The sequence below is a fragment of the Wolffia australiana genome, chromosome 16 (assembly GCF_029677425.1).
Source record: "Wolffia australiana isolate 7733 chromosome 16, ASM2967742v1".
Taxonomy (NCBI): Eukaryota; Viridiplantae; Streptophyta; class Magnoliopsida; order Alismatales; family Araceae; genus Wolffia; species Wolffia australiana.
Window position 1 is genome coordinate 2,123,782 of NC_135850.1, and position 72,089 is coordinate 2,195,870.

A 72,089-nucleotide genomic window follows, 5' to 3' on the forward strand; every position below is an offset into this window, starting at 1 on the left:
AGAGGAAATGATAATCATTATTTAATAAGAACAAACTAAATATTCGTAGAAGTAGAAAATAATGTGACATGAACAAGAAGTGTGAAAATGGGGGAGCACGGTGGACATGAAGTGTGAGATAATGATTAAAGAATAAGGCATGAATAAACATGTAAATTAGGATTTACGACTAGAATGGAGCTGAGATAGTGATTCAAGACAAGTATTTGATGAAAAAATACAACAATATAAAATTAGATTAAACAATATTTGTGTGGGGCAACATCGTGTTACTACACACCGCATTGATTTATCTCACTTGGCTCACTACAGAAGGCCACCTGTCCTCATAAATAATAAGATAAAGCACACAATTATTTATTTGTTTAATATATGTGACATGGTGACACATTTCCATGCACCATGTATGTATTTCATTTTCATCCAATTACAATATTACATGTGCATCATCTGTACACACCCACAGTTTTTAACTTTTAAAGGAGTAAAGTATTCAATACTGTATTCTCCATTTTTTAATTTTAAAAACACATTTCTTGCGAATAAAGTCAAGCAATTTCTATTCGTCCACACCACCCCCCTGCGGTTGACTGTTAGAAAGTCAAAATGCGCCTGTAATGATTGACCAATATGACATCGCTATTTGTGACAGCATAATAGCATTATCTTGCAATGATTACCTGCACTAATTATTTAGTAAAAGATGATAGGTCATCATTGGACAAATAGAATGGCGGGACAAGACAAGGCTTGAAAATTAGTCTTAAAGTTTTTGATTAAGTGATTTAGAATAATATATAGTCTATAAAATTATGTAAAAAATTAGAAAAATATATAATAAGAATGTAGTCCCTCAAAATTCCTAAATAATTATATTCCGATTCAAAAAATATTCTCTTTCAGCATATGATGTTAGGAAAATCCCTTAATAGAACTTTAAATGTATAAAGTTGATAAATATTCTAAAAATTAATTTAATCATACTAGACTGGATAACACACACAAACACCCATATATATAATCATTGGTGTGCATGTAAAAATGTAAATATGATCATATTAACCTACTGAATATGCATGTTATCACTTGGGCTCCGTACCCTCTCTTCTCTAATTCTCATAGGATGGTGCGGAGATCATATAGGATTTCAAGAAATGGTGTCCAAAAGAGAAAAAAGGAGATCCAATTTTATCAAGATCACATGGATATGTCTACAAGCACGTGGATGCCTATAAAAACCTCATCCTAGGAATCCATTAATAGCAGAATCTGTTTCGTAGAAGGTGATCATTGGTTTAAGTTTTCTAGGTTATACCAAGAAGGTGTATGGTGCATAAGGACTTTAATTTGTCCGATTTAACATAAATTTAATTATGTTATATTTAACATATCTAGTGTAGTAGGGTTAAATAAGATCAACACAACTTTTTATGTAGGTTAGGGGTAGCCACTTACTCTGGTCCTAGGAATATCTGACCCAATGCTCTTAAATATTCTACATTGAGTTTAATGCCCACCAATAAAAAACACTTTACACTAGGGATAATAGGACAGACAGTTACAAAAAAACAAAGTCCTTGGTCCCCTTAGCCTTGTTGGATGTGCAACTCATCCATCTCTTCCCTTGACCACGCATGTTTATTTTCCTTGGCCCAGTTGGCCTAGTGATAACACACAATTATAGATGGTAATCAATGCATTTTAAGGGACATTAATTGATTTTTATTTTATGTTTACATATTTATGTTACTTTTGTAAATACCATAAGAATCGAATCAAACACTTGATTTTCTTACGTTGAACATATTTTGAGCTCAATTTAAATTTGAGTGGAAAACAGATTTAATGAGGATTAGTTTGCCAAAAAATTCATGTAAAACAGAGTTTTATATTGGAATATATGCATGTTTTAGTTTTTGGAAAATTTTGTGAAATTTTGCATACTTTCAATTTTTTTGGGGATTAAAAGAAGGGCTCATTTTCACACACGGCTGACATGGTGAGCTGACGGGCCAGCTGCACATGCATGGTGTGTGTAAATAGCGCACATGTGGCACATAAAACGTGGATGGTGTGCATAGGTAGTGCTGACGTAGCATGCACAACGAGTGTGTAGCATGTGTGACGTGAGATAAGGCATAGGGTGCACATATATAAGCTATTTTGAATGATCAAAATAGGTGTGCATTATACAGCCACTCTTTTTATTCTCACATTCCATATGGGACTATTTTTTCCTCTCTCTTGTAGGTGACTTGTGCCAGGCATCCACAGGTTAAAAAGATAGCACAAATGTGGACCGTTAAATCAGGTGGAGCTGGTCGAGTGTGTCCCATGTGTGTTATTTTGCTTACTTTATTTAACAACTACTCCCGATGCGACAAGTGATGGAAATATATGTGGCGAGCATGCTAATCACACATTCCACATCTCATTCCTTATTCCTTAAAGAACATATTCATTAAAATGCACTTGTGATGCTTATAATGAAATCCATGAATACATGATCAGACTTAGAGAATCATGAAAACTTAACAATATGAAGATTACTAGTCTTTAAGCATTTGTTCTAAATATTCCTATTCAAAAGATACTCGAGAAGGACATCAAAATATCTGGATAGAATAACACTATCAAGCATAACTCATATGATGAGTATGGCCAGTCTCGAAGCCATTAGTGTGGAGACACTAAGGATAAATAGTGGGTACTCTTTAGTGGAAAGAGTCCACTGAATTGATCCGTACAAATCCCTGAATGGTATTATACCAAAATGTTAGTCAGGTTGATTCACGTCGTGGTTGTGTAAGCGGTCCTTAGACCTGAGACATCAAAGATGTCTTGTGGATGGACAGCTGCACTTTGACTATGACCTACGTGTCCGTAATCATGGGATTCTAATTAGTCTTAGTTCAGGTGATCAAGAAGTTCAGGAAGACAATTGAGTGGTCTAGATGAGATCGTCCACCCTTGAAATAAGAGGTGACAGCTCAAGGAAGATGATTTGATGATGTCCTTGACTAAGGCAATGAAATATCAGAGAAGAGTTCTCCGATGATTTTCGAACGCATCAATAATAACTCAAATGACCCAACTTTATCTTCCCGACTTCTTGGGTCACCTCAATACCTAAGTACGAAGTGAGCAGTCTAATATCACTCATATCAAATGCTTCCTTCAGGTGGGCCTTGAACTTTTCAATGTGACGTTTCACTGGACCTATCAGTATGAGATCATCAACATATACGCCAACTAGCAATTGAAAATTTTCAGAGATTTTGTAATAGACAACATGTTCTTGGGAACTCCTAGAGAACCCGAGAGAGAACAAACAATTGTCTAATTCGGTGTACCAAGCTGTAGGTGCTTGCTTTAAGCCATAGAGAGCTTTATTTAACTTCATCACCATATGTTCTTTCCCCGTGTTGACATATCCTTCAAGTCGCTTCACATAAACTTTCTCTTCTAAGTCACCACTCAGAAATACACACTTGACATCTAAGTGATGAACATGCCAACCTCCTTGTGCTGCAAGAGATATTAGTATTCGAACATTCTCCATCCATGCTACTGGTGCAATGATTTCTTCATAACTAATGCCATGCTTCTAAATGTAACCCTTTGCCACTAGCCTTGTTTTGTGCCTGGTCACATCCCCTTATGGGTTCCTCTTCACCTTGTATACCCACTTGAGGCCGATGGGTGTACAACCAGGTGGTGGAGAGACCATCACCCAAATGTCATTCTTCTCAATAGCTTCCATTTCTTCCTTCATAGCACGTCTCCATACTTCTAGGTTTGTAGCTTCATGATAAGTTGCAGGCTCCTCCAGAGTAAAATGTAACTCAACATGATCAATGTCAATTTCTTCAGAATTATCATATACCTCTTCAACACTTCTGAATTTTCTTGGGGAATCTTCCTCTATGGTTGGATGACCATGGTGTAGAGAGTGATCTGGAGCTTCTTCATCAACTTTAGGCTGGTTTTATGGCATCATATAGTTGACCTGACCATCATCCACATCAGAATGACGAGTAGAAATTGGAAATGAGAATGTACCTCCGTCTTCATGACCATAGGTCTCCTTCTATCAACCAATTTCTTCAATCTTTCTCCCAACGCCTTCACATGACAAGAGAACCAAACACTCTCAAGTGTTCAATGTTTGGCTTATTCCCTATCCAAACTTCATAAGGAGTAACCCCATCTAGACATTTAGTAGGAGAACGATTCAAAATGTAAACACAAGTGCTTACTGCCTCACCCCAAAGCTCATGAGGTAGATGCTTCTCCTTCAACATGCTTCTTACCATGCCCATAACAGTTCTGTTTCTTCTTTCAACCATGCCATTCTGCTGCAGAGAATACAGAGCTGAGAGTTGTCGCTTGATTCCATTTTTAACACAAAGGATGAGAATTCGGAGGAAGTGAATTCCCCCCTTGATCAGCTCTAAGGCATCTTATCTTCACGTCTTTCTCAGCCTTAGCAAGATCCTTGAATTTTATAAAAGCTTGAAAGGCCTCACTTTTCTCAATTAGAACTGAAACCCACATTAGTCTAGAATAATCATCAACCAGCAACAAAAAATACCTCCCATGGCAGGTGATATTGGTCCACATATGTCAGCATGAACAAGCTGCAAGGGTTGGCTAGCCTTGAATGATGTTGAAGGAGGAAATGGACGCCTATGCTACTTACTAGCAACACAGTCTCCATAGAGATGAACTGGGATTTCAAGCTGAGGAAGCCCCTTTACAATCTCCTGCGATGATAACTTCTTCAAGGATTCAAAATTCAAATGTCCATACCTCCCATGCCATGTCCAAGACAAATCTATCTTTCTCTCTGCAACCATACAATTTATCACAGGATTCAACTTCAGCAAGTACAGACACCTTCTAGTCTTCTTCACCTTTACTAAGAGACACCCTTGCTGATCATAAATAAAGAGAAAGCCTGCCTTCATTGTCGTCTTACATCCTTGTTCATCCAACTGTCCAAGACTCAGAATATTAGATTTTAATCTTGGAATATAGAGGACATTACCCATCTTTGCGCTTCAAGAGAATGCTTCTTCTTCCACAAATCGCCGTTCTAGACCCATCTCCAAATCTTACACAGCCAACTGCATATTCATTTAGCTCTTGGAAGAAACTTCGATCACATGTCAAATGATTACTTGCTCCGGTGTCTAGATACCACAGCCCTTCTTCTAACTGCTCCTGTTTAACTCCTTGGAGAAGAACATCATTAGGACCTTCAAAAACCACCATAAGAAGTGCCGATGGTTCCTTCTCATCAATATCAGCAATGTTGTTCCTCTCCTTCTTGTCTCTACGACATTCATAAGCAAAATGTCCAAGTTTTCACAATTTTAACATCTCACCTTGGACTTGTCGTGGGGCTTCTCTTCGTCATGGTTATCATAACCCCTTTCGCCATATCCTCTTCTTCTACTTCTACCACAGCTTCTTCCATGACTGTGACCTCTTCCACGAGAGCTTTCGCCATCCTGCTTCTTGATTTTTCCCATTGCATTGGCCAAAAGAACCTGCTCATCTCTTTTGACTCGACGATCCTTGATCTTGTCCTCATGGAGCTTGAGAGATCCAACAGCTTCATCTAATGTCATAGTATCGATATCGGTGAATTGCTCAATTGCTGTTGTGACAGCATCAACTTAACTGGTGTAGCACAAAGGAATTCGGCTATGACGACATTTTCTTCAATGAATTCACCAAGACTTCCCATCTTAGTGACAACTTCAAGAGTTTCCCTGCAAAGTCTGTCACTGTCTCATCATCACTCATCATGAGTGTCTCGAATTGCTTCCTCAAGGATTGAATCTTCGCCATTATCACTCGATCGACACCAACATTCTTCTTGCACAAAATTTCCCACGTCTCCTTTGCGCTTTTCTTGATATCAAGCTGCTTGGTGATCCCCTCTGAGATCACGCCAAGCATGGTAAACAAAGCATGTCGATCTTTTGTCCTTGATACGACTCCGGTCTCAATAGCATCCTAAATTCCATGTGCCTCCATAATGAGTTCCATTCTCATTCCCAATATGAGTAGTCAGTTTTTGAAAGCATAGGTAAACTATTACCCGGTCCGGCTAGAGATTTGACTGCCATCGCAGTAGAAGTCATGACGTTCCCCTCCGTAGGTGATGCATCATTAGTTTGAGATGCAGCTTGACCTCTTGGGCGGCACCGTAGCTTCTCCCTTCTCCTTCTTGGATCAATAATAGGGCTCTGATACCAACTGTTGGCAGGTCTCACACCCACTCACAACTAGAAGAAAGAAGATAGAAGGAGAGAGCTAAAGCTTTGAACAAAAACTTGATATGGCATTCCCGTGCATAAAAGAAACATACAAAGTTGCTCATTTATAGAGCAAAAGGAATGGCTTGGTCGTAACTGCCTTGCCATGAAAGAAAGAAAAATAAGGAGGAAATGGACGGAGTGGAAGAGAAACTAAATGCTTTTAGGCCATCTGTCCCTCTGACTTTCCCGTCAAGTTTGAATAAGTGAACAACAGCCAATGGTGCATCTGGCGGATCACAGGGGGGGAGGGGGAGAAGGGAGGTCACTACAGTGAAAAGAATAGAGTTAGAGGGCCATAAATGCTGCGGTAGCGACTGGAGGGAGGGGCGACGTCGATCGATCGCAACTAGTCACAATGCCGTGACAGTGATCGCTAAACCACAAAAAGAGGTGACTTGAGTTGCTGACTTCCTGGGGGGGAAGGAAGGTCGCAACAATGCAGGTGGCTTGAGGACTGGTCACACAGGACCGTCACCGTGAAGATTGGGCGTGCAGTCATTGTCCGTTAGGGTTGCAAGTTGATGACGGGGCTGGATGTCTTGGCGGTGTAGGCAGCTTTCAGTTGGCAGTGGGTTGATGGCAGTGATGCTCGGAGATTGCAGACGATGGAACACTCACGACCAGATGATACTCATCGGGAGCGATTTACGGTGACACAATTTCACGATGACTGCAGGCTGTGGAAAGTCCATGATCAGGTGGTGCTGGTCGGCAATGAATCCGTGGCTGTAGCGACCGTCAATCACCACAACAACACTTTAACCTACAAATAGGGAAGGAAAGGCCACTCCTTTGGGGGAGGGGAAGGTGGAGACCCTCCAAAGTGCAACAAAAGTTGTTCTATTCTTCAAGAATCTCCTAGAATATTGTGCGATCATCCCTCCCCTTAGGGGCAGTGTGATTGCTGCAATGGGCCACCTTAGGGGAAGGGGGTCCAAACAAGGGGCCTCCCCAAAGGAGTTGAACAAAAAAACAAAAGAAATAAAACACTGGACGTGGAGGAGGCCCGTACACAAAAGGGGGGATTCATAATGACTAAGGAACAAAAAGAGATAATACAAAACGATGCTAAGGAAACTGTCGTTAAACTTGATACCAAAAACTTGAGGTCTTCACATCTGCTCGGGCTTTGTGACGCGCGTGTTGATGAGTCTGGGCTTGGTCTTCTGGATGGTCCTCCATCATACACCTTTTTTAAAAAATCATTTCTAGTCCCTCAACTCTACATCACAGATATGTGAGATGAGCATATTCTTGAGTGTCATCATAATTTAGAGTTTAGCGAGGTGTCATGAATATCACACATTACATTTGTCAAATATGTATCTACTTGATTGTATGAGTCAAATAATATTTTTGAGCTCACTTTTGTAGACTACATGAGCAAATTGGTGCTGTATGTATAAATATATTCACCAATGGCAAGACGTTTTAATTCATGTGGACAGATGTTTAGAGAAACAAAACCTTCAAATATGAATGACAATTTATGACATGAAATGAATGTGGATCGTAATCAGTAAACTATATATGCATAAGCGAAGACACATTGGTGGAAAGATCTTCTACATAATTTATTTACAAAGTGGATTATGGTTAGTTTTTGCTTTTGGATGATTTTTTCGATACATTTATTTATAATTATAAAGGTAAATACAATTTAGTTAATTATAATTTACAGGTTTTAATTATCACACATCGAACCCCCACCTAGCACTTATCCATCTTATCTCCTTGAGAAGCATTTGTATTCCTAACGGCTCAAGATCTTCACTTTGTTGATGATATTAGTTAGAATGGTGTGAAAATGGCCTTAGAAATTGGGAGAATCATTTTTTTGCTTTGATCTGTATTGACCTAAGCCTGTTAAAAGATCATCAAATAGTTTAGGGTCTATGCATTCAAATTTTTTTTTTTGAGGACACACATATAGGAATGTAAGGTGCTTGGTTATAAACCATTGGTGTTCTAAATTGAGAACAACACAACACCTAGTGCTTTAGTTATGAACTCACGGGTTGTTCTCTCATAAAATATACAATACTTAGGTTGCTCTTTTCATTCGCCCCAAAGTATATAAAGATTTCCTTTCTAAATGCATCTTTTTTGGATTTAGAGTTTTGGTATTGTTTCCAATAACATAGTTGGAAATATATTTTTTTTGGGCCCCCCTCCGAGATTACCCTTTACACATCATCACAGCCATATCATGTTCTGCAAAGTTGCCATAGACACTTCATCATGTACGAGCTCATCATCTACCATACCATTATCTCTCTAATTTTACCACATCTCAATATGACATGTCTCTATCAACTCATGATACCTCCTGATTAGCGATTGGGGTTTATATCAAATCAAATCAATGAAATCTTGATCCGATGTTTCACGTCTCATTAGCCGTTTTGATTTCTGTTTTCAGTCGTTCCCATTGGTTTAAGTTCACGTCATCTTGTCCATTGTTTTATTTTATTTGCGTTGTAAATGAAGGGGGAGATCCTTATTGGACTCTCCTTTCTGAACCCCTTGTAAGGGCCCATCATGACCCTATATAAGGCCATGATGGGATCACATCATTGTTAGATCTGGATTTTCAGTTTATTGCAGTTACTCTTCGTTGTTCAGATCTCACCCTGAAGGAAAGGAAGAGAGAGGGAGAGGAAGAGGAAGGGAAGAAGGGTGAACGAGGAAAGTTGTGGAAATATCTCTGCCCAAGGATCTGTTGCATGCAGTTGGTCCATCCTAGAAATCGGCAGTCATTTCTTCAGATCGTTTGTGCCGCACAAGCTTCGCCACTCAGCCAACGCGCTCGCCAAATCGTGCACAACAAATCTAGGCTTTGAAAGTGTTTTCCTTGTGCGCTAGGGATCGCTGATTCCTTGTAGTGCGACTGGATCTCCCGCTGCGTGAGCATGCATTTGCGAACGATTGCATTTCGCCCGACTACACGGCAATAGAACGACTCCGACCTAACTTATCCAGCATCAAATGCCCATTCAGTTCTTCAGCACCAAGGGCAGGACACTTTGACCAGCGATTGTCTGCTCTGACGTGCTCGCCAACAGATCGTGTGACATCTCGTTCCACGCAAGTGCCCGACTATTGCACCAGACCTCCAAGCCACCTCGCTACATGCACACTACTGCAAAGATTCACTCTAAGCCATCTCTTTCTCTCAATCATTGCTTATTGCACATTGAGTCCATGATCGTGTTCTCACAGTTTGGCCGAGGAGCAAAACGCCGCAGCCTTACCTTGTTGTTGCTTACGGCATTCACTACTAGCTCTACCTGTTGCTATAGAAAGTGACTCTTCTGTACTTGTTCCCATCGCTTGCACCTTGGCATCCCCGTGTTGTGTTGCACTGCTCCAATCCGCGCTTGAAGGTCTCCCAGTTGGAAAGCAGTATTTTTGCCATGCCTGAAGATTATTCTTCCCGCCGCACCTAAAGGACTCCTTGTAGAAGGTCTCCTGGTTGAAGCTGCAGTGTGGAGGCCACTCCGAGGGTTCGAGTTGAATCACTGCTACCCAGGTATCAACACGGACTGTAGCTTGCTTGTCCTGCCACGCCCGTGCTGGTGGATTTGATGGTTGTGTTTTCCTATTTGAATACACTCTTGCCAACCTAAGTCCGACCACACCCCTTGTGTCTTGTGCCGCCGCTGCTCGCATTTGCTGCCCATCTCCACTTGCGCTAATCATCCTCTTGAGATCGTGACTTCGCCGCCTGTCAAGCTACTCTAGGCTCCTCCTCGGCATTTCTTCTCCGTTCCTGCTCGCACCTAGCTCGTGCCCAACGCAGACATCAATGATGAATGCCGCCATTGATGAGGTACCCCGCTCCCCTTGCTCATTAGTTAAATTACATCTTTCAGTATATCTTTGACTGCACTCCTCCGTGCTCAGGTTAGATTAGGTGAAAGAAAATTATCAAGAAAACTACGAGTTCAGTGTCTTCCTAGGCACGGGTCGAGCCCCTACGGAAGTATTCCATCCAGCGCCGTAGTCACTGTCATTGCTATGATGAGGGTCAGAAGTTCACCGTCACCATCACCGGCTGCCGCCCTGGAGCTCAGAGCTCGGTGAATTTCCACTTGTCGGCCTTGCACGTACACTCCACTTAGGACATTCACATCCATGTAGTTACATTCATTTAGTGAATTGACCCATCAAACGATGCCATGGATGACATCGGACATCAACCAGTGCGGTGGGGTTCCAGCACACTCCATTCCCGACATCCCCTTTTGGGACCGCATCGATACCATGACCCGACAAGATGACTTGACGTGCCTAAGTGGGAGCACATGCCCAACGTCACATCTCGACGACTAAGATCACAAAAATTTACATGCATATTATTGAAATCTAATAAATGATAGTGGGACTCATGAATAAAAGTTTATCTCATGTGTCAAAAGGGTCATTGTATCTTTTCTTCCTTCTATCTCCAACTTTATCGGAGAAACATTCACTCGCAATTGGCCAACACCATTCTCCTATATGGTCCCCTTGCTCCATCCTCCCTTGCCACATTATTTGGGGCCTGCAACTTTGCAATATCAAGATGAATTAGAAACCCAAAAGTGGCTACAGTTGTTTAGCATGATAAAGGTGATTCATTGTCCCAAAAATCTTTGTCACTGGTAGTGTTTTCCGTATGCCACTTGATTTTGTACAGCCACAACTGACACTTCATAGTTGTCAATACCTCAATACTTTCTGCGTTTAGATTTTGTCGATTGTATATGATGATATCCCGATTGGCAGAGAACAATCTCTCTATTGGGGCAGAACTTGGCAAAACTGACAGAAACTCTTTGGCTGTCTTCACCGATTGCGGGAACTATCGTTCTATAGTCTTCTTCCACGAGGAGAATGCATCTGCCATACGATGGAAAGGAGAAGCAATGTAGTCATCCAACTCATTTGGAGGATGCTAACCCATGGTCTGAATCGTGCATTATGAAGAGCTTCAATCCATGCAAAAAAAATCAATTATTCTACCAGTTTGACATGTACTGTTAGATTCTCATTATGCCATTCTTTGAAGCATATGTAATAACTTGAAATTATAATGTTAAATTGATGTATGTTATATTATATTTATGTGTTTCAATGGCCATACTTTCATGTTATCATATATAAATGCATATTAATGATTTGCACTTTGATTTTATGATTCTTTTGAATTTTTAGTATTTTTTACATGGTATTTAACCTCATCACGTTGAAGAAATATTTTTTACAGTGCCTAAAATACTTGGCTAAAGTTGGTAAGCATTTTCCTAATTTTTATGGAATTTTCCATATTTTTTTATAATTTTTTTACCATTATTTAGCCAAGAAATAATTTTAGAATTAAAAGAATTGATTTTTAATGATTTATTTAGTATTTAAATGATTTTTTCTTTAAAATTTTTGTGGCATCCACGTCATTCGCCCAAAAATTTGGGCGAATGATTGGATGCATCGACCGAGCACGTTATTGGCTCATTATGGCATCGCAATGCAGGATGCCATAATGAGCAAATCATATGGCGGAATTGATTACCTGGCACGTGCAACGAAGGAAAGGATATGCAACTTTTTAATTGATTCTTTTTGTGCAATAAATGCATATGGAGAATCGATCTCCGTGTGCATTTATTAAAGGAGACTTTTGGCATTTAATGAACATAGAATCTATAGATGCGTGCATTAAATACACGGGAAAATCAATTGAACGCATATTTAAAGATTCCTTGTACGGAGAATCGATTCGCCGCATGCATTAAATGCATGCGATAATTGATTCAACATGCATTAAAAAATGCGGTAAGCTCACCTCTTTCATATTATTTTATTTTTAAAAAATGCTGGCGAGGGCGACGTGGCATTTTCTTTACCATTCAAATGCAGTAATCATTTCACGATGATTGCAACCTGTGGAAGCGCTTAAGGGTGTGTCAAAACATGACATGAGGATGGGGAAAACAAGAAAAAAAGTATCAGCCAATCAGAAAATGCAATTTTTTATAAGAGAGATAAATGATCCAATAATTTAGATTAAACGCCGGTAAAATGGCGATATCTTGAGATCTAGTTGTCCCATTGAGCTGAAATTTTGAGGGGATACTTTTGTTTTCCCCTTCTACGATCCAAATGGTTGGATTTGTAAATAGAGATCAACAAGAAGGCCAAATTCACTTTTTGAAGCTCTCCCCAAGGGTTTGGCAGGAAGGACACAGGAGTTGCTTTACAAGTTGACCGATCCTGATTCATCATTGAAATTTGTAAGTTTCTAATTTGTATTTTGAACTTCTTCTTGAAAGATCATAAAACACCATGGCATGGGCGAAATGTACATGCCCTTGAAGTTTCTTTGGAATGAAATTAGTATTGCATTTTGATTTTGATTCAAGATCTGATTTTTAATCCTTAATTCTAAATTGATTTGGATCATTTCTGCATTTTTAGATTTTTAGAATAGGGTCGAATTTCACTTTTTCCCCAAAATCGTCTACTTTCCCTGTAGGTTAGATCTACCATTTTCTCTATCTAGATTTCAAAATTTATTGTTTAGAAATTCAATTAAGCATCTAAAATACCTAAATCTAAAATTTCATAAAACAATTGTCCATCTTCAAGTCCAATTTGAAAACCCCCTTTCATGCTTATTAATTCCCAATTTTAAATATATAAAAAAATGTCTTATAAAAATTATTTTGATTGGGAAATTGGTACTCTGAATTAATCTGATCTTATAATCAAAATTATCCTATCCAAGTGTCTTGACTGAAAATATTAAAATCAAAATTAAGTTTCTACTGAATTTCGATTAATTATAAACATAATTAAACATAATTAAGGTCTATTAAATAGAAAATTATTATTGAATTAATTGATTTAAATTGGATAAAATTTATTTCTTAGTGCCTCCTTGTGGTTTGACCCCTTTCTTGATCTATATATATAATATTTAGTGATTAAGGGTTATTATAAATTTTATTGGATAAGACTAAAAGCCCAAACAACGACGTAGTTACACATCAATTTTAGGTTTATCAATATGCACATAATTCAAGACAACTAAGTGTTTTAATGGATCCATAGATGCTTATTTCACAAAAGCATGCATCATGACTTCAACATTTACAAAAATATTACGCCTAAGAATAAATTAGCACTTTGAGAACTTTATTGTCATTAGGTTGATGGCAGCCAAGAGTGAAACAGGTGCCTCTTTGGTTATGCTCCCACTATAGTTTTCAAAGTACATTAGTGATCTCTTTAAGTAGCCATTAAACAACATAACAACGCCAAGGGTCATACATTGCCAGCACTGTCATCCCCATGGATGATTTTGTGGCCTCTACAAATGATTTGAATTTTTTTTTACGAACTTGGTCAGCAAGTCCCACTCATCATTAGTAATGTGGAGGTTTTGTTATTATGAATTGAAGAGGGCCATTGTGAAGGCATGCCTCTTCTCCACCATTGCTTAAAACATGTTGTGGGCAGAATTCCACCTTATAGACATGTCGAGGGGCAATTTGTTGCTATTGGGAAGCCCAAGTGTTGCACATGTCTCCCAATGTTTTTGGAAGATGTTTGTATACCCCAAATTATAGTTATCAACTTCTCGAGATTCCTCCAAAAGAAAGTTTTACTTTTGTGCTTGTTCCTATTGATGATGACCTTGATGTGGGAAGGGGTTACCTTCGTACACACCTTGCATACATATTGCTGAAGTTCTATGTTCCTGAAATAATATAACAACCTGGGCCTTGGTGCATAGGGCATCCTTGTAGCAGTCAAACCTTTAAGTGTTAGATTTATTGCCTCACCTGGTGTACCACTGCCAAGTGATTCATCATTTGCTTGATCACTTGTTTGTTAACCATCACGATGCAAACCAGTAGGAGATGACCTTTTAGATGTGTCCTCGTTCCGGATATCCAAGAGCTGAGCCTACATGTCTCTCAAAAGATGTCTCAATGAAATCCCTCGTGTCCGGTAAAAACAGGTGAATAACATTTTATAAGAATTTCATAATGAATTAGGTTTACTTTTCCCCCTTGGATTTTTCTGCATCTTGAGATAATTCCTCCACAGGATTTTCCCTTTCCCAGCCACTAAGGAACGACCCTTTCTTTGAACCTTTTTAATGATTGAATTTACTTACAATTATGAACTGAGTGCGGGGAAGTGAACAGTACACGACGACATTCAGAGATGAATATAGACCCATCAGGCAGGGATAATCATTCCGGTCCTGAGATAGGTGGCAACACTAACCTAAGATGAGGTTTTGAATGTGTGAATTTAGACGCGATAAGCAAAAGGGGTGAAGCAAAGAAATGACCAAATGTTCAGCATCTGAACGAGTGGAGCGTCTGGTAACAAACATCTGAATTATGCTTTATGAGAATTTCATGATGGATCCATCATGGTGGATCAAAATCATGAGCCATCATGATAAAATCAAATATTAAGCAAAATAATTGATCATTAAATCATGTCTGATATATGATACATTATAATTCTAGTAGACTTTCCCTTCTATTGTAAAGTTTTCTATTCAATGTATATAAAAAATAATTTCAATTGAAGAGCCGAATTTGTTGGGATATTGTTGCAACTCAAAACTCACGTGGGACAATGTCATAAATTTAGATTTGTTTCTGTATTGATAACCTTTAGAACTTCCATTCAGAACCTTTAGGTTTCCAGTTGATAACAGTAAAAATAATCTTCCATCCTTCCCTTTTATATGGATACAAAATAGTTCAATTACTAGGGAAGCAAAGTTTGTGTTTCAACATCAAACAATCAAAAAAGAAATAGCTAAGAGATCCAGATTGCATTCTGTTCAATTGTGGATGTTTATATAGCTAAGAGATCCATCTATCCACTTTTGACAGATTGCGTTCATGGCATCTATCCAATTTTTTTAGTTGAAATTCTGCATGGCTATTTTAAATTAAGAGGATCATCTTCCATGATCTCAAAATCAGCCTCATGTTCTTGGAGAAAAATATTATAGTCATCCAGAATTGCAGATTTTCTTTCTCTAGTGGATCTTCTTAAGGGCACTTGTATTTGAGGTTGTGATGTTTGTTTAACTAGAATGGAGGAGCATGGAGCATTACCCGCAAAAATGTATGTTTAACTTGTTAGATTCGCAGGAGGCTTACATCGATTCTAAAGGATGATGAATATCGTACATGAATGTAAATCAATGTAAAACATACCTCGATCCATTGCGTCTTCTCTTAGTCGAATCGAACAAGCTTGAGGGGAGGCCTTTTGGATCAATACCAGATGACTTCCTGAAGTCTTTATAGGAAGAGGTGATACTTAATCCTCTTTAGTCTATCTTAATTAATCCCATCATTATAATTAAGACAGCCTCTACACAGTTAATTACCATACTTATTGTTGTAAATGTCATAATTCCTTCATTAAGTGAACCATATATAAATTGGGATTTATAACTGATAGCTTAACAATATGCAATTATACATACACATATATAATTGTCTGTAGATTAAGAAATTAATCTAACAATCTCCCACTTGGACCTATATCTATATATGTTAATAAAATATTGCATATCATCACATTAGGAACTCAAATTCAAGCTATCATTATTAAGACATGTTGGAAGCTAAGAGGGGGGGGGGGTGAATTAGCTTATCTACTTATTGTTTGCCTAATTAGCTTTTAAGATTCCTTGATTTGACTCTCACCTTATTTCTCTCAAACACTTAGATTTACTTGGTTCCTCGATTCGCTTAGTGATCAAGTCAATCCACGGCCCCCCTTCGAGTCCAAATTAGGACTCAGGATAACCTTACTAAGGATCCTCCCTTGTAAGGTACCCCAACCCAACTTACAGAGTTGCTTCCGCAGAGGAGTCTTTCGATGGCACGTCACGTTCTTTGGTGCACGAGCTTCAACCCTGAACCGCCTTCGGGTAGACCGTCACGAACTCTTCCTCGTACGTCCTCTTCCCTCGTCACCGTCACGTTCTTGGTGCCACCAACATCACCTCCCTGCCTTCTCGATCTTCGTCACCTGCTCAGATTAGTGAAACAGAAGCTATGCCGCTCCCCGTGATTGATCAAAGGTCAATCACTGCTCTCAATGATGTATGATGGATAATCAACACTAAAATTCAAGATATGATATCAAGATCAATCTGTCAGCCTTTTGCTTTCCAAAATGTCTACTCAGATCACAAATTCAATCCCACTAAAAAACTTCTTTCAAGGATTCAAGATCAATCCTTCACACTCTTTCAAGAAATCACACAAATTCACCACTAATAACAAGAATGTGAAGGAAACTATCACTCTATTCACTAAATGGATGAATGATGAAAATGAAAAACTTCCCTTATCAATGGAGAAGCACAACCACACTGATTGCAGGGGAGAAACTTCAAAAGAAGGAGCACTTTCTTCTTCAAGAGTAGCACAAGAGAGATGGTTTTCAAAAAGGGATACCTCAACCCTTGCTTTGAAGGGGTACCAAGGGGTAGGTTGTAATTTTCTGAGAATTTTTTAAAAAATTTGAGCTCAAACGGAGCTGTATTTAATTTTTAATGAATTTTCAAAGATTTTTGGAAGGTTTCATTAATGATGTTAATTACCCATTAATGAAATTAATGAAGGAATGTCAAAAGTCAGAAAAAAATTGAATTTTGGCATTTAATAAAAACCTTTTCGGAAGGTCAACCGTCGGACCCGCCCTTTGACCCTTTATATTCCTTCTTTAATTAAGTTTAACTTAATTAATTATTTATATAAAAAAATTCTTTCTATAAATAAAATCCACGTGTAAAATAGATAAAATTAATTTTTTTGTTTCGCCGACTTTGAGATCCCGGGTTCGAATCTTTCGCGCACCGGAATATTTTATTTGAAAAATTGCGGCGCGCCACATATCAAATACAATATTTTTTATATTGTATTCAAAGAGAAACGTGGCCCAGTGGTGAGATGCCACGTTGCATAAGGGGAGGTCGCAGGTTCGAGGATAGAGAGTGCCAAAAACATATTCTTTTTCTCTCTTTAGCGGACCCAACCCAGTTTAACGGATCCGGTTTCGGGTCCACCTTTAGGACTTAATGGGCTCCGCCCATTAAGACCTTATTGGGCCCCTTTAAAGGGACTAAAATACCAAAATTTTAAAAACAATTTTGCACTACTTAAAAGGCTTTTAATTTTTAAAAAATTTAGAAAAATATTTTTAATATTTTTAAAGTAGTTTTCAATATTTAAAAACATTTCTAAGGCTTCTGAAAATAATTTTAACATACCTTAAATATAAAATGACCTTTTAAAATATTTTAAAGTATTAAAATAATATTTTAATACTTTTAAAAGTATTTTCAGAAAGTTTAAAAAATATTTTTCATTCTCCCAAGTACTGTAAGATTATTTTAGTTTATTTTATAGTTTTAAACCAGTTTAAAAACATAATCTTAAAACATTTTTTAAGCTCTAATTATAAATTAGTTTCTTAATTATAAATTCATGATATTAATGTAATTTAGTGTACATTAAAACACAAAAACCTCAACAAGACATTTTTATCAATCTCGTTTATCATAAACTGGCATAGAACCATGGTATTTTTGTCACAATAATTGTGACTAAACCCAAACAATGATCACGTACACCAATTCATTGAATGACATAGATCAAGTATGGATGTAAAGCATGGAAATTACACAACACGTGATTCATACGTGTACATTTCCAACTTAGTCCTCTGGATTCTGAATGGAGATCAACTGAAGTTTATTTAGACGTGCTTAAATTTAGGAGATTACTCATGCATGAAAAGAACTCCATAATGTGTCTATTACTGAATGAACATCAAACTCCCACTGAATTACATATCCTCATGAGGAATTAAACCCATATGAGCAGTGTGCTCATGAAAGACCATTGGCGGCAGTGCTTTCGTAAGTGGATCTGCTACCATGGAGGTTGTCCTAATATGCTCAATAGACAACTGCCCCGTCTGAACCTTTTCTTTCACAACTAGGAACTTGATATCAATTTGCTTTGGCTTTGTTATGCTCCTGTTATCATTAGCAAACATAACGGCTGACTGATTATCACAATAGAGCTTCAGCGGTCTTTTAATGCCATCAACGATTCTCAAGCTTGCGACAAAATTCTTCAGCCAATTGCCTTGATTTTATGCGTCATAACATGCTATATACTTTGCTGCCATAGTTGAAGATGCTATCAATGCTTGCTTTGCACTTCTCCAAGATATAGCTCCTCCTACTAACAAAAAAAAATAGCCTGATGTAGATTTTCTGCTATCAACGCTTCCAGCAAAATCAGAATGAGAATACCCAATGATCTCCAAGTGATCTGATTTCTTGTATCTGAGCATATGTCCTTTTGTTCTCTGAAGGTATCGCATGACTCTCTTGGTTGCGTTCCAATGATCCATACCTGGATTACTTAAATATTGGCCAAGTACACCAACAATATGAGCAATATCTGGGCATGAACAAACTTGTGCATATATAAGACTTCCCACAATGGAGGCATAAGGAATCTTTTGCATTTCCTGACTTTCAAAAATGTTCTTTAGACATTGATCGAGACTAAACTTGTCTCCTTTAGCAATAGGGGTGTCTAGAGGTTTAGAATCTTCCATGCCATATCGTTTAAGGATTTTTTCAATATATCCCTTTTGAGACAAACCTAAGATATATTGAGAGCGATCATGATATATCTGAATGCCCAATACGTATGAGGCTTCACCAAGATCCTTCATCTCAAAATGACTCGACAAAAATTCTTCCTGTCATGAAGTAGGTTTGTATCATTTGTGGCAAGTAATATCTCATCAACATATAAGAAAAAAAAAGGTATTTACTCCCACTAAACTTATTGTACACACATTCATCTGCTAAATTTGCCTCAAAACCGAAAGAGACAATAATTTGATGAAATTTATGATACCATTGACGAGAAGCTTGCTTTAGACCATAGATGGACTTATTTAATTTATATGGTCTCATTAATGTCTCCATTGAGAAACGCAATCTTGACATCCATCTGGTGTAGCTCAAGATTAAAATGTGCTACAAGTGCCATTACAATTCTAAATGAGTCTTTTGATGAAACTGGAGAGAAAGTTTCATTATAATCTATGCCTTCTCATTGAGTAAAACCTTTTGCAACAAGACGAGATTTATATCTTTCCATATTACCCTTTGAATCCCTTTTGGTTTTAAATATCCATTTGCAGCCAATGGGCTACTTACCTTTGGGTAACGGGACAAGATCCCAAACGTCATTGTCGACCATAGATTTTATCTCTTCGTTCATGGCATTTATCCACATTTGATAGTTGAAAATTCTGCATGGCCTGTTTTAAATTTAGAGGATCATCATCCATGATCCCGAAATCAGCCTCATGTTCCTGGAGAAAAACAATATAGTTATCCGAAATTGCAGATTTTGTTTCTCTAGTGGATCTTCTTAAGGGCACTTGTATTTGAGGTTGTGATGTTTGTTCAACTAGAATGGAGGAGCATGAAGCGTTATCCTGAATTAGTGGTGTCTTTGTTGGTGCACCAAGTGTGATTAATTCATCTTCGTGGTCATCAACAATAAGTAAAGGGGCATCCTCTAATTCTTCTGTAAAGACAGCATCATGAACTTTATCTCCCCCTACAAACTCAACATCCTCAAGAAATGGGCATTTCCCATATCAAAAATGGCTTTAGTAGTGGGGTCATAAAATTTAAAACCTCTAGACATTTCAGAATATCTAACAAAATAGCAAGTGACAGTTCTGGAGTCAAGCTTCTGTTCATTAGGCAACAGGGGTCGTGCTTATGCTTGACAACCAAATGTCTAAATGTTTCAAACTTGGTTTGTGAGTCGTCCAAAGCTCATATGGAGTTTTCTTAGTTGCCTTTTTTCGAATTTGATTAAGTAAATAGGCAGCCGTCTTAAGTGCTTCACCCCGGAGGTTCATTGGAAGAGGCGATTCTGCAAGCATACTTCGAACCATATCTTAGAGCGTTCTATTTCATCTCTCGGCAATACCATTCATGTGGGGTGAACCTGCCATGGTATATTGAGGAACAATACCACACTCTGATGGATATTTAGCAAAATTTCTTGGACATTGTTCACCTGATCCATCATATCGACCATAGAATTATCCTCCACGATCAGATTTTATGGTCTTAATCCGCTTGTTTAGCTGATTATGACTTCAGCTGAATATTTCTGAAATATTTATGGAGATTCTGGTCTCATGAATGAGATAGACGTGGTCATATCGAGAATAATCAACTGTGAAAGTGAAAAGTAGCGTTCACCATTCCAAGTTGATGTAGGGAAAGGTCCACATACATATGAATGTATCAATTCCAAGACATTTGAAGCTCGAATGGCCCCTTTTCTGTTAGGTTTTGTTTGTTTTCCCTTGATACACTTGATGCAAGTGTGGATATTCTTTTCATCAAAAGGGATCTAGAATACAATCTGACACAAGGCGATATTATCTGATGGGAGATATGCCCAAGTCTTTTGTGCCATAATCAAATGGAATTCGTATTCATTAAATTCACCGTTGCCCCTTTTGCACGAGTATGCAAAATTTCATTTGATGGGACGTCCACATCAAGTATATAAAGGTTGCTATCACTCAATTAAGAGCCGGTGCCAATTAGACTTGATTCATAAAAGAGACTAACTTTACTATTTCTGAATAGACAAGTATAACTGAATTTGTCCAAAATAGAGGCAAAAATTAAATAACGTCTAAAAGACGATACAACAAAAGTTTTTATCAAGTCTAAACAACATCCAGAACTTAAGTGCAACCTAAACATCCCTATTGCCACCACTTCTCATGAATTTCCAAGACAATGATTCGAACATCTAATCATTATTCTTCTGTACATAATCTATTATAGTAAATACCTTAGAAGGAAACACAAAAGTTCTGATGTGTGCAGTTACCTACATGCCAAATAGGGGAAAATGTTTTAATATAGATCCCCACAAGGAATCAGTATGCTGGAATGTGTGAGTAGCATTTTGGATCCCCAAAGAGAAAGCATTTTTAGTAATACCCCTAAACATTTCTTTTAAAAAAATGATGTCTATATAAGCTCAATATGTTCTATATCTACAAAATATAATCTAACTACAATCAAGAAAAAAATAAAAATATGGTGAAAAATATGCTAAGCAGACTATTTACCAAGCCATGCACAGTTGTTTTGTCCACTTTGAATATTCATCAGTTTTAGTAATTATGCAATACATGTGCCATTCAAAACCCTTCATAACTTCATAATTTTATTTTCCATAAGTGTATCGCCTTTCATGGTAACCTCCATGCCTCACAACTCGTCACTTGCAGTATTTATTAACTGAAAATTAATAATCTTCCACTAACTTTTAGTTTGCCAGAATGGTTGACACAAATAAATGCACCCATAAAATTTTAACATTTTCTTGGGAAAGGAATTTGAGTAATCAAACAACCCAATTAATGTGCAAGAATATCTAAGTTTATTCTTGATTGAAAAGATATCGAATGGAAAAGAAAAACCATACCAAATGATGTTATTTGCATGGATCAAAATAGTTCTAGCTACTAAAAGAAAGTTAATTGAGTTCAGCTTTCCGTTATTTTTATTCACCTTGCTATTCAGGTGATAACTTCAATTGCTCTCATTTAGTTTTCCCTTGTCTGACAATGGAAATTCTAGTCCTTAGTAACATAAAGATGTTTTTTATTTTTAAAGCTTATGTTTTCATCTGAACCTAAAATGAGAGATATTCATGGAGTAAAAAAGATGATAATTTAATTCAAGTAGAAATGCATAATGCGGAGGGAAGATTGGAATATTGAAGACACAAGATGAAATCCCAAAACGTTCTCTATTAAAATCTAGCGTCCCTCTTCAAAGATATGCCTCAACAAACCTCCACAGCTTAATCTGAATGCAGAATGCAGAGGAAGCATTCAAATATTAAATAAGATAAGAATGTAGAGGAAGAATGAAGAAATTGCAATCGATAGGAAGAGATTCTGAGAATATGACTTGATTTTTTTAGCGTTTGATCTAATCTAAACATTGGGCAGGTTTGAACAATTCAATCTTAACCTGTTGCACAAAAATTGAATCCAAATCAAATTGACCCCAGGTCTCATCGATGTTCAGATTTGATCTTTCAAATGCTCGATCTGATTGAGCATTCAAACGAGCAATGTGAATCCCTGATCCCTAATCATCATCTATCATATCACTGTGCCCTGCCATCAATTTCCAAAAGAGATACCTTTTTGATTGCGTAAGGCTGGGTTTGAACTCAAATCTTCCCATATGGCATTAGCATTCTTGACAAGATGCTCTGCAGAATCATTAATCTGGGTGCCTTATAAATATATATATTACTAAGTGCCTGCCTCTCTTAGACGTGCCTGCCTTCTCTCTCATGCCCATGCTCACAGTTGTGCCCACTTACTACCATGCCTTTGCTAATGGTTTCCTTCCTGTCTATGCCCCTGCTTGAACTAACCTCCTCTCCCTTTGCCCCTACCTACTTGGCCTTGGTGATAACACACTAGTTATTAAGTACATTTCATGAGTTTTGTTTGTTTATTTCCATTCATTTATTATATAGCCATGTTATCAAACCTATAATAATTGAATCTACCTTTCATAGTGATATTATCATTTCATGGAATATTTCTTATTTTGCATATTTTTTCTGACAATATATTCTTAAGGAAAACAATTTTAAGTCTAAATATATTCTCTATAACTTTTTGACGATAAAGTCATATAGATATTATGTTTTTAAGTTAAGATATATATATATCTCATATTTTATGAATCATGATTTTATTTATTTGAATTATTCTTTAATTGTTTCTAATATTATTTTCCATCATGCCATGTGTGGCCTTTGGGTTTTACTTGAATGATGGCCCATTATGTTGTCAATCAATGATTAGCACTTGTTATCATTATGAAATAATTCCATTATGGTATCAAAAATCACAATGCCATAGTGGTCAATATTTAACTCAGAATTTTTGTTATTTTTCTAAAGTACAAAGTGTTGTGTTCCATTAGAAAAAGGTTGGCGGGGTAAATCAATGAAGATGTAGGAAACATGGAAAATTATTTCTGAGGGATATTTTGAATAAATTAAGCACGTGAAACCCCCAAAGTGATGGGGGGCACTAAAAGAGAGAGAATATTTACAAAGAATCAAAATCTTTGTTTTGGGACAATTCAAACCTTCAAATTAGCAAAAAAAATAAAAGCCCAATCAAAGTGAAAATTCGAGGGAAGCTTTATCTATATGCACCATCCATCCATGTCCCTTGAGCTATAATATGAGTTGTTGAACATTACGACTACGACAACTGTCCTTGAAATTTCTTCATGTATTAGTAGGAATTTAAAGTGATCGAGTTGAGAGATCCCTCAAGTTCATCATGGTGTCATGGATGATTGAGAAGAAGTAACAAAAGATGAGGATCTTATCTGCATCTGCAATCTGTAATCTTGGAGGAACATAATGATCTAAGCTAAGTATCCTTGTGTTACATTATTTCGTCTTCATGATCACTAATGAGACAGATTTATATCTCCATTCTATCACATCATTTGTATCACATCTATCACCTCTTAAGCAATTCCATATAACTCTACTTCATCACTCTGCCATTTTCACACTTACAGAATATCTATATATCCATACATAATTATATCTATCTGTATTCAATTTCTTGTCTCATCATCATCACTTTATATCACTTACCCCCACTTCTAATTCTGTCTTTATATCACTATGTCTTCTCCTCTGTCTGTCATATTAATATTTTTCATATCCTTAGAATCATTATACATTACTGTCCTACCTCAAGATTTCCTTTAGAATCTCGGATTTTATAAATATCTCTTGTGACATCTTGAATCACCAAAAAGTAGTATTTAATTCCAAATCATGTCCTGTGAAGACACTACTAATTCATCTCTAACTAGACATATTTCAATTGAGTGACAATTTTAAAAGTTTTATTTATTAGAAGCAAAATATTAAATCACACAATAAAGAATTTTGTTGGATATTTAATAATAATTATACTCTAAAAATGAGATTATTTTTTTGTATTATAAGAAGGTTCAAGCTTGGAGCATGTAAATAAAATGCCAAACTATGGGTTTTGATGAATCTTCAAAGTGGATTATGCAAATTCAGCTCTTACTCAGTATATTTAATTAAGTTCAGACATGTTTATTCCTATCAGGGGTCAAGCATACGATGATAAGCAACATATTGGGAATAATAAAAGGATTAATTTTACCTTTTATGGCTTATGAAGTGAATGAAAAGGTTGAAACTCTGCCAATTTCCTACCGAAGCAGTTATTTTGTTTTATTGTCTTCCATAGTAAATGGATTTGAGTGTAGTTACTCCAAAGCTTTTTTATGCACCCTTAATTGTGTGTATAAGGCCTATATTATAGTGTATATAACTTTGATTATAAGGATCAATTTCTGGTCGCATAGCTTCATAATAATTTTGTAATTCTTCTGCATAATTTATTTAATAATTTTGTGAAAGTTATACACTTGCCCCTTTCAAATTCCTAAACATGGGAAGACCAAGCCTTGATTTGAATCTCTCATCTCCCTTGGGGAAAAAAATCACTACAAAGGGTAAACATCAGATCTGGCCTTCTGAAGAAATTTAAAGGATATTTTTTGAGATATTTTAAAGCAACATTTTTTTCCAAATATCTATCCAACCCCGATTGTTCAGTATCATATTTTTTGGTGCATATTTGAAGAAGTTAAAAGGATAAAAAAGGATAAAAAATGGTGCCTTATAATTCATTCTATTAAAAAACCCAGTCAGAAGATCATCATTGGGAGATTGCTGCTAATCAATTTTGAATTTTGTTAACAATAAACTTATTTCTAACGTTTTTACAATTCCATAAACTCTAAGACCGTGCCATTGGATGCAGGTTTAAAGAAGTTGTAATCAGAGAAAGATTGTATCTTTTGTTTGAACATCATCATTTGGAGAGTTCTGCAATTGTTTTAAAATTTTTAGTGAACACAAAACTTACTCACATTTATAAAGAAACATATTATCTAGAATCATGTCACTTTATACAGAGTTGAAGAATTTAAAATATAACAAAGAAGAGCATTTACAAATCACTGAGAATGGGAAAAAAAATTGTAATTTAATTTTTGTGACATTCAGTAATAGAATCATCAAGAAATCAACTATGTTTTATGTCAGGTTTCACTCATTTTGTGGATATTTATTCCTATTTTTTGTGCCGTATGTTGAATGTTATTGCCTTGATTTCCACACACCTTCAACTTGTTGTGAGTTTCAGCTGAAGAAGTCTTAAATCTACATCAAAATACAAGAGGATACAGACAGATAAAGGCGAAACTAAATGAAAAGAGTCATTTGATAGGTAAAAGGATGTAATATTGAACCATCTTGTCATCAACGGTTAAATGTTCAAACTATTTCCCATCGAAATCACTTCACTAATTATTTCTTGATGAACATCTGAAAAAATATTTTTCTGAAATCATCTGCATATCTATGAGTATTTGGATTGACTAAATATATTAAACTTTAAGTGTATGCTAGTAGACTTTGCGGTTCAACTAGGAAAAGGCTTTGGTGGTGGTAGAAGAGAAGGTTTTGGTGGTTGAGTCAAAGGAGGTCAAGTATCTTCACTCTATGGAAAAATTTTATGGTCACGGACCATACAGCTTAGCCAACATATTATTTTTATTGGTATTCTGGTTAAACATTATTTATAAGTATTTTTATTGGGGGGAAGTCACAAAAACTTTGTTATGGTTTCTCATCACCTGGGGTTGGATACCCCGGGGCACCATTAAGGACTAGCCTAAGCTGTATAAAAAATTAACTCAATCTCCTATCCTCTATCTGATTTGCTATAGAGGTCAAATGTATTTCACATGATCTACTACACTGAAATGAATCATTTACTACATTTTATAAAAAATAATATTCTTTTGGAATAATGAGTCCCTATCAAATAGAATTACTTGAATTCTATCAAGGATCCAATGAATACCTAGATAAAGCATTGGAATAACTAAAAGGGTTAAGTAGGAAAAGTGAACACCATGTCATTGAGGATATGAAAATCAATCAAATTTTTATGCCATTCTGAAAGATAAGGACATGGATATGATTTATTCTGATAGTAAAGGTACGTTTATGCATGAATTTAATGTAAAACTTTTAATAAAAATATATTTTAACTCATGAAATTATTTTATTCGAGATTATGATGTCTGAAATGTAGGTAAAAATACAAAGAATTGAAAAATTCAAACTACTGCTCGATGTATTGAATAACTTTTGGATCTGGTATCTGAAATAATCACAGTTTACAGTGAATTTGTAAGAGAAAAAGAGCATAATAGAAAATTTAGCCTTCTCAAAGAGAGTAATTTTGAAATTTTCCACTAAAAAATATTTTATAATAAATAAATATGAGAAAGAGTATGCCTACAATTTAAATTTTATTTTCTTTAAATTCCTTCTGGATATTCATTAGTTTAGTTTAAATAAGTTTATCAAAGGGAACAATTGGAGAACTTTTAGTTATTTTTAAAGAAGTGCATGAATAAGTTTACAATAGGAATTTCAAGAAAATTTTGACACGATAGAAACATATTTTTCTTTTCCCAATGAAGGCAAATCAAAAGATTTTAATTTCTGATCAAATATTCAAAACCAAATGAAACAAAATCAATATCTCCACTGTCATTGACGTTTAGTAGACTCTTAATTTAGTGTTCTTAATAATAGAAGGTAAAAAATATGTTTCTGACAATAAGAGAAAATTTATATGGGAGAATAAAATGAAAAGAAAATATTGAAATTGTGATAGTCCCTAAAATGAAGCACCAAATGAGAAAATACTTTATACATTTTTAATAGGTCAAGACTGAATCCATGCATTTATGAATATTGAAATTTTATAACCTAATGTGATTTCAAAAATCACAAATTTTCATAATCTCCTTAATATTTATAAATAATCCCATTATTATTAATATATTCTAATCTTCATCTCCCTCTTTAGCTTAGATACTACAATCTGAACTTCTTTTTGGTAATGAAGAGAAGAGGCTGTAAAGGATTATCAATTAGAGGCTACTACTATGATAACATATTCTTTAGTCTGTTATTCATTTTAATGATTGTGCATCCTTAAATGTTTGAAATACACGATAAGGTATATATTCATGATTAAGACATCTCACTTTTAATAATTTTGGTACGCACCTGAATCACACACCATTAGACTAGGAAAACATGATGGTCGAAATAGACATACATATCTACATTAAATATTATACTTGAATTAATGGATTATTTTTAAACAGCTTAAATTTATAATAATAAAAATTAAATACTTTTTATAGTTTGAAGAATGTGGTCTTAGATGTATGAATAATTTTATATGATTTTTTAAATTTAAAGTTATGCAGGAAACTCAATAACTGGATTTCCCTTTTGTGTCTGATAAATTGATTGACAAAGATATGAGTTTGTCAATACGAAATTAAAGCAGGTACTATGTCTCATATTTTCTTATATTAAATGCATTGAAATGTTGTTTTTAATTACCTACTTTCCCTGTCAATTTGAAAATCCATAAAGGCAGATAAAGGCCTAATTTTTAAACTCCCCTCTCTCCTTCTCTTGGTGAAAACTCACAGTATTAAGATGAAGCATCAGATCTGCACTTTTGTAGAAATTTACATACTGTTTTGGAGAAATATTTCAAGACTAATTTTTATGTTATGTTAACCCAAATCCATAGGGTTTTGAATCATGTTCTTTGGTGCAGGTTTAAGGAGGCTTCAAGGAAAAAATAGTGCGCCTAGGACTCATGTCGTTAGCTAGCTTGGTATGAAGATCACCATTTGGAGATAACAGCTACCTGGTTTTAGTATTTTCTGACATAAAATTCATTAGTAACATTCATCAAAATCCATATCATCTATCATTATGCCAGTTAATGCACTTCTAAATAAATTTAGAACAGAAAAGGATTGTGTCCCAGATTTGAGTCATTAGCAACCTTGATCTGAATATCATTGTTTAGAGATATCCACCAATCATTATGATATTTTATGGAGCATAAAAGGTATTTGTAACCTTTAGAAGACTCCAAAGCATCTAAAATAATTCCATTGGAAACAGAATGAAACATGTTACATGAAAAAATTGGAACCTCAAAAGATCACTAAGAAAATAAATTAGGGGAAATTCACTCAAATGATCATCAAAAATTAAATCCTGATTATTCTCTAGTTTTTACTTATTCAGTGGATATTTTATTGATATTTTTTTGTGCAGTATTTTGAAAGTCACAAGCAACATAAGGACACATGTAGAAGTGGTGTGGCGAGGTTTTAGACAAAGAATCTTGATTTACCTACTCCTTTGGTAGTTGTGAGTTTATCATGGGAAAGCTTAAATGTAGATTAACATACAAATGAATATAATAAGAAGAAAAGAATATAATCAGGAGATAGGAAAAACCAATCTATATCAAACCATCTTGTTCTAACTAACTGAATAATCCAAATATTTTCCATTGAATAAATTCACTGATTATTTTGTATTGAGTATCCTTAAATATATATCTCTTTGAAATTATCTGCATTTATACGAGTATTTGAATTAACTAAATGTATAAATTTTATGCATATTCTAGTGGAGTTTGGGGGTCTCCTAGGTTAAAACTTTGTAGGGCCGAGTTGAAGGAGCTTAAGCATCGTTTATTCATGAAAGAATTTTGGGATCAAGGATGACTGAGCTTAATGGATTGATTAAGTCAAATTGATCCATGATTAATGAATCTATGACCAATATATGCTTAAATAAATAAGTTTTCCAATAGGCAGCATTAGTATATTGGAGTTATTAACAAGACTGGTAGATGGACCCAGAAGGTCACACACAAAAAATATTGGAAGTCATGAAAAACTAATAAATAATCATAAACAGGAGGAAGCCCCAAAATAAATCACACATGCCCACCTTTCTTCTTTGTCATTTCACTAGACATCATCCCTTCGTGGTGCAAATAAAAATATGATGAGAGCCTCTCTAAATCCATTATCACGCTTAGGGAGTAGAACATAAGGTGATTTGATTTGAGCAGGACTTCATGGATACATCATAAGGCTGGATATTTAAACAGGTGAAAAATACTCAATCAAGGATTAATTTGGTTGAGGATTTGACTCCACACAAAGGTGATTCGATCATGGGTTTTCACCTTTATCTTTGTAGAGATTCATTCCTTCATGTTGCCAATTTCATCAGCTTGAATAATATATACAGATTGTTGCATGGGCACCCAAACTCGACTATGTCATCATCAAACAAATAATCAGTTAGAAGTGAACAATAATATGATACTTGCAAATGTGTTTCCATATACTATTGTATATAAAACATTAAAATTTAATGAAAGAGCTGGAATACAACACTTGTTGAGCTGTTTCAAAGCTATACCATTCACAAAATTAAGTATTCAAGAACTTTGTCCTATAGCTGAACGAGGTTCAAGAACTCAAGAGTGAATGGCTAAAAAATGCTTCAACCTAAATGGAAGAAACCAAGGCCCTTCATGGCAGGTCAATGACAAGTAAATATTTTGTTTGCAATAATGATATTTGGGTACATAATTAGAAACTTATGAAGCCTCCAGAAAACCAAGCAAGAAGTCACAACGTAAAAGTAATCATTGTTCCATAATTTAGTATATTTTTAATATTCCACTTTTCTTGAGTTGTGGGATATTTAAAAAATTTTAATCACTTATTAAGTTTTTTAAGCTTTATTCCATGACAAAGTTTTCTAGAGAGCTCTGATAAAAAGAACCATGTTAAAAAATCAAGTTAGGTATCCCTATGTTTTGTCTCAAATTTATTAATACGATTTCTATATTTGAGGGTATCCGTCCCAAGGTGAATGGCCCCAAGAAAATCACTTGGAAATAGGTCTGAACAGGGATACCAAAAAAAAAGGAAAAAGTTGACAAAACTTTATCATCCTCCGCCCCGCAGTCCTCCACGGAACAACGCCCCTTGTCCTACTTTGACTTGGCCCCAGAGCCTTCTTCTCATGACACCTGAAGCCTTAGCCTGACTGAATAAAAATATCTAGAAATAACAATATATTTCTGAACGATAGGTATTCTTCCTCAGCAACACAATACATAATCACTCAAGTAGTATTCAAGACAAGTTTCATGTATTTCATTAAAATTCTTCTTAGATAAAACATTACAAACATAATTCTGACTTCCATTTAACAATACATCCAGTTTGTTGTAATTATTTCCTCATTTCCTCTTCTCCTCCACGTTTCTCTTTAGATGTAATTCATTGATTCGTGTTTGACTTTTGGTGCATAAAACTAAACTATGTTCTTCACTCCTGGACAAAATGAGAGGATTCTACTTGGTATGGCATTTTAACATGCTTAAAAAAAACTGCTATCTATGGAAAAAATTAAAACTTGAATCCACTTAATCTCTAGAGGTCAATCTTTCCACGTTCTCAGTCAACCGCCTGATTATTCTGCGTCCAAGTTCAAACCCCTGCAACGCTTTCAAAACTCAGGCAAAAGATGTGCTTCTAGGTTTTAAGAATTTTTATGAATGTTATAAACTATTCATAAGTTAAATAAAATCTCAAAACCAATAAAAAATTATGTTAAAAAAGTCAGTAATGACAATGTCAAGGATGTGTGAAATTGGGAGGCCAGCCTTTTTCCTTTGAATCTTGAAACAGCCCGAAATAAAAACCATGATTCAAAGCTCTATGGACTCAGATTGATGTCTGAAACAAATATTCTCTTTAATCAAATCTGAAAAACTGTTTAAAAATTGCCTCACGGAGTGAAAGAATTATTTTGGACTGCAATACCTGAAGGTAGTAAGTAGGAATTTGACAAAAACTTTAAACAAATCAAATGAGGTAAAGTTTGGATAAATAATTTAACAGTGTTAGATAATATTTTTATCTTCACGTAACATAAAATCCAAGCGCTGAATCAGTTATTTGGGTTGTTCACCACATTTTATTATAACTATGGATAGTTATGTGATCTTCACTGACAATTAGTCAACTAGTTGACTGAAGCCTATTGTGCTCGATCACAACACCTATTGAGGCATGCATTCTTTTGAACATTCATCAAAACACATATTAATATATTTTACGAGATGCCCCTAAAGCTTAGCCTTGAATCTAAACACTAAGAAATTTCATCAGCGTTGCAGACACAATAGGTACATCCATCACAATATCATTTTAAATCTATTAAGAAATTCAGCCACTATGAACGTCTAAAAAAATATAGCTAGCTTTGAGATGTTATATTACATATCTAAGTGCAAAATCTTAAATATAGTTATCTTACGTTTATAATATTTAATTAACCTAATACTCTTCATGATGATATGGATTTAGTTATAATGGTGAGTAAGTCACTATTCTTAGCTTGAAAAGTTATTTACATAATGTTGACCTAGTACTACACTTCTAATTTTGAGTCATTTAACCTCTTAGTAAAATCCAACCTAGATAATAAATTACTAATGGCGGTTAAAATTTTATCTCCCGTGATATTTATTTTTGTAGAGGCACTTGACGTGTTAGGAAAAAGTATTACAGATTTTTGTTCACTTTAATAATATAGTGTAAATATTTGAAGCGTTCAAAAGAACATGTAAATTTCTAGATTAATTTTGGTATTCATTTTATTAACATTGATGATTAGTGAACTAAAAATTTTAAATACTATACTCTGAAATACCAATGCATATCTCCAGGAGAACGTTTGGATGCCTCAAGAACTTTTGATGGTAAAAAAATCACAAGATTACTAGTTACTTTATACTTGCTGGATGTAAAAAAATTTACCACATATATTTACGAATATCTATGATTATCTATGATTTTGATGGAATATCTATGATTTTATTGTGAGGTTTCAAGAGAGTTTTAATGGGGATCATTTTTTCCCTCAAATGGGAAGCAATTATTGAATAATGGGAATATGTAAGACTCAACATTAGTTGATAGTGACATAAAATTTTTAATATTTAAATAAAATTAAAAATGTAAAAATTGAAGATAAAAAATTTGGCTTACTATAATAAGGTAGGATGTTTTAAAATGAAACACATTTAGGTCAATAACATCTTAAAATTTAAAATAGTTTCCAAGAATTTTAGGTATCTTTTGTTTTTTAATTTTATTCATTTATTTACAATTTTTATGTACTGAAAACCTAAAAAAGTATTTTTACATACACAAAATATATTATTTAATTGTACTCAGAACTTAAACATATTTTCCAAGACTTTCAAGTATCTTATACTTATTTATTGATACAAAAATGCTTTGAATAATAAATATATTTGTATAAATATGTATCAATTGATTTTAAAATATATAAAATTTACTTATCCCTAATTTTTACAAATAAGTTTGATTTTTATTTGCAACTAAATTACCTCTCATATTGAATTACTATTGAACCCAGTAATGTTTTTGGATTTCAGAATAAGTAATAATAGATGATTATATTAATTTCTATATTCAAAGAGAGTTTTACATAATACATATTATGCTGTATTCAAAGGGAGCTATTTTATGCTGGATAAAAGTTCCAAATTCTGATTGCATTTTTTATGTTAAATATGAGGATGACAGAATTATTAATCATAGCTTATTTTTTAACAAAAGACATAAATTTTCATTAAATATAGGATTTAATTTTTATAATAAAATTTATAAAATAACTTAAAACTAAAAAAACCAAGAGTAATGATGGAACTACGTACATGAAATATCAAGATGATATTTTTAGTCGGATATTCGTACATATATTTGGAATGAAAAAACTTAAAAGAATAATTGACTTTGAAATTCACCTAGATCAAATCATAATATATAAGGAAAATTTGACTCATATTTTATAAAAAAATATGACAAAAAATGAGTCAGAAAATGAACTATAAAAAAAGGTGAAGTAAATTATTCACAGTTGAAAATTTTTTATTCAAATCTAGAAAGAGTTATTTCAAAAGGTGGACAAAAAGATTATCTTTCAAGGCGACCCCTGAGTCACGTCACCACTTATGTAAGTGGAGGAGACGAGAGAATAGAAGGGGAACATTTACATAATTTTATGAATTAAAATGATACAAGTAACATTGTATCATTTTTATTCAAATTTTCTTTGTCATTCTATTTATTCAAATTCTATTTGTCATTCTATTTCTATGATCCCGTCATTGTGTCAAGCCTCCATTCTAGACACCCTAAATTTGATCGGTCATTTTTTTTTGACACACTTAGTTGCTTTTATGTTGTAGCCCAAGGCGGAAAGTTTTGAGAAAAATAACAGAAACTCTTGTAAAATTATGATTACATGGAACTTCTAACAGTGAGCTGATCGTTTGATAAAATCTGTCAGAAATCACTGTATAATTGAGGAAGTAAATAAACATATATTGAGGTAATTGACATGTTTTCAGGCTTGTATTTTCAGGAATGATCGAGAATCTAATTTACTATTATAGGGACATTAATTATCTCAATTCATTAGCTGTCAGGTACACATTGCTCAAGTGTCATTTAAGAGCACGCTTGTTACTCTAACCTTACGAGTTAAAACAATATTAATGCCTATTCATTTTACTGACAAAACCAGTACATCAAACGCAGCTTGTTTTAACTTAGCTCACCAGATCTCAACCACCTTCAATCCCTATTCGGCACACCTAGCCCCAAATAAACAAACGCCCTGCAATAGTCATTCCCCAACTTGGACTCGCGTATTTTGCCCATTAAACATAGGACCCTATTACGATGAGAATGTCGCTTACCAAAAGAATATTTGAACTCTCTCCCTTGGGCTTTGTATACCCATCAGAGGAGGGCTCCGTCTTTCCAGGGGATCTGTGGAGGACCACCATGTGAATCTGTTTTGAACTTAGAAAATAAATAATAAAAAATGTACCCCGTATATGACTCATAGACCATGACTCATGGTATTAGATTCTAATTCAAATTAGCAAGCAGCTAGACATACTTGATTCAGAATGGACGCACAATTCAAGTAAAGACATAAATGCTACAGAAGGAAGTGTGCCAGTGTAATCTCAGTCCGACTCCAGATAGAGGCGACTGGATCCTAGTACGCGAATGACTAGTTGATTGTACAATTTTTCAGCGAGAAATATAATGCGGCCTTTGAGAAAACCCTTCTTGCAATATGTTGATACTTCCTCATATTCTTAAAATTCTACTTTCTTGCTGGAGTGTAGAAATCTAATAGTCATCTCAAAGATGACGCCAATCGATGAAGAACCAATTTTTATAAGGTAAATCCGCATACTTTTTATACAATACTAGCCTGTCTAAATATTAAGAAAAAAAATTCTTTGCAATTAGATCAGCATTCAAGGTCCGATTTGGGGACAAAACTAATACTTTTCCTTTCACATTTTTGAGTTTCTGTAAAAGTTTACGCGACACGATTCTTAGAGCGATGCGTACGTCGACGAGTGAACCTTGACAAAGTAAATTGTTTGCGCACTTCAATATCTCCCGCATCTGGGTGAATCTGGAGGCCATGAATTTCCGGTTAATATTTTTTCTTACATTCGTCAGGGTGTTGTGCCGGGTTGGTAGCAATGTCGAGATACAAAGACATGATTGTTGAAAATAATACTTCTGCGTCATCCATATCAATTCAAAATAGGAAGCTTTCGACGTTGAAGATATTTCATAGTTTCGTTGTTTTCAATTTTATATTGGTCCATGGCAAGATATTTCATAATTTCGTCGTTTTCAATTTTAAAATAAGATATTGAAATTCATTTTTTGAGCAAGGCAATTGGTTTTCCGGCGTCAAAACATGATTCTTAGTCTACTTTTTGATTTTTTCTAGAGAGAAACAAATGCGAAGCATACAGATCGTCAGTCATCTCATGGCCCACTTTGATGAATGTTTGATATCAAGGAAAGTGAAAAAGATCAGGATAAGCGAAGCGGCAGAAATTGTCCATGTCAAAGGGAAAATGGAGGAGATGAACTATATTATAGAGATTGATTATCGGATATGATCTCTCAGCCATTTGTTCACAAAGAAAATCAAATATACTACACATAACGATGTCACATCCTCAAAAGATTTTCGTTTCGTGTTTGTTACGGGTCCAAAATTTTTCTGGATCTCAAGTTTGCATCAAACGCAACTAGGATATGTAGACAGCGATTTGTTCCGACGAAGGTGACCGGTGGCTGAGGGTTGTGTAGATCTACAAGATAAGGCACAAGATCACGATCAATATCTTTATCACAATAAGCCACTTGGTTCTCTTTGTCAGCGTCGCCGACATCCCGTTGTGTAACTTAATTTATGAGATCTCTTTTGATGAAGGTTGACCTTTCTGACAAACAATCAATTCTTTTGAAAGGGAGCATCAAGAGACGTATGAACCTTTTCTATGATGCCCTTCTAGTTAATACATGCTACGTGGACAAATAATCGATGAGTATAATTGATTTTGAATTGAATGCTTATCCAACAATTACGTTTTGCAATTCCCCTTAAATTGTTTTCTATGGTAGGGAGATATTTGTGTTTGTTATGATTTGATTCATTAGTCTGAATTATAAGACTACTGACGCCACGCCAGAAATGAGAAATATACGAGAAGGTAGAGTAATCAATAATATGCCGTCACATGGTGCGTTCTTTTATAGAAAATTAGGTTGCCAAGTAGGCCTTCTCCTACTCCACCTTTCCTTGATCTCTGGGCGGACTACGAAGACTGAGTGGGCGATAATTCGCGTTCAACATGAATTGTATCGTGCAGTGACAGCGCAGATCGGTCCCGCGAACCCTTTTAGGCAAGCCGTGATCATTTCTCCCAGTCAGACACCTTCCCGCGGCCGCAAAGAGTTATACGTGTCGTTCACAGGACCGGCCACCGGTGTCAGCTTCCGACAGAGAAGCCCCACTTCGGTGTGAATTCCCTTATTCTCAAAGAAAATCCATCGACATGGTCTGACATGGGAAGACGTACATACCCTGAAGAGCATGCTTGGATTATTCGGGCGACTGTGCAGATTATCCAACTCACAGTTGGTAGCCACGCCGTTCGGCGAAGGGTGGGTAACTTAGTTTTTTTTTTATGGGTTGAAGGGAGTGTGATTTTGGGCGAGGGACCGCGGGGAGAAAGCCAGAGAAAGATTCAAGAAGGCGGACGGCGCAGCGCCGAGAGCTGCATTATCTTCGCTGTGCTCAGGGACCAGAGAGCTACGGGACCAAAGAGGCAATTGGAGGGGTAGGAAGATGCAAGGACATGCGTAACCTGTGCGGTGCAAGTGGCCATATTTGCCGGTAAGCGGGCTTGGACTCTAGCTGCTGCGGCTCTTTACGCTCTGTGAGGATGAAGATCCGCCCTACCGCTCTAACTGGCCCAGCTGGACCACCTCGAGAGCTCTTCCCCAATCTTTAACTTCGTCGCGGGCCCGTGCATTATGAGTTGCGGAGTTGACGCAGTAACTGCGTTATTATTTCGCGGCATGGTGTGGCAAGCGCGGTGCAGAGCTCCTAATTACCCCTTTCATTGACGCTCCCATTGATGCGCGATGGCGAAACATGTCCTCATCGAAGTACGTCTCTCCCGCTCTCTGTGCGAAGAAGTTTACGATTGCTGGGAAACGTAATCTTGGGTTAACAATGAACTCCGGCTGAACTTGATAAATCAGTGGCGTTGGCATTCTCAGCGAGTGATTCGGGAAGATGGGTATCGGTCTGATAATTAGAGCGCAATGATGACCGATCTGATGCTCGGGAAGACCGAGCAGAATATAGTGGTTGCTTCTGGGACAGCCAGATCCAGCGGGTGGATCCCGAATTCCAATCGCAAACTCCTGAAAAGTATTCTATTGTTAGATCTTGTTCACGTAGGTTAGTTTACCGGAAACTACATTTCGTTATTGCGATTATAGAACGCATGACATTGTTGACTGAAGTCGAGGTGTCGTGGTCTGCGTGTATGGTAAGATGCCGGAAGAAATTGACAACCAGTTTAAAAGAAATCCATAATTTGAACTGTAGACGAGGTTTGGTCGTGACCTGGGATTGCGAGAATGATATTGACGGTAGCAGCACGTGGCATGATAGGAAACAGACGTGTTTTGGGTCTATTATGGGCCACGGAATTTTTTCCAGATAATAAATTAAAAATAGATGAAAAATATTATTGCGAGCTGCGAGTAGCATTGAGAAAATGAGTTTGTAATTTTTTTTTTATTTGCTCCCTATTTACAGTTACGATTATAGGAGATTGAAGAAGATTAATCAGCAATTAGGAGGATTCATACCTCAAACTATATCTAATATTCTAACAATCGCGAGAAGGATGTTTTGGGCTGTCCTAGATAAAATATGGGTTCACAAAAGACAATTGATGAAACGAAGTGGGAAAATACCAACGCTGAACGACAGGGTTGAACAGCGATTGCTCCATCCACAGCCAAACAATTAAGCCATACTACGGTTTCGTGTCTTCTGCTGCGGATGCATTCAGACAAGGCGATACCCAGAAGGGCTTCTACCTTGACGAAGGAAGACACTTATGAGACGTTACTATCTTGAAATACCTTTTTCCTTCCCCTATATTTGTTCCTTCTCTATCTAGTCGCGGTGAATATATCTTTCTTGCACTTACTCTTGTGGAACGGATCTGCAGAAGATTGCCACTTGGAGGTATCGATGTCGACAAAAGAGACAAACTAGGGTGACAGGAGGAGTCCTACCGCAGTCCACATTTTAGCTTAGAAGCCATAAACAGTCTCTCTCCAAGCTCTTAACTGTCATCCTCCTCAACTCAGTCCCTTTTGCCTGAAAGCACATGTGAAAAGACCCAATCCCTCTTTTTCTCTCTCTTACTCTCTTTATAGATGCACAAATATCTATCTTTATCTTCCTCTCCATCTCTCTCTTTCGGTGTTTATCATATTTTCCATTTTGCGCACAGTCATCCTCCATTCATGTCCTTGAAACGTGTGGCCCCTGATCTGTTTCTCTGCACAAGAAAATATTGTAAAACTGTAATTTCCCTATTGGCTGCATCAGGTTCGAGATTCTCTCATCTGTGGTCCTACTTAGATCTTCTTCCGACAAGACGATCATACCTTGGCTGAAGACCACCAGCGTTTTTAACGGCGACACACCCATTCCCTTATCGGTCCATGTACTCCACGAAAAATCCAACACCTTTCTCTATCTCTACACCTCCCCCTCCGTAACTCTCTTAATTATGCTATCCATCTATCTATCTCCATCTCCATGACTCCATCTACCCACCGACCTAACCATCAACCCAGTTATTTATTTCTCTATCACCTATCTTATCTTTAAAATCATTCAAGTATGGATGGATCTATCTCTCTTCATGACACAAGTCCCAAAGAACCCGGGACCCTCCGACACCCCCAGTGAAACTACTACATACATCTCGGATCGGATGAGATGGTCGGTTTCCTCGCTGGCACACGAACGTCTGCACCGGCTGACAAACGTGCCAGTCTGCCTAGTCTGAGCAACGGCGAGGGCGGAGCCCCTAGTAAATCCTAAGTACATACCCTTGTCTCTACGCATGGAACTCGGACGGACAGGTACCAGAAGGCGTCCCGTATCACGGGGACCTCGGCAGGGATGCCTCTTCACTCTTAAATAACCGCGCCATCTCTCAGCCCTCAACCGGCCCTCCTTTGAATGAAGCCGCTCTATCTCCTCCCCCTCCATGTGATTACCTTCTTGCTATCAATAGAAGGGAGACTGCTTCCGCGCTGAGTTATATAGATGCGTAGATATATATTGATAGCTCGGCAGATCGATAGACAGACAGATCGTCAGATAGGTGGATACGTAGGTGCATAGATTGGCAGAAGTATGAAGCTACAAGCAGAGCGATAATTAGAGAAAGAGACGCAAATATATCGAAACATAGATTGATGGGTTGATAGTACATAGATCGATAAATATATGCGAAAAGAGATCGACAAATAGGCTTCCTGATAGCGAGATGGAGGGAGAGAGAGAAAGAAAGATGCAGAGAGATATAGATGGATAGACAAATTATATATATATAAAGAGAGAGAGAGAGAGAGAGAGAGAGAGAGAGAGAGAGAGAGAGAGAGAGAGAGAGAGAGAGAGAGAGAGAGAGAGAGAGAGGGAAGAAGCCACTTAAGACAGATGCCCTTGGGAATTTAATGCAAAGGAAGTGGGGCAAGCGAGACTTGCAGGTGGGCAGCTCCATCAGACATCGTTTGGTTGTTTCCTAGCCGTCAAAGGCCAACTGGGGCTCGCGGATAACACAGATAAGAGTGCGGATTAAAGGAGACAGAAAGATAGAGAGAGAGAGGAAAGCGACTGATCCGTGAAGTAGAAGAGGAGAATAGTGGAGTTTGAGGAGGGGATAAAAGACCTTGTGTGGAGGAATAACAGTTCAACTGGTGAGGAACGAAAGAACAAACCCGGGCCCGCCTTTGTCTATACAAACTCTGTCATTATTCTCTCGGACTTTAGTTATCTTTATCTTTTGAACTGTTATTTTATTGCCGAGAACGACGACTCGGTAGCTTAGATGGGGACTCCCCGTATACGGTGAGGATCGCCGAGCCACAAGCACGCACGTGCGAGCGGGAGCTGTCGTCGTCCTCCACCTCCCGCGGGATATCAATAAATTGCTATTTCTGCCGAAGCCCATGCAGACGGCGACGGCGCTGCTGGATCCTGCGGCCCCTTCCCCCACATGCTGGATGCCCTCGCCAGGACGAAATCGAGCTCCTCCTCAACCATTCCCCCTTACGGAAGATTCTTCCCTCTAGAGAGAGAAAGGGTCAAGTTTGGATTTTGCCCAAGAGATAGATAGCCAGACAGACAGGCAGACAAACAGACAGAGAGAGAGAAAGAGAGAGAGAGCATGACGCCACAGTGATCTTCGTCCGTAGCAAACTGAGAAGATGGCTGAAAAATCGTGGACTGATCAATATATGTAAAGAAAGAGGAATTTGGATGGTGTGGGAGCGGGGAGGATGAGGATAAAATCATTCCTTAGTTCCTCCATTTTTTCGGGGATTTTTGAACCGGAGAAAAGCTCTAGAGGAGGACAAGTCTGAACGACAGCGGCAGGTGGGACATCGTTCGACATTTGGACGAAGAAAACAAGGAAAAGGGTAAAGGGAAGCCTCGTGTTTCATCTCTTTCGTTTAGGGTTACCCTCTCTCTCGTCTTCCCCTGGACCACCCTCCTGTGGCACCGATAAAGAAGCCAACTACTATAAAGAAGCCACTACGGCAACCAGTACCTGATAGAGGGGGCTCTCCATCAGTGAGAGACAGTGACGGGCCGCGGGCGTGAGAAATAGAGAGAGAAAGGGTGAGGGAGAAACGTTGCCCATTCCGTTCTCGGCTGACTCCCACGGATGCGCGAAATCTAGACACCCGGAGAGAGAAAGAGTCTTCCGTTTAAGAGATAGAGAGATAGAGGAGGTGATTAGCAGCAGTTCTGGGAATTGGGAAGATGCTTAAAGAAGAGGGGAGACTTGATCAGTGGCGGTGCAGCAGCAGCGATTGTCAGAGGAGTTACGCCAGATGTAGTCAGCGAATACTTCCTTAAACGCCGTGGTGTATTACAGATGTAACCGGGATAAAAAGGGGAGAAAGATAACCCCCATCGGCCATCTTTATCAGCCACCGGCCTTCTTCTGTCATACTCCCCTCCCCCTGCTCCCTCTCCCTCTCCCTCTCTCTCCTCGTCCAGGCTAGAGAGATGAGCGAGAGAGAGACGAGAGACTTCATGAGCGTGGACTCCTTCTCCCAGCTGCCCTTCATCCGCGCGGCGCCGCCCGGCGGGGGAAAGAGCGCCAGCGGCATCCGCCTCTTCGGCATCGAGTTCTCGCAAGAGCCGGAAACGGCGGAGGACGAGACCGCCACCAAGGACACGGCTAGCAATGTTAAAGGGCCCGTCGAGGCCACCCGCAAGTTCGAGTGTCACTACTGCTGCCGCAACTTCCCCACTTCGCAGGCCCTGGGCGGCCACCAGAACGCCCACAAGCGAGAGCGGCAGCACGCCAAGCGCGCTTATCTCCAGTCCGCTATGGCGGCCCAGCACCAGCAAGCCCACGGCTACGGGCTCATGAACTACCACCATCTCGCCTCCATCCCCTCCGCGCCTCGCTTCGGTCTAGACTCGTCTCCTTCTTGGGGCGGCAGCGCTCACGGCGGCGCTCTCGTTGGAGCTCGCTTCTACGGCGGCGCTGGCTCCCAGCCCATCGGTGGCAGCCCTTTGCCTGCGATGTTGAGAGTCCCGCCGGTGCAAGGATTAAGCGGGTTCGGGGCGCCTCAGGGCGGTTTTTCTACTGTTCTTCCTTCGCTGGCAGGCGAGGATTTTAGGGCGGCGGTTGGCGCAAGGATGGAGTTATCCGGCGGCGCCGCCCTCGCCAGGTCAGTTTCATCCATCTCCACGCCGCAGGGCCGATTTTCTTGCGAATCGGCTGCCACAGGAGTGAAGGAACATCTCAGCCTTGATTTGCGTTTGTAATTCGTGTTCGTCGGATGTAACTTGCCCCCGAGTTTCATTTACATTGTTCTTCCTGCGTCCACTCTTTTCCTCTGCTTCTCTGACTACTCGGAAGACAAATCATCTCTTATATCGTGCGAAAGCTCCGAGGAACGCCATATAGAACTGAGATATTTCATTCAGTCGCTGATGATCAAAAGAAATAGTGTTGATCAGAGTGATGTTCAACATGGGATGGCAGCCGAAAGTGATGGAGGACTCGACTTTTCATGGATTTCTTCTTCAAAAGCTGCTCAAATAAGCCGTATAATCGTTGCCCGAATAGATGAACTGATGATGCACAGCGCAGGCTTTAAATTTCTGAGCTCGGCCTTCTTTCTGAATCGAGTATTTACGTCGTATCTTTGGAAACCGAGTCACTTGGCGGAGCTAACGCAGAACGGCAGAGGTGTACGAAATGGGATCCCAAATCCAGTACGAGATTACTGGTGGGTGCCCAGTATCAGTATACTGCAGCGCTTATCTCCTGCATTCCAATTTCCACTCTCTCTCTCTCTCTCTCTCTCTCCCCTTCCTCTCTTTCAGACTTTCAGTCTCTCTCTCTCTCTCTCTCTCTCTCCCCTTCCTCTCTTTCAGACTTTCAGTCTCTCTCTCTCTCTCTCTCATTCTTTGGTGGAATGATGCAAGCCAACACTATCGTCTCAACGATCGTCCGAATGGTTATGGTCCTTCTATCACAGCAAGCTTCTCTCTCTCAATATCCGCAAGTATCTATCAATCTATCTCGCCCTCTACATTCAAGCACCTACATCCAGAAATTTCATTTTGCAAAGATTGGCCACAGCCTGTTTCTAAACTTGAACAGTCCAACTGTCCAAGCATAGAAAGAAGGACCATAACATCAGTCCCTTTTGCCAATTACACAGCTTGACCGAGAGAGAAGAAAGAGCCCTGGGAGATTAACTCGCAGTCGGAGAACTCCCCGGGCTCAATCTTTGGTCGCGGGTGTTAGGCTTTGAAAATGCTTTTATTCGTCGACAAGCGGGAGGTTTAATCAGATGGAAGATACAGTAATCGGGTTTCTCTCATGTACTAAAAGAACCAATTAAGCCATTTCCTCTCCTTTCGCGTTTCTGTCAAGATCGATAATAGTATGCCCTAATCGTGCAAATAGGTTCGTCTACGCAAAACTTCAAGTCCGTCTACGAAAAAATCTCATCGCCACGTACGAGAACATTTGCATCACCCATTTCTTCTCCTTTAATATTTCCGGTTTTCTCTTTTATCCTTTCTGCCCCGTTCGTTATGTCGGCCATGAGTTCTCGGCCTTGGGTTGAAGCCCGGACTAACTCTTCAACATCGCCGACCACGTCTGCGCATGTGATAACTGTTGGTTAAGAGATGTTTCCAGAGCTTGATCTTATCTTGATGAGTTAGGATTTTTGAACGACAGGGAAGAAAACGATGCAGAAGGAACCTAATAGCAGTCATCGTACTCTTACGACCGGGCGCCCTGTCTGATCTTACCCACTTTCGCTTCCTTCTCCTGACATCTTTTCGCTGTAGATTTGTATTTTATAGTTACTCATAAATGCCGAAGCAGCACTCCGTTGGAAGAGTTTCAATCTTCGAATTCTTTGGGAAGAATGAAAAATAGATCTTTTGGTAAAATTTAGAAGTATTGTTATGAATCATCTTGGACCGAATTTGCTGCTTAAATGTGTAGGCAGTTTAGATTATTACATTTGTAAATGCTTGAATAGTCTAACATTCAATTGAATAGCTATGACCGCAAACTCATTATCATGCCTCTTTGAATTCGCCCATGTGCATTCATATCGTCTAAGACTTGAAGAAACTCACTTATACTGTTAAACTGAATGACCCACATCTGGCAGGAGAATTGTTGAATTTCTATCCAGTTATAACCTCTATTTTCTGGTTTGTTCCTTGGAAAACATCTGTAAAATTGGACAACAAAGAGAATACTAGGAGGCCGCCTACGCAGGGATGACACAAAAAAATGGAGAAATATTTCTCTTTTTTTCTTGATTATCCAGAATAAACTTCTATTTTACACTTTCAATACCAATCATCTTGGACAGTTTGGTGCTGTAAGGAGACAGCTGTTTCGATAGTCGTAGGCGTGTGAAACGCTATAATGGTTTGGCATTAAATTTATAAGGGATTGTGCTTAACTCATTATCATTGTCATCATTACCAAAATGTAAGAACCTCATTATGCTACCAATCAAAACCACGCGTCGGACATTAAATTTCTTATTTACTTCCCAGTTACCACCCACGAATTAAAGTTTTTATCCGGGATAATCGTTTCTTTTGCATATCCATATTGTCATCGAATTAGAAAATTGTAAATCGCTAATCCGGGACTCATAATAAAATCAAGTATTCCGGAAGATCAGATAATTCGCAGCCACCTCCAATGCAGCCCTATAAGTGACTTCACCATACTAAGTAAACCCACGATGCCTCTTCCATAAGATTATGTTCATGCACTTGAAATGACTGAACGTAGAGATGCAGCAGAGAGTTAGTGTTAGAAGTAAGTTTCGGGGTAAATCAGGTATTCCATGGACAAGAAGAGGTCAACGCAAATCGTTGATGGGAAGGAGATAGTCCTAGAAACCCTATTCAGTTCCCCGAGGAAAATGATTAAAAAAATACACGCTGTCTGCCTCATCATTAGCTTGTGGGGTTTACCATGCGAACCCTGATGAATATGCCGTGAATTTTCTGCTATTCCAGACCGTTTCTTACCTACACCGGCGCCCCGAGTGGGTGGAGGCTGGGGACCTCCGCCGCCATCGCCGCTTCCGCTGCGCCACTTAGCCGATGATGAATGATGATGGCGCGCATCGCCCGCCTGCTCCCTTATCCTCGGGGTCTGCGGCCTCGGGATCCAGCGTTTAACCCGTTGCAGCAAGAGTTCTCGTTCTTTACTTCTGCTTCTGATCGATGCTTCTGCCTCTTTCTCACTGCTGTTTAGATCTGAACGGAAGAGATCTAACTCAGACAGATCAAAGTGGAGGACTGGTTAGAGAAGCCAAATCCTTCTCGTTTCAGCTTCTTACCGCGTAAATATCCTTCGTGGCTCTCTCTTTAACTCTCTCATTTCACGGTGTTTTGTCGGACTTCCTTGACGTGAAGAATGTTGGGCTGTTGGTAGTGGGTTGCAAGAAGGTCGATCGGTTTTGAAGTCTTGGCGTGGGAATAACGGTCCCCTCTAGTATTTTGAGGTGCCTCCTCGGTCAGGACCTTTACTGTGTCCTTGACTGGTCTGGACTGGCTATGACCAATAATTTCCTTGCACTTATGGTCAAGGAGCCAGTAAAGTTAGAGTCAAAAGTGGAAGTAAAGAAATCAATGTAAAAAAATTTCCTTTACCGTCTCATAGAAAGATCGGATGTGAAGATATGAGAGTCAGTGCAAGTATAGTACCATACAAACAAATTCTATGACGGAAGAATGAAGAATTTCGGACGCCAATTCTTGCACAAAATAGTCATAGTTTACTCTAGAGAAAAAGAACGACCACATTTCTTTGCATCAAGAGATTGTTTTCGAAGACCTCCATCGCCTTTATTGCCTGGGTCCTCGAGGAATACTTTAGAATGTTCATAGAGTCTTACAGTATTTTCCAAAATACATGGTCCGTACATCAAGGGAAATCTTACTAAAGTTTGACACTCGGCAGCTTGCACTGCCACGTCTTTGTGATCATATATTACATAGTTAAAACAAATAACTATTTTATAAAAAAATGCTAACATTCAAAATGATTTTATACTCTCTATCATGAAATAAAAATTCATAGTCCAGTTTTTTCGAACAACATATATATTGCTTGGTTTTACTCCTACCTAGAAAAATGTTTCGCTTGGTTTTACTCCTATCATGGTTAAGAATATTCAAGATACGCTATTCATTTGATTTGTTTCTTGTATAACTGTTTTTTAGTGAAAATCTTTATGTTATGCCTAGGACCGTACCAAAGCAGATTCAGGAATAAATAAGGTGAAGGTTAGCACAAAGTTTTGTCATAAGCTAATACTAGAAACGAAATTACTGTGATCATTAGAAAATGCTTTAGGAGACACTCAAATCCTAGTACTCTTAAAAACAACATTGGATATTTACAACTATCGAATGAAAACTATCAATATTTCCCACTGACAGGAAGACAACATCTGGCAAATGTTGGCTATATTATCTAATCATGCAGGGTGAAGTCAAATACTCAGATTTGGACCAAGAATTTAATCATACGTTTACAAACGAGTGATGAACTGCCGTCATTCAGACAATAATTCTGGTCTCATGATGAAAGAAATAGCATAATGGAACACAAGCCGGGACAGAACACTGGGGCAATGATAAATGATGGATCGCAATCTTACAGCCTTGGACAACAACAAAAGATAGATGAGTTGACACCTTATTGCTTCCGATTCATTATCCTAAAAAATATCAAAGCAATAATTTAAGAATATTATACACATATTTTTTGATAAAAGAAATCACACTCAAATACTGATAAGTTTATCTCCTCTACCCATCCATATCAATTTTTATGTTTCTCTATCTCCATCTATATTTTATATTTTGATGTCCATCTGTTGTTGATTTAGTATCTTTTTTTCTATATAGATGATATATATATATATAGGACATCAGAAATAGAGGACATGAATTTGGCCATAAAAAAGTAAAGGACAATGCATCATAAAATGATGATAAAATAATGCATAATGGACATAAAGGACAGAGGTATGGCGAATTCATGCCTTAATTTTTAATCTCAAGCCCTAAAAAAAACACAAAATTCAACCCTCGAATTTGTCATTCACTGAGAAAGTTGTAACAAGAAGAGAATATAAAATAGAGGGGTGACAAAATAATCAACCGCACACATAAGTGTACTCATTCTCTTTCTTTACGTTTTGAACCTGGCCTTAGCAGTTTCAGGCCAGAAGTACACAAGACTTTCCAAGATACATGTTGTTCCAACTGGTTCAAGAAGGATCAAGAAGTGTTTATTTATAGGTAAACACATTGAACTACACATAATATTGAAATCCTTGGTAAGACTCTTGAACCTTAAAAGCTCTTTTTCATCTTCACATTCCACACTCAAAAATGATTTTATAGTTTGTTGGCCTTTTTATTGAAGTTGTGGAAGTTTTCCAGTTGTCTTTTTCTATATCCAGCTTATCAAACTTTAACTTCTGTATAATTTTATGATGAACTCCATGAGGTTAATAATTTCCAAAAAGTAGTATTATAAAAATGAATTTTCCCATCATGTACGACCAGCCTAGATAATAGATATTATGTGGCTGTCAAGCCAATCACACTTCTATCTCATGTCTAAGTTTGTTATAATAAATATTTATTCATTATTATTTTGATGACATGTTTCTATTCAAGTCCTTGAATCTATGTAATAAATAAGGTTATTATGATAATATCATAATACAGTGATATATTATTAAGCATATGTTTGAAATAATCACATTCAAATGAAGCTTTAACACATCAAACAAAAAATAATATTGATTTTATGATCCTACTAATAGGAAAACCATGGATAATATTGTGATGATTGATGTCGAGACAATAAGAACATACTGTAGGAGCTCTTTATTGAAAGAGTTCACTTTATTCACCCCTACGAATCCCTGGACAGTATGACTAAACTTCAGTCAGGAAGATTGACCTGAGCCACTAAATACATCTTGTGCATGGATAACAGTATTTTTATACCGGCACAAGGGTCCCTAATTATGGGATTCAAATTTAACTTAACTTAGCTATAACAAGACATAGACAAAGATTATCAAGGGGTAAAGATGGTATCATCCATACAGGCTAGGGTAGTAGAGATATTTGAGAAAATCGTCGCTGAGGATTTCTGTTATGATGGATTATGGTTGATGGTTAACCATAGCCTAATCATTCGAGAGTTTTGAATGAACAGAGCATGATATGTATGATAACCGATGACAAGATGTTCCATAAGAGTGTTCATTTACTAGTATGTATCTTCTAGAATGCAAAGTGTAGCTTGGCACTTCATGGGCTCGAACCTGAACATGTCCATTGGATGATACTGAACGTTGATTAATTAGTCTATATGCTGACATAGTTAATAAACCAGGTTGGCCCACAAATGTTATTTGGGCAAATAAATTTATTTACTAGACTGAAACATGAGCATAGAGGGTCACCTGCATAAAGTATATGGAAATTTGTGGACATATTAAGTTCTAATCCTTTAATGAAAATGTCTAGAATAAGTAAAAAGAGGGGAGGGCCCATGCCAGCTAGAGGTCAGTGGCCTTCTGGCTTCTTCCTTTCTCAAATTATTTCTCACTCAAGTGCGACTGGATTTTGAGGAGATTTATAAGATCTTCAAAGAGAGTGAAAGACATTCATCATGATATCCATTGTTTTACTTATTGCGTTGATAAGTCTATAAGTTGGACAAATTAACGACTTTAGGATACTCTTATATGGAATAAAGTAAGATGGGAATAAATTCAGATAAATCTATAAAATAATAGATGAACAGATAACGTTGTCTGCAAATGATTCCACTCTATTTTTAGTTAGGAAAAAAAGTTTCTTAGGTCAACAAATGTGTCTCAACTTTAGGCGTATTCATGTGCTTGATGTTATGATGAATTTAGTCAAGAAGTTTTTTCATTCTGTTTGAAGATCTGGATAATCTCCTAACATCCAGCCACATTTGAGGGAAAAACACTTGATCAAGACGATAAGAGTGGGGGCACACTGTTTATACTTATTCTACATTTTTTTATAAAATATCTAAAAACTTAATTATATCTACCGACTTCAATAGATCTGATGTGTGTGACCCTCTAGGCCCATGTATCAGTATGGTTGATACTTTATTGGCGCAAAAATGTTATTTCACCAACCTTCTTAATTAACTATATCAATATATATTTATTATTTATTCAAGGATCAGTTTCACCTAATCACCAATCTGAGATTTCAACCCGTGAAGTACCAACCTACACCTCGAATTCTAGAAAATACATATTAGTAAATGAGCTGTCTCATCAAACCTTTTGCTGTCATTGGTTACAGTGTAGATGTAATCCACCGTTCACACAAACATCTTGAATTATTTTGGCTATGGAAAACTATCAAATTCTAATTCATCATTCCAGTTAGTACTAATGCATAATGGAGATCCCTGGAGAGCAATTTCTCCAATATCTCAACTATCCAGGCAGGTAATTTGATTCTTCTTGGTCCCATTGTGTCCTCAAAATCACATTTGTATACTTTTTCCTTTATTTGAGCCAAGAGTAATTTAAAGCCCAGAATCAGGGACTCTTATGTCACAGTCAAAACACATTGTTTTCCTAAAGTCATAGTCATAGTAAAAATACCATTCACCAGCTATCTTTAGTGCTTCTTAATTGATCATGCAAATATCTTAAGTATGTATGGTCATCTGATCATCAATACCTTGGATATGAGTAGAAGTAGATAGTGCGATATTTTCTAGACAGTTAAATCTTCACCTTTAGCAACCTTTGAATAATAATATTTAGAATTCATGTTCAACACTATAATGAGTATATCATAATCTGTTCATAATTTTATAAGTCATTTGTTGAATTTATAGAATTAATTATAAATATCACATTAATATAATGATGAAAAATATTCATTTAGATGAGCTTAAATAATACATGAACATGTGATTTGGTTGATCGACACACACATCCATTAAATGTAAAAATTGGTACTATTAGGCTGGCTCAAGTGAGTTGTCAATTTGAACTGAACCAACCTTACTCATAAATGTATTTTAACTAACTTTACAATATTTATTACTCCAAAAATATTACATTCCCTAAATTTGGTTAAAATATTAAAATTTATTATGAATATTTGACTAGAATTGAATTTATTTTAAATGCAGTTGGAACATCTTATTTCATTTTATTAAATTTGATTCTTATTAAAATCTGGTATTACACTAGTTAAATACCCAGTGCATAGGATTTGAATCTTGGTAACCTTAAACTGTTAATATGAATTATAACGAATAAAACTGTAAACTCAAAGTCCTAAAAAAATTCTAAATTATTAGTAGTGTCATTTCATGGGATAACGAATAATATAGGTGTATTTAATTCAAAAGACGCACCAAAGAGTTGGTAATGCTATTAATTATTATACGTTTTCCATATTTTTTATTACATTGATGTATCAAAAGAGAGCTTCAGAGATATACCTTCTCACTCATCCTTTAATTTATTGTTTTAATGGCAAACCTAAAAATGTGGTGAACTAATATGAATTAGATACATCGCTAGAGATTAAGTGTAGGATAATAATTGTAAATATCCCTTAAGCACTTAACAAAGAATTTACTGGGATACAGGGTTCTTCCACATCAAGAGAGATTGTGAGTAATATAAAAAAATATAAATCAATAATGATAAAGTTAAGCAAGATGACAGACCTTAGCAGACCTACATATTATCTTGAAAATGTAGGTATATTAGAGGTGAGGTAGAAGAATTACACTCATTTGATCATGGTCCTCAATTTAATAATCAGCTCTTAGGAATATGAGGAATGAATATATTATATTAGAGAATGAACTTAAGGTATTTGAAGACTGACTATGAATAAATCTAGACAAAATATTTTGTTTTAGGGATTTTGAAATCCAATCTTGGAAATATTATTATGTGATTTTTAAATAAACCCTATTAGACCATAGTGCTTGAATTTTTATAGTTAAACTCCTGTCTTAGATTGTTTCATCCTTGAATTTTGTTCCCAAATGTTTAATTCGCAGAGTTAAAAATGATTTAGAATCTCATTTGGACTTGTTCTTTAATCCTTAAGAGCCATTTTTAAAGTGGTCTGAATCTTGATAGGATTTTCGAGAAGAAGCACCAAGAAGCCAGCTTTATAAAGGTCCATGGGTCTCCAAAAAATTTCACTCATATCATTTAACTAATTTTCATAGCCAAACTAGAACATTTAGAGTGGACAAAAAGATATCTACAATTATTCTAGAAGAAATCAGTATTTTGATTCATTAGAACTTGGACATGTAAGGAAATTGATAATTTGGTTGCATAACTACTCCTCATCCAGTTGGATGTTTTAGAGACGTGGCTTTCTAATGAGTCTATGGACATCAAGGAAAAAAATATCTGGAGAAGTTAAAGTATGCTTTGTTCAACGCATGACAAATCCTAATTCTACCACTTGAACACACCGTCAGATCAACTACTGCCTGCTTTTTGCATGGGTTGCTATAACAAGCACTCATACTTCTTGGTTGCAGATTTGCATGGTTTTCACCTAGTAAACCCTGATGGATTATGAAACCAAACCAAACGTATGGAGGGGAACCAACTGATAAACAATAAATTGGGGTTAATTTATATCGATTAGGGTATTTGGTTTATAATACATGAACTTATGATCATAGCGCAAGTAATGGTTAAATTCTTAGAAAGCAAGTATTGAGTAAATAAAATTTAAATCTGATTTATAATTTTTATGATTTTATTTGTGTAATATAAAAAATCTAACTTGTAAAAATTAATCCAAATTAATACTTGAGTGGTGATAAAACCGGTTTCAATATAACCTCATTTATTGAAAATTTATATAAAATTGGGAATTTGAATATAAGCTTCTATTAGAAAACTCATTAAATGTAAATAAAAAGCATAAACGACATTTGAACAATGCAAGGTGATGGTTGATACCACTTGTTTGAATATAGTAAGCAGATGAGTTTGGTCATCACAGATTTTAATAGAGTTGGCTGAGGATACTAGGGCAAGCAGCGAATAAGGGCAGTGGTCTGGATTTGACCGTCATTTTTTTTGCAACAAAGATGAAGGCATATGTGCGTTAGAGAGTGGAGTTAGTTATGGCCTGTGTGATTTTGAAAATATTGGCTATTTTTGTGATTACGTATGATCACTATGATAACCCAACATGAAAGAGGATCATTATATATTCTAGAGATGATGTAATGTTATTCTAGAGATAATGTGGATTTTTAATCACATGTTGACAGATCTTCTTAATTTGTGAAAAAAACTATCCAATTGTTCCATCAATTTCCATATTTTAAACCGCCTGCCTAGTATGATGTACCTGAGAATTCTAAAAAAGAGAAATTTTGTGCATCAAATGTGCCTTTTACCTTGTCAAATGCTGGTTTGCAACACCTCTAGATGACTTAAAAATAAGTTGGGCGAGTGTAAAAAATGGCCTTTTCCATTTTTTGAAAATTTGGTGCGGTGAAAGTGATATGGATCATTGCACCATAATTATAGGGTGCCACCAATTTTTTATGTGAGTCATTCGACGTAGTCAAGGACTAACCAACTGAAATAGTTGGCCATAATCTGAGAAAATCAGATTCCATCATGGGGCTGGATGGATTAAATTAAGTTCATAATAATTTTAAACCCTAAAAAATAATTGCACCATTAAATTAAATATTTTGACTAAATAAATAATTTCCTTTATGATTGTACCATTAAAAAATTCAAAAAAATACAAGATAATAATAATAAATTAGAATTAACAATTTCAATATTAAAAATCTAATATGTTATTTTTCTTATAAAATTATTTTATTTATGATGTGAATGTTGTAACATTATGTTAAAGTACCATTAGTGAATGTCATTAGTACTTTCTTGTAATGTAGTAGTTCATTTTGACGCCTGAATAACATGCTTTTATGCTTATTTCAATGAAGTTAAGAAAATAAAATACATGAAATTATAAAATGGCCTAATATTAATGATTATGAATATACCAACTTGAAGCTGTTTTGATATCATTAAAAGTTTTATATGACTCTAAAAAATTTGCAAATAATTGTATGATGTTTAAATATTTGGTTTTTGACAAAATTAAAGATCTAGAAAAGTTATGATGGAGTTACCAATTCTTTTACGCTTTTGTTTAATCATGTTGTTTTTATATAGAAGAAATAACTTCAGAATATTTTGAAAAGGTTTTAAATTATTTGGCTGTATAAAAGCATTATAGTCTTGCAACATTTAAAAGCATGTGAATTATAACATAGTAATTAATACATTATGTATGGATTCTTGACCCTTGCAAACTGTGTCCTGAAGAAGCTATTAGAACCTTAGAATGAAAATTTAACCTTAGCTTCTAATTTATTTAGCAAAAAATTATTTTCTACTCTAACACAAGTGATTGCATCAATAGAAAAGAGAAACACAAGCTCACCTTAAAACTCGAAGTTAATTAATTTATGGGTCATGAGATACTGTTTCCTGAGGTCGAGACAACTGTGACCATTGGATCTATTGTCTCTTTCATCCATGCTTGTGGGAGCTGCTTTGGATTTTAATGGATTCCCATTCACTCTAAAAAATGTACACTCATTGGCGCTACAATCTTTCTAACTTCATAATCTTCTTATCATCCATCTCATGCATAAATGAGACTGTTGGAGTTGAGAATGCACATAAATGATCCTTAAATAATTAACTAATTAGTCCTCCATAACATGAATACTGCTGTGCAAAACAATACGTGCATGTTATCATAGTTTTAATGCATCAAAACTGATGGCAGTATGATTATTTTATTTTCAATAGTTTTTTTATTTTTACAGATTTTTTTTGGTTTCTTCTTGCCTTCTTATTTCCATTCAGTTTTTATAAAATGCACAGTATGGATGGAATGTCTATGCTTTAGGATATATCATTTAGGAAGAGCATCGCATTTCAAGTGTGCACTGATAAAAGAATAACAAAAACTATTAGGTAGGCATACTGTGTTTGTAAGATTTTCAATCAGGTTACACATAAATAGGATTTGATACATGATTCATACTCTCCTCCATTTCATATCCATGATCCTGATGTTCAAAGGAAGAGTAAGATTAAGGTGATTCCAATCCATCATTATTTTTCTCCTTTCTCAGATTGTGATTCCTCATGAAAGATCAAGAGTAAGATCCCTGTCATTCTCTCAACTTCTGGTGGTCCTCATTTTTAAAAGGAAAATATAATTCATACAGAGATCCTTATCTCATATCATACTCATCATTTAAGAGTTTAAACACAACTATTCTCTCTAACTTTCTATCTCTTTCTCTTTCACTCCTAGAGTTGCATATCAGATTTTACAGATATTCGTCTTTATGGACCAAGCCCTTTCTCATTCTATACTTCTACATTTTTGACAAAAGGAAAATTTATAAATTCAATTCTATAAGTCTCAAATCCAATGGCACGATGAATTAACATTAAACACACATTTGTATGCCTATCACTTCTGCTCCAGTTGCAACATGCTACACATGCTTGTGGTCGGATGGGACCGTCTCGCAATTTGTGCAATTTAAGTTTGGCAGTTTTGTATTCGTCCTCATCGTAAATGATTCCACTGTAGTTATTGCAAAAGAGCACATTTTCATTGAGCCACACCATGAGGATGAATTACTGACATTTAAATAGCTTCATTTTGCTATATTGATATGTGTCCCTGCATGCTTGAACTATCATGACTAATCATTGATATTTTTATGTTAACTTGAAGAATTGTGAGATAAATTAACATATTTTTCAATGATTATGAAAAATAATAGTTGGCTGGAAGTAGATGGTATAGAAGCGCATAACTGAATAAAACCCAGAAAATAGTTCATTAGTATTCAAAATCACATCCATCAAAGATATATTTCAATCTAAAAAGGCCATTTGAACATTATTTGTGTTTTGAAGTTCTCTAAAAATAACAAAAAAATCAGAAAAATCATCATCAATGCAAACTTTATAAATTGTGGGTATGAAAACATGCAAATATGGTAAATCTACTGAATAAATGAAACGATATGTATTATTTAATTATGTAAAATTGCTTCTATTCATCTGGATGATGTAATGAGTTCATTTTTAATTATGATGAATAATGTGTTCCTTGTGAAGCACACAGATGTAGTTTTCAACACACAAAAGCTTTTCTATTCCTCTAACCAAGTTTTAAAATTATTGTCCTCGTATAAATAAAGGTTATCCTTAAAATTGTTGTTTACTATGTTTTTTATGTCTATCTAGAAAATTGGCCTTCACGATTCTCATGTAAGAGATTAGTTACAATATTTATTTCATAAATCTTAATGAGGAGAAGAGTTATGATATTATACCAAAATGCAACCAACTAAATCTTTGATTGGAAATATGATTTAAACTAATATAAATATTGGCTGAATGATAGTCCTTAATATGTTGAACAAGCTTCACTATTTCAATGTTTTATATGAGGAAAGTAAAAATTATGAAAATTTCCCTTTCAGGAAGGAACATTAAAATGATAGGAACAAAAGTGCATGCACATTGTTACTTATGTCGTTGCAAAGAGCAATCAGATAAATATGAGAAAGTATGAGACAAAACATTTATCCAAATGTATGATCAGGAAAAAGATGAGAGAATGACACATGCTATCATGATCATATTTCATATACATAATGCCCTACTTTTCAGACTGATCAAGGTAATCCTGAATATTCAAAAATGGATAATCATCGAGAGCATTATTTAGATGCCCAACAATAAAAGGACATAGATGAACTTAAATGAGAAGTGGCACACGATAATTTCCTCTATGCAACAGAATTCAAGATCAAGATAAGATATCCTACATCACAGTCAATCAAAAACTCTCCCTGTCATTAAAAGAGAAATTACTAATGAATTTCTCATTAAAGTGGTTTTTAAGAAAACTGTGTTTATGGCTTGGGAGGAACATTGTTTGATATTTGAGTTCGTTTGCTATAACTATTTTATAAAAATGACTTTTTTTCTTACTATCAGCTTTCACCATCATAGTTATTATCTCCAGTATCACGAAATATTGTCAGATAATTAATCAGATTATTTACTTTGTTCTAATGCTATTTAAGTATTTTAAAATACATATAAAAATGTTCCTTAGGGACTTATTTCTATTATGATCATAAATAAATTACATTTAAAGACATATCAGGATGTACCCAGTAGATACATGGCTCCTAAATACTATACATTTTATTAAAACTAATAATATACTATACATTTTATTCTAAATATGCAAATAAACTTTCTTATTAAAACTATACATTTTATTCTAAATAATAGACTGTATAAATAATTTTTTTTTCATATAGGTCATTTTGAAACAATTTTAATCTATAATTTCATCATTCTTTCAATAATTTTCTCTATTTCCCCTTCATTTGTATGTTTTGTTTATGTTTTCTCCGATAATAGTTTCAGTTTCTAGAAAAAATCTGATAATTCCATACACTCTATGATGAAAAACGATGTTTCCTGAAAAAGTGATACCCTATTGTTCATTGTTCATAAACGTTTAAATATTTAAATTTATTACAATGAAGACTATGAATCAAGTTAAGAGGGAATTATTTTATGAATTAAAACTTTAGTTAGAAAACTATTTAGATGTTAGCTTCAATAGAACTAATGTTTTTCTCTGTTTTCCCCTTCATTTTCTTGGTTTTGTTTCTGTTTTCTCTTGCATAAGTTTCGTTTTTGGAGAAAAAATATCTCATAAATCCATATACTCTATGACAAAGAACAATGTTTCAAGAACAGGAGATACCCATCTGTTCATAGTTAATAAACCTTTAAATACTTCAGCCATGCCGGACATCGTTGAGGACGTTGTTCGATCGGCAACGAGTATGATAGCTCGGTACCAAGATAGTGGTGGTATCGAACGTCGGCAATGTCGTCGTCTGACGGATAAACCGTAACGGGTAAATGTAACTACGACGTGATAAAGACGTGTCCTACGTGTCGTATGTGCAGGCTCTGACTCGAGGGAGATGCTATGTTCCGAGCTTGGATGAGATCGCCGGGTGACGGCGACGGTGGCCTCTCGAACTTCGTCGAAGCCATGAAGGCATCTACGGCCGAACGGAATCAATCGTTAGGGCTCGCACGTAACAGACAAATGCGTCTGTACCTGTATGACACTGGAGAACGTCGTAGTTTCTCTCAATTGCCTCTCTCACTTACTTAGCCCGAGCGCTGTGGAGTCAAGACGAAAGTGTACTGCAAGGAATAATTAACGAGAGAGCAAGAGGACAGTGTACCTCGTCGTCGGCGTGGCTTGTCGTGCAGGGGGTCGTCGACGATTGCGGCGGTGGAGTGGGTGGGATGGAGAGGCACCTAAGAGCAGATGGCGGCTCGACTGGCGATGGGAATGCCGGAGCACTAGTAGAGGGGGAGGAGAGAAGAGGGTGAAGAACCCAAGGAGGAGGCAGCTCGAGGGAGCACGGGGGATTCTGAAGAATTTCCCTCACGCCCACTCTTCCTCTCAAGCTCCCAGCAGTTCCATCCGTTGTGGAAGAAAAAGAGCAAGGAGGATTCACGCAGTCCATGTTAATCGGCTGTGAAATTCTTGTCTCTTTTTCTTTCCACACTTGCCCTGTCAATTGTGACACTTCAAGGTGGCGCTGAAGAGTCAAAATTGTAGAAGAAAGAAAATGGAGTCAAGCCGTTCATGAGATTCCACTATGACTTACCAATCCCGCCTTCTTCCTCCATCGGCCTGGTCAACGGTCATTTTCTCGCTGCATCTTCCCTAAACGTGGCCCTTGGGAAGTCATGATTTCTTGTGTGGTGCTCAAGGGTCGAAATCCAAGCTAATTTCCCGTTGGGCTGAAGGCCCAGGCGGGAATTGACTCTTCCCCTCATCACAGGCCACTCGGGACGTTGATCGATCACAGGAATTCGTGGCCGAACCACTTGGGAATTAGCCGTCGCCACCGTGCCACGTACGGACTGGTAATTGAGGTCTCATTGCCGTCAGCTGATGGTGTGTCATGATGAATGTTTGATCAGGACCTGATTGGACTTGGACGTGGATCCGTGGGACGTCTGAGCTGCCATTCGCCGGTGAATGACTATCACCGCTCGCACTTGTTGAGTGATCGTTGGGGCCACCTATTGTAGATTGACCCGACAAGTCTAGCAGGGTTGCTCGAGCCGCGACGCCACCGTTGATCGCCCCACCGTGCTCTCTCCTCTGACCCCTTTACTAGCACTCCGGCCTCCCATCTATTGTCAAGCCATCGTTAGCTGTTCGGCGCCTTTCTGTCGCACCAGCTCTGACCGCCACAACCGCCGACGACCCCTTGCACGACGAGCCATGCCGATGATGAGGTACACCGTCCTCTTGCTTGCTCGTTAATTATTCCTTGTAGTGCGCCTTCTTTTTGACTCCACCATGCTCGGGCTAGGTAGGTGAGAGAGATATTTCAGAGAAAACTACGAACGTATTTTGAGCGTCTTACCGGTACGGACAAACCCGTCCGTCACGTGCGAGCCCTACGAATTGATTTTGTTCGGCCATAGACGTCTTCATCGCTTTGACAAGGTTTGAGAGGCAATTGTCACCGTCACCCGATGACCCGGTCCAAGCTCGGAGCTCGGCGCCTCCCTCTAGTCGGAGCCTGCACGTACGACACGTAGGACGCATCATCATGTCGTAGTTACATTTACCCGTTAGGGTTTATCCGTCGGACGACGACACCATCGACGTTCCACAACATAATCTATTTTGGTACCGAGCCATCATACTCTGTGTCGACCGCATGATGTCCGGCATGATTCACGATGGTTCTCAGCAATCCGAAGCCTGTTCACAGCCTTGGGGAAGAGTCCGCGCCGAGTCGATTGCCCATGGAGTATCTCACAACCGGTGTTAGTGGGAACCAGGCGCAGGCTTCTACCTCAGCACTCATTCACGTCTGGAGTAGAACAGCCGTAGCTGTCTTCCCACCATGGAGGTTCGGCCCTATGATTCACTAAGCAATGGGAGGGCATTGCCCAGCGATCTACGCGAGATGGACTACATCAGTCACCTAAAGATCACCCACACGCGCCTCGGCGGTCTTGTGGCAGCAATCCGCAAAGCTTCGATCGCCTGGTGATGGTCGGCTTCTGTTTTAGGGCGAATCATTGATTTGGTGGCTCAAAGAGCGATTGACTGAAACGTGGACCAACAACTGATTCAGTCATGGCTAAAGGCTTACCGAATGCCGCACCAGAAGCAATTTGATCGCGAAGTGCAGGTGGAATTAGCGGCAGATTGATTGCGGCGAGAATTCTTGTGACTGTTCGAGATTCTGCTACGGGCTGATTGAGGCATCCGATCAGCAGCAACGGAGGTCGTTCGATCGGTCAGCTACATAGAGAAATCGAGCGGCGGATTTGGAGAATTCTCCTTGCCCCCACCGTCGGCCCTTTTGTTCTCGGAGCTAGAATTCACCCATCAGGAGTTTGATTTGTTGAAATTTCTTGGCCGTTGCACAAGATATGAAAGACAAAAGAATGGAGAAAGAAGAGAGAAGAAAGAGGAACAAGAAGAGAAGGCTCAAAGGAATCGACTAAAATTGTTGTATTTCCTGCAAGTTTATCATTAACATTTGTTCGTATTTATATTGTATATTGTTAACTAAAAATAGTAAATAGTGTAAAGTATATATCCGTTGTAACTAATTACAAACGGAAATATGAATTTGAAATATTGTTTAATCCTAACCGTTATAACGACTCGGGTGAACAGATCACAGCCGTCTATCAGTGCGGTGAACCCATCGGATGTGGGATCTAATCCTCATCGTTATAACTTCCTATCATTTAATCCTGGCCATCTATATTTGATCCTATTCTAGATTTAATCTTATACTATCTTTGAACTTATATGATATCCTATTTTCTAGTCTCTAACGAGTATATAGTATTAATTCCTTATTACTAACTAATCTTCATTAAGTCCCTATCTGTTGATCGCCAAGCTGACTGCTTGGAACACCGAGTTCGCCGCCCCCATGGCCTCGACTCGGCCGGCTGCGAAGCGAGTAAAACTCTTCCTCTTCACACAATTCACACCAAACAACTAGGAGTCAGAAAGAAACCAGCAAACAGGTTGAAATTCTTTTTCACTATCCTCCTTTTTCTTCCTCTTTCCCTCCCATTCTGGTATCTCTTCTCTGAACGAAGGGGGTGAGACCAAGAACGTGTTGAACAATACTTCTTGAAAATTCCTGTTCTAACCACTTAGGGCACCCCCCTCGTCCCCTATAAAGGGGGAGGTCAATTGGCCCCCCTTAGTGGGTCAACAAAAAGAGAAATCTGGGTCCATTAGGGGGCCCTTGTACAATGGGCCCTCCATTACAAAGTACAAAGGGAAAATTTAAAACATAAAGAAAAAGACAAAGGGGACCAAGGGAGGGGAGTCCAAATTGCTAAGGAACCCCTCCCACAGGTCAACAAAGATACACGGTGTAGACGGAACGCGTTGCTGAGCGACGAAAACAAAACGACAAGCGCGAAAGAAACCACAAAATACAATAAGTAAGCATCTTCACCCGGCTGTCGATGACGATGACGGGCGACGCGGACGACATCGTCGATGATCCTTGATGGTTGCGTCATCATCCAGTTTTGTAGCGCCAAGGACTGTGAACCGAGTTAAGATGGGATTATTTTCCGAATTAAAACTTTTTAGACTTTAGCTTCAATAGGAGTAATATTTTCCTTTGTTTTCCCCTTCATTTCTTTGTTTTGTTTCAGTTTTCTATGATAGAAGTTTTGGTTTTGGAGCAAAAATATCTCATAATTCTATATGCTCTATGACAAAGAACAATGTTTCAAGAACAAGTGATACCCTTTTGTTCATTGTTCATAAACCTTAAAACAATTTAGTTTTATAGCACCGAGGACTAAGAACCAAGTAAAAGTCGTAGATTATTTTCTGAATGAAAACATTGGTTGGAAAAATCTTTAGAGGTTAACTTTAATAGGACTAATGTTTTTCTGTGTTTTCCCCTTCATTATCTTGGTTTTGTTTCAGTTTTATCTGATAGAAGTTTTGGTTTTGGAGAAAACAAATCTCATAATTCCATATACTCTATAACAAAGAACAAAGTTTCAAGAACAGGTGATACCCTTTTGTTCATAGTTCGTAAACCTTTAAATAATTTAGTTTTATAACACCAAGGACTATCAACCAAGTAAATCGGGGATTATTTTCTGAATTAATACTTTGGTTAGAAAAATATTTGAACATTAGCTTCAATAGGACTAATGTTTTTCTCTGTTTTCCCCTTTATTTTCTTGGTTTTCTTTCAGTTTTGTCTAATATAAGCTTGAGGTTTGGAGAAAAAATATCTCATAATTCCATATACTCTACAAAAAAGAACAATGTTTCAAGAACAAGTCCTCAGTAAGATAATCCCCTGGATTAGCTATAAATCCGCAATGAAGTTCTTACTAAAAAGAAATAGGGAACATCATCTTTTAATTTGTCCTTAATTTTAGTTTATCCATAAACCAGACTCTTTTCATTCTGATTATTTTTTCTTTGATTCTATCTTTGGGATTTTTATCAAGATGTTAAGATAGTTATTTTCCAAGTATTTATATTTTTTAGCATGAATAATCTTTTTTTTCGTTGAGAATATTCCGTGGGATTCCGTGAAATGGAGTGTCTTGATTTCGTGAAATTTGAGCAAAGAACTCACCATTTAATATGCCACTCTAATGCTTGGGCTTGAGATCTTATATTTTCATCTATCTCCTTAGCTTTTCTACTCTTTGATTCACAGTCCTATTTTTTTCTCAACTGTCCAATTCAGTCTCTTATTTTCCTTCGCATATTCCCTTTCCTACTACAACAGGATATGTTAAATTCAGAATTAGGAATACCATGAGAATAAATTGTTTGATAAGGGGGAAATGTTGCAGGGATCATAAAAAGGATATGCAGAATAAGTTTCACTGCCATTGAAATATTCATAAAACTAATGTGTTTAACAAAAATAATATACACAAGAACACTAATATTAAAAAATTATGACTAAAATTGTGGGGCCTCTTTTGTGAATCATATGAAGCATAGTTAGTGCTTCATCTATAGCACCATCCTTAAAATCAAAAGTTTTTGATATTATTGTGAATGTATTTCAGTAGTTATACCATGTGTATAAATACTCTTTTTTACTATCACACTCGCCGTTCTAGATGTGATATAGCAAGTGGGTAGCCAGAAGAATAAGGCCGTGTCCATGGCCCCGGTTATTAAAATACTTAAAATAAGTCTTCTGAAACTTAATCTCTCTCTCTCCTATTATTTTCATAGCAAAAAGGTGAAATAATAAAACAACACCTTCCATATTTTCACTACACGAGCCATGTAATTGACTACATATTCCTCCTTGAATCAATCTCCTCTTCTACTAAGGATGGAGAATTTCATCTTGTCCCTAAAATTTCCTTCTGGGTCTGGTAATAAATCTCTAGAGTGTATTACAATGAGGTTCCATGCGTCAATGTAGAATGTAAAACAAAATCAATCATTTGGATAAGTAATAATATCGCTTTGTTACTTCGGTATCTTTAAGACTCTTATATATTTAATCCCAATTTTATAAAAAATGCAATTTTTAAAATGTTGATTATGCAAATAAGTAAGTGATGCATTCTCCATCTATAAATTCAATAAATTTATAGCCACCACACAGTATTACACCTGAAGTAAATACATTTCTTGTGGTTATTTTCAAATATAATTGGCAAACAGATTTCTTGATAAGGTAAAATATTTTTTTTGAAAATTTTCTATGTACTATATAAATATATTTTTATATCAGAGAAGACTCTCAAGGATGCAAACAAATTACAGTGATATGTGTCTTGTATGTATTTGCTGTTCAGGCGAGATGTTATTACTTGGAAACATAACTTTTATATACCCAATAAGTTATTGAGTAAACCAAAGTAGAAAAAATCATTTTTATATGAGCTGTGTAAATATTTTCCAGATGCTTAATGTTCCCATAGTTTAAGGATGGTGTGCATATTGCAAAGCCAAAGTCAGGTAAATTTCAGATGGAACGGAATAACGTTAGTAACCAGAATAAGTTGGGCTCTATAAATGAAATAATGACAAAAGTAATTATTTTACATTATTTGAAATATTTTTGGGCTTTTGCAATATTAGTAGGATAATGGATTTACAATATGATGATGTATCAATATCTAAGGCTTAAAAATAATTTATTTAGAATTGATCATGTGTAGTGTTGGGGCATGAAAATATCTTAATTTATCCAAAAGGGGAAAAAGTGTAGTTTTGACCAGTCAATAAATGAATGTGATATTGATCAATAATATGGAATAACCATGTTAAAATATTTTTAAAATATTCAGATTAGGCAGAATTCTGAGAAAAAATAAATGAGAACTTAATCTTTAGGAATGGTTTTCTTGTTGAATGAGTACAAATAGAAGGCTATAGATTTATTTTTTCAAAATTGACAATGGTCGATGCAAATTCCAAGCCTCTATGGTATTTAAAATAAAATTTAATAAAATATTATACAAAAAATAATATTTATATGGAATTTATAACCTGATGTAAAGAGTGAAAAGTCCTTAATTTCTAGATCAAGTACCAAAATTTAATGGAACGATATATTTAAAGTGTGAAAAATAAGATAAATCAAAATTTTGTTAATTTTTTATTAAAATTAATGAACAGATGTTAATTCAAAAAATGTATAAAATTTAAAATAAAAAATAAAATGAACAGATCTTTTACATTGATTGCGTCAAATAGAGAAATGGAAAATGGAAGACAAAAATTGGGTACAATTAAGGTAAATAAGAGAGTTGTTCCCACATTTGGTATATATGGTACAGTTAAGCTAATGGGACCTGGTTATCATCCTCCCCACCCTTCAATTTTGTGTTGCTTGTCTTTTTTTATCTTGTCAGAATAGCCAAGAAGAAGCTTAACTATGAACTAGACTCCTCTCCAAGACATAACCAGAAGTACAATGACTAAATCTAATAATCAAGAAACATATCAGCCACAGTTTGCAATTCTGGACCTCTGAAACTAATGTTTAATTAATATTTCTACACATATGTATTGGAAACATTGCAATTTTAAGCAGGATGGTGGGAAGTTTTTAATATTTTCCACAATTCTAGATATTACAAAATATTTACATTTTAATGAATGGGGCTACATGTGTTTCTTGAATTTTCAAACCAACCAGTAGGGAATCCTCTTCATAATCCTTCTTTTCAATGGATTTGTAGGGAATTTATGCACATATGATGTAAACTATGATTTTGAATGATTGCAAGTCAATTTCCAAATGGCTACCCAATATCCCTTCTTTCTCCTATTTTCTTACCTTAGGACCCTTAGGACCCTTAGGACCTTTTTCTAGCCTACTAGACTGTTGCTAATGATAGCTATATACCGAGTTTATCTATCTCTCTTTCCATCATACCATGCAGATTTCTTTCGTTGTCACTCCTCTATTTCACTATTCATCTTATTAAACCCTTTCTTCGATGACTGTTTTCTAATGTTCTCACTAGACTGGATAAGAACTATCGATCTCTATTTCTTCTTACTTCATTTAAAATAAAATAGAGAGCATCTTATATGTTTTGATATGTGCCCCCCCTCCCCCAAAAAAAATAAAAATAAATAAAAGAAAGATAATGATATGGAGTCCTTAATATCAAGTCAAATCTTAGGATGAGAAGAAATTTACTAAAAAAGGAAACAAATCAAAATAATTTTGGGTTGTTTTGATTGGTAATAATCCTTGTTTGGTTTATCCACAATCTGCTTTGATCTATGTTGTCATCTTTTCTAGTGATTCTAGTGACCACATCTATATATTATCATCATCATCATTATTTTCATTTCCATATTATTCCCATCTAAATCTTGGGACCGCTCTATGTGAAGTGACATTAACTATTATTTTATCATCTCCCATTCACCTCATCTCTTTTCTTTTGATCCTTCTTTATCTTCCAAAATTCATCCTTAGTTTCTGTTATGATTTTCATCCTTCACCCAAACTTTACTACGATTTCATTCGATATAATGTTCTCAGTAGGAGGAGACAATGTCCCTAATAATTTCATTTAATGCGAATGATATTGGGAGAGATTAAACCCTTTATAGTCATTATCTAAGAGAGAGTGATCTTGACATGGGAGGTGTGAGGTCCACCATACACTGAGATAAGTAAGACACCTTAGGATCGTAGTGTTAAAGCTAGAGAGAATTATATCCTTCTATCTCACTTCCAAAGCAGGAGGGATGGTTTCCACATTTCTAAATGGGATCTAACTGGACAGGAGGGATTGTTCCCACGTTCCTAAAAAGGACCTAACTGTTCATCCGGAGTCTACTTCCCAAACCAGGAGGGATGGTTCCCACATTTTAAAAAAGGATCTAACTGGTCAGGGGAAGTAGCTCCTTCCAAACCAGGAGAATGGATCCCACATTTCTAAAGGGGATCTATCTGGTCAGGAGGGACCGTTCTCACATTGCTAAAAGGAATCTAACTGTTCATCGAGAGTCTCCTGCCACTTCATGCAAATATCTTTTGATTTCACACATAAAGGAGTGACCTTAAGGTAACTAATCATACATTCCTAAGGCAAAAAAAATGTTTAAACTTGGCGGTATGATAACATGCAATTCATCACTAAAATATCCAGTATATTACTCAAAAATATAAATGAAAGTTCCATATTCACTTGATATTATCATCTTACTTGACAAAAATAGCCTAAAGTTTTATTTTATTATTTTTTCAGATTTCTGGTATTCAAACCAATTTATGACTTCAGTTTCTGGTAAACCTAAATTGATGCCGATTAAAAGTAAAATTAACGGTGTCATTGGCTAATAAGCTTATGCAATGAAATTTATAATTCTCTTTTTATAAGTATCCAAAATGAAGGGTGAAAAACTGATGATCCGCAAGGAGGCTACTGTATATGGAAGTCTGTTTTAATGACTTCAATAAAATGATGAAGAAAGTAGTTAATGATATGACTATTGTTTTATGACTTTCAGGTTATTATCTGACTTTTATAGATTTTTAATATTCAGTTATAAAGTTTTATAGCAGCAATTTGGGGTCAAATCTTTTAGCAAAAACCAGAATTCATTTGAAAAAATCAATGATATTAGATTTAATTCGTAGTGTTAGTGGATTCAGTTAGAAAATTGAAAGAACAAAAATTTGAATTTAAAATTGAGGATGAAGATGAACGACTTCTTTTGTCAAAGTTAGGTAGAAATAGGTGAGGAAGAGAATTGAATTGTAAGACAATAAATTCCAGATTTTGAGAGAGAAATAAGACAGAGTGGTCTAAAGGGAGATAAAAGAAAGAAAGTAGAGAGAAATACAGGGAAATTTTTGTTATAGAACTATGAATGTAAGAATGTAATGCAGATAGCAAACAAATCAGATACATTTTATATGATTCACTCTTAATTCTATATGCAAATAAGTTCTCTCAAGTATCAAAAATCCATCAAGAAGGACATTGAAGTACATGGAAGCATCAAGAATCAACTTACAAATTGGATCAAGAATGAACAGTTTGGCCTTAATTAGTAGTAGTCGTGTCCTTCCTGGCCAAATAAGTTGGTGTAAGCTTACTTTGTATTTTCCTATGTCTTCCCATCATATATTTTATAATCTAATGGTATGGATGGGTTGATACCCATGAGAGGAAACTCCCTTCAAATTTTCATCTCAATCGGACAGTCTGGTCTCAACATATCATAATATCACTTTCATTTAATCTCCACCGTTGGATATTTGTTCTCTCTCATCCACGCGGATGCCACCTGGATTGGGATATGTGATTTGAAACATTAATAATGATTTCCTTGTTTTTTACTCCAGGCAATGACTGTTCAACACGTTTGCTAAGCAATAGTTGTAGGTTAGACGGAGACATATAAAATACTAAAAAGAAAACCAAAGCAAATTATGATAATTTCCTATCGCACCCTTGTGTGGCTTATATCAGAACCGCAAGGGTGCCGCCTGGCCCACAAAAGGTATCAGGTAGCAGACTAACATTGATGTCGGACGTCGTCGATGGCATCGTTAGACGGGTAAATCACTAAGTGAATTTAACTACATGATGCGATGAAACCTTACATGAATGTACGTGCAGGTTCGACTTGTAGAGGATAGCCGATTTCTGAGTTTTGGGGTGGGCAACCGAATGACGATGATGCTGACCTTCTGACCCTCTTCAGAATAACGACGATGATTACGACGTCGAACATAATGACTCTGACCCTCTTCGGAATAACGACGATGATTACGACGTCGAACATAATGATTCTGTTGGGGCTCGCATGTAACAAACGGGCTCGGCCCATGCCAGGGAATTTTCTCAAATCGTAGTTTTCTCGATAATTGTTTCTCACCTAAGCTAACACGAGCGCGATTGAGTGCAGCCAAAAATATACTGAAAGACGTAATTAAACTGACGAACAAGGGGAACAACGTACCTCGTTGGTGGCGGTGTTTGTCATTGATGTCTTTGTTGGCCCGGACCGGTAGGAAAGAGTGCGGTGAAAGTATGCTAGACACGGGCATGAGGTGTCTCAACAGGCAGCCGCGGTGCAGCACTGGAACAGAGTATAGGAGGACGGGAGCGAGGAGGAGAAAGGACAACGTCGTGGCAACTCTAGCAAACAACGTATATCGGTGGCGCGGAAGCGAGCGTGATCGATAGCTGTGTCAGCCGCGGTCAAGAGCTGTAGCATCCGGGGTTTCATGAGGAGTGATACAATAGCAGATGCAACCACAGCAACGTCCAGATGGCTGAGTGCAATAGTGTAGTGACCAGACGCACCGGATCCTCTCACAATCATGAGATCAGCAAGCAGGTGGGCAACGTGAAGGAGACCAGCAGTAGTACTATGCAAGGGATCTAGGAGACCAAAATCACCCAGCCGGCAGTTGGCGACCAGGAATTACATTGTGGTGTGTCCTCACAGCCACCCAAGGAAGTGGACGGTAATGTGTTCGTGCAACTATGTGGTCTCAAGAGTCGCCGACAAGAAGGCCTAAAAGGGGTCAAACAGCCAGTATAATCTGGGAGGCACTCTGAAAAATGAAGCGTTTCAGTCACGACGCAAGCAAACCTCCAACTGCCAGCGAACGATGCAAGCATCCTCGAAGACCAATACCGGTTGTCGGGGCCAAGGTGACGACGATCCGGGCTGGAAAAAGTGATGGTGTGGTTGCCCTGGCAGCTCTCACGGTCAACAAGACTCGCAAATGACAGATCAAGAGGGCGGGATAGGCATTCCCGCGACGGGGCTGAAACGTCAACAAAGGGCGATGCACGTGGCTTGGTGTTGGCAGTGACGATCAACTTCGGGATGTCAACATGTTTGCTTGACTAGCAGGATAGGCGAGCAGCTGAGGGACGACGTGGTACACGCTGTGCCCACAAGGTACAGGGCAACTCAGGCTGGAGGGCGCTCACAGGTCTTCAACGACGCTGAATGACCACGCTATGCGTGCTAGCAAACAGTGTAGAAGCTACCACGGATGTGACTAAAAGGGAAACAGTTTTGGTGGCCTAATGTCACGATGGACGATGCACAAAGCGTCGAATGTTTCTGGCTGCCACAAAAGCACACTGGGAAGCACAATCTGAACGAAGCAAGAATGGGCCAAGCAACACTTTGCAAATCTTCCCTTTCTCTTCTTCTTCTCCTTCTCCTCCTCTTCTTCTCACGGTGAGACTTGGATTCAGGACAATAACTACCAAGACACTAATCCCAGATCTGGTCTGAACATGGTGCCCATCCTGTCCTTGTATAGGGTCATAATGGGCCCGTTACAAGGAGTCGAACAAGGGGGAGTCCAATAAGAGCCCCCCCCCCCCCCCATTTACAACATAAATAAAGAGAATAAGAAATTAAACTATGTGAAAATAAAATGACATGGACGGATACGAAAACACGATGATACAAATGCGTTATGCTGAGTAGGGTGCACTCGTCGTGATGAACACAAACAGAAATTAAACAAATGAAAACAGATAATGAAAATGTGAACACCTGCGCAGACCTGCTCTACCTGGGGTATTTAAACCTGGGCGTCTTCATGGATGCTTTGGCGTGCCGGTCGGGCTAGACATGGACAGGCGGTGATGTTGATGATGATGATGACGGCTCCGATGACGTTTCGTCGACGTCATTTGGGCACGCTCCATCAGACATGAAACATGATACAGAATGAATTAAATACATTTTAAAAAGCAAAAGTGCATTTCTAGCTTCTAAATGCATTTGATAGTGATTTGGTCATTCAGAGGTTCACTTGCCAAATGAATGAAATAATTCCAGAAATATATTTTCTATCTAATAAATGCACTTCACAATTATTTGGCAAAAATGTATAGTCACTTTTTTTATGTAGTTTATTTCAACAATTGGATCTTCCACACTGATTCAATCCTTGCATGAAACATTTAGGCATGGTGATTTTTTTTTTGTGATGATTACAATTAGACTCATTATGGTAGTGTAAGTTATAATACTATATGGATTAAACCATTGCATAAATTTTCCAAATTCAACACATGTAGAATAAATTTCATTTCAATTTTCTTAACTATTACAATCATTTGGATGGTGACGTAGATTAATAGAAGAAACATCAGTTTTTATATATTATAAATGCAGAACAAATAGCTTAAAATCCGTGAAATTTTTAGGCTAGGTGGTTGTTTGTAATTTCTAAAATGAATCTTGTCGAAGAACAGAAATCAACACCATACAGTGTCTATTGTTTCAGGATGAAATCATTTTCACTGTTTACTCCCTGTATAGGGTCAACAATTTGGCGGGTTTGAGAGGGAACAATGTCTGTGTGACATGTCAACATTCAAGACGTGGGATAATCAATTCATAATCCGTACTTTCCCATGATTTTTTACGAGGACAGGTGCCATAATTTGATTGCTTAACAAAGAAGACAAGGAAAATCCTGCAGACCTATCAGAAATGGTATTTTCATCTAGCTGGCCCCCTTGCAGATGAGTGCTAAAATCAATCCAATGACTCACATGGCTCAACACTCAAATCACGATATCTGGAGATCCAACAGTTAGATTAAGGCCAAATTTCCATGGCTGTCTTGGCTTCTGACTCCCTATCTTTTCGTATTGTTGGATTTTAAAAAACTCACAAAAATATGAATATGATGAAAACACCGAATTAGGCCCCCCAATGTAATTATTTTAGGTATTTTGGGAGTCAAAATTTCTTCATTCTAGAATTGATCTAGAAAGTTTGTTTTTTATCTTGGAAGTTTCTTTTTGAGCATCGAAAAAATTTAAATTTTATTTATGTATTTTAATATGTGAAGAGGATTCCATTTCATTCTAAGTAATGTTAACAAACGGCAATTACAAAATATAGATGAAGAAAAATTATGTTGTTATTTTAATGCTATTTACAATTAAATAAAATATTGAGCATAAGAATCACTCAAATATGGCCAGTCGTGAGTGATATTTTCTTGAAAGGTTCCAACATTCAGAAATAAATATAATGTTTGGGTGAAGATTAGTAGAAATAATATGATAAGATGAATAAATTATACAATAATAAGATGATAAAGAAAAGTTTACCCTTTTATTATGTTTATATTCTATAAAGACAATAGGTAGTGAAATAGTGAGATAATTAAGTTTATTTATAGTATTATAAGAAATGGAAAGGGTTAGCTAAATGGTGGAAAAGTTATCTCTAGGCTTCTATTTAAGACCTTAAATTGAGGATGTGTAGAGATATTAGAAAATATAATATTATTAGTAGGATTTATCTTTCATATAATTATTATTTGAATGATAATTAGCTTATACATAATAAACAAAAGCTAAATGTAGTAATAAAAAAGGATTAAGATGCATGAAACTTGTGAATAAATAAATAATTTTTTTTCATTGGATATAGGAGGAAGAAGAGAACAAAAGGGATTATAATTAAAATGATAATATGAATATATGGATTACACATATATATATATATATTAAAGGAACGAAGGAAACTTATATAGGACAGGAGTCTAAGGTGAGATAGATTAAGGAGAAAATATATTTTTTGTGTAGAAGATTTCTTATACCAATATTTGTTTCCATTGGTCTGTTATATATTTGTTTAAGAATATAAAAAAAAGGTGATAAAATGGATAGCTAATATTACTAGCTAATGTCAATACACAAACTAGTGATAAAATAACTATGACTAGAAATAATTGTTCAAGTTCCCACGTCAATTGAGCCTCTCATGTTAGTTAGAAAATTAAACAATAATTATGAATGTGCTATACTTAGTCCTATTATTTAATGACATAAAGAAAATAAATATATATTATGAATTTCAATTAGATAAAATATGTCTTAAATAAACCTACCTTAATTCAGTAATCATTTTTTTTTTTGAACAATAGTAATCATTTTTATTATGCCAAAACATTTATACAATAAACCAAATCCGGCCTGTACTTCTTCATCTTTATGATAACCACTTACATCTTATTATGAACCATTATACCAAAGAGAAATTATCATATTTTGAAAGCTAAAGATGAAAATTTCAGCGTGGGGCTTCTAAAGATGAAACTTTCAAGTGGTAAAAGATGTGAATATAATGTATTTTAATACAGTGTAGTGCTAATGGAAAATGAAATATGTTGCAGGATTTAAAGGGGCTTGACAGAGCCAAGAAGATGACTAGAAATAATGGCAAAGCTTCAAATAGAACTACAGAGATAACCGAGTTGAAGTAAACTCCTAGACAAATAATATCCCACTTTCAAAACTCTGAATCCTGGAATTCTATGCCCTTTGATTCTCAATATGTAATTTTTGTTTTTATGGTGAGAAAGTTGAGAAGACATCCATGCAATTTCAAGGTTCATAAATAGCAAGGAAAGTATATAATCATGTTGAACATGTGTAAGATGAAGAGATCAAATAGAGAAAACAGACACATATAAAGACTATGATTGCTTCATTATCCACATATTATAAAACGTGATTGTATTCCCTGT

General features: G+C 36.7%; 2 protein-coding genes, 1 long non-coding RNA gene and 1 other non-coding gene across 4 annotated transcripts; 2 read left to right on the forward strand and 2 right to left on the reverse strand.

The window, feature by feature from the left end:
• Nucleotides 1-5,046: 5,046 nt before the first annotated feature.
• LOC144713958 (uncharacterized) lies at nucleotides 5,047-5,970 on the reverse strand. Its single transcript, XM_078588701.1, has 3 exons — nucleotides 5,743-5,970; nucleotides 5,391-5,626; nucleotides 5,047-5,338 (listed from the first exon to the last, which is right to left on the reverse strand). The coding sequence occupies exons 1-3, from the start codon at nucleotides 5,968-5,970 to the stop codon at nucleotides 5,047-5,049; spliced, it is 756 nt and encodes a 251-aa protein (XP_078444827.1).
• Nucleotides 5,971-40,855: 34,885 nt separating this feature from the next.
• On the forward strand, nucleotides 40,856-42,137 carry LOC144713810 (zinc finger protein GIS-like). Its single transcript, XM_078588503.1, has one exon. It carries the CDS (start codon nucleotides 41,306-41,308, stop codon nucleotides 42,074-42,076), a length of 771 nt encoding a protein of 256 aa, XP_078444629.1. The 5' UTR covers nucleotides 40,856-41,305; the 3' UTR covers nucleotides 42,077-42,137.
• A 1,859-nt stretch (nucleotides 42,138-43,996) lies between these two features.
• Nucleotides 43,997-44,101, forward strand: LOC144714064 (U6 spliceosomal RNA). The gene has a single exon (XR_013584225.1). It is a non-coding gene; the product is annotated as a U6 spliceosomal RNA (small nuclear RNA).
• Nucleotides 44,102-44,694: 593 nt separating this feature from the next.
• LOC144713833 (uncharacterized) lies at nucleotides 44,695-45,338 on the reverse strand. The gene is made up of 2 exons (XR_013584172.1): nucleotides 45,151-45,338; nucleotides 44,695-45,067 (listed from the first exon to the last, which is right to left on the reverse strand). It is a non-coding gene; the product is annotated as an uncharacterized LOC144713833 (long non-coding RNA).
• Between the last annotated feature and the right edge of the window lie 26,751 nt (nucleotides 45,339-72,089).

Excerpts from the sequence above, each read along its gene's own strand:
- LOC144713958 (XM_078588701.1), bottom strand. The coding sequence starts at position 5,970 with ATGCTTGGCGTGATCTCAGAGGGGATCACCAAGCAGCTTGATATCAAG. Across the intron at positions 5,627-5,742 it reads CACTAAGATGGGAAGTCTTG|ATGAAGCTGTTGGATCTCTC; the intron begins GTGAATTCATTG and ends CTATGACATTAG. Across the intron at positions 5,339-5,390 it reads AGCCCCACGACAAGTCCAAG|AGACAAGAAGGAGAGGAACA; the intron begins GTGAGATGTTAA and ends TGAATGTCGTAG.
- LOC144713810 (XM_078588503.1), top strand. The coding sequence starts at position 41,306 with ATGAGCGAGAGAGAGACGAGAGACTTCATGAGCGTGGACTCCTTCTCC.